Source organism: Lissotriton helveticus, chromosome 10, assembly GCF_964261635.1.
Source record: "Lissotriton helveticus chromosome 10, aLisHel1.1, whole genome shotgun sequence".
NCBI classification, from domain to species: domain Eukaryota; kingdom Metazoa; phylum Chordata; class Amphibia; order Caudata; family Salamandridae; genus Lissotriton; species Lissotriton helveticus.
Genome location: NC_136071.1, coordinates 269,376,629 through 269,448,717, shown reverse-complemented (window position 1 = coordinate 269,448,717; position 72,089 = coordinate 269,376,629).

Here is a 72,089-nt window from a genome sequence, read left to right as displayed (position 1 = left end):
ACAGAGTTCCCAAGATGTCTGGGGTGACAAAAGCCTGGTGTAAAAATCTTTGTGAGCGTGCTAAGTCAGCTCCTTCCACATTAAGTGGGGCAGGGAATAGCTCCACCCCTCCCATTCTGAGAGCATGGCCCTATTTCAGCTACACGCAGGACCTATTTTTCAGTGCCTGGGACCGATATGCATTTCTGGTGGGTTTACCAATTAACAGGCCATGGCAGCTGGAAACTCCTACTAGGCCTCAGAAACTTTAGGGCAGTTTAGAATTTCAAAGTTGTAATAAAAAAATCAGTCTTTACCATTAAATAGGACTTTAAATTACAATTCATTTGCGTCCAAATAAGACACTTTCACCCATCCCAAAAAAAAATTAGCACTTATGAAATGTAATAAGGTAGTCCAATGTTATCCTATGGGTGAGGTAGGCATCACAGTAGTAAAAAATACATGTAGGAGTTTTTCACTACCTGGATATGTAAAACATAAAGGTCCATGTCCAACTTTTTTAATGCAGTGCACCTTGCCCTATGGGTTGTTTAGAACCTACCCTAGGGTGACTTATATGTATTAATAAAAAGGGATGTTAAGACAAGACAAAAGGTTTATTTTGTCATGTTGAATTGGCAGTTTAAATTGCACTACAGGCTGCATTGACAGGCCTCAGACATATTTTAAAAGGTTGCTCTTAGTGGGTGACACAACAAGTGCTGCTGCCCACTAGTAGTAGTTAATTCACAGGTCCTGGGTACTGGTGGTACCATATAAGAGGAAATTACTAGTAAATTAAATGTACCAATCAGGATGGGAGGTGAACACATGTACTTTAGCACTGTTTCGCAGTTGCAAAGTACAAGGTGTACAACATCAGGAACAATGAATAAATAGGTAAGTAGTTGAATTCTTAAGGGGCACAGGATTGTAAGGGATGACACGCAAGGCACAGAAGTAGTATGAGGGAGGGAGTAAAGGTGTTCTTTGATGTAGGCGCAAAGCTGTACTGCACTTTCATGAGGTCTGGCACTGCCACATGGGCCAGCTTGAAAGGACCATTTTTCTGGTGGGCCATGGCGGGACCAAAACAAAAAAAGCCCATGCACTGGCCTTTTCAAGCTGGCCCATCTGGTTGTGCCAGTGTGCCAGACTGCCCGTCCAACATTATGTGTGCCATCAGGGTTTCTTTTAGGGGACAGTGACTAGGGATTGAGCTGGAACTTTACCCGTGAATTTGTTTAAGAGGTTACAGATAACAATTCACATTGCAGTAGCTCAGGCTGAACACAGCTTGAAATAATGATTCTCACTTTCAAGGTCACAAAACAGCTCCTTCGCATGGAAATGTTGAGAAGGACAGCAGCACTCCTTTGTGGAATTGCCTCCGAAGCCTATGCAACTAATGGACAATCTTGCAGTAGGAACACATATCAGTGTGAATGTAAATGCAAAATTATTTTGGACCAGCATCTTCTAAGCATCCTGCTCCACATTCCCTCCTGGAAACTCCATGCCTTTTGGGAAGACATAAGAGATACAAACTGTGCTACAGTACCTCAAATGTGATTCATGGAGAGTCATTTTACTAACTGCCAGAGCTACTGACTTTGGAACTGGAGAACCAGGCTCACAATGGCTAACAATTCTGTGATCCTGAACGAATCACCTAATCTTCCCGTGCCTGCACTGACCCAGCAAAGCCTAACATGACACTGCCTAAGGAATTTAAGCTTAAAATGGGATAAGGAATCCCATTGCGATTAAGGATAAAGGGTGAAAAAACTTAGTATCACTCTTTACTCTAGCTTTGCTATTTGTTTTCAGATCACGCTTAGCCTCTTTAGTGCTGCAGTTGGCCAACGGCCTACACCCATACTACCTCCACAGTGCAAACATCTGCCAGTGGCCTATGTGGGGTGGTTTTGAAAAGAACTTCCGGTGAAAGCACATGAGGCTTTCTTTTTCCACCAAAAGGTGGAAGCCAAAGCGGAATTGCTTCTGCTTAAGGCCACATCCAACTGAGGCCATTTTTTTACAGCAAATATTGCTATCTCAGCATTGCATTTAGAGGCATATCATGTTGCTGGTTCTAGTTAGAGTCACACAAAGATGGTAGAATATCTACGGGGAAAGGAGTAGGAATGTTGGGTGGTAGGAAATATCAATCAATCAAAGTATTTATAAAGCGCACTACATACCCGCTAGGGTTTCAAGGCGCTGGGGGGGGGGGCGTGATACTGGTCGAAGAGCCAGGTCTTGAGGAGTTTTCTGAAGCTGAGTAGGTCTTGGGTCTGTCGTAGGTTGGTGGGGAGAGTGTTCCAGGTCTTGGTGGCGAGGTAGGAGAAGGATCTGCCACCGGATGTCTTTCGTTGGAAAAGGGGGACGACGGCGAGGGCAAGGCTTGCGGACCGGAGCTGTCGGGTGGGGGTGTAGAAGCTGAGTCTGTTGTTCAGGTAGGCAGGTCCGGTGTTGTGGAGTGCTTTGTGTGCGTGGGTGAGGAGCTTGAATGTGATCCTCTTGTCAACGGGGAGCCAGTGAAGGTCTCTCAGGTGGGGGAGATGTGGCTGCAGCGGGATACGTTGAGGATCAGTCGAGCGGAGGCGTTTTGGATGTGTTGGAGGCGTTGTAGGTGTTTGGCCGGGATACCTGTGTAGAGTGCGTTGCCGTAGTCTAGCCTGCTGCTGGCGAGGAAATATGTGGATCTCCACGAATTCTGAAACTTTCCCTCACAGAAATGTGAGGATAACGCATGTTTTAAGTCAAAGTTTGAGTTTTACAAGGGCTTCTGAGTAATAAAAAAACACTGTGTGATCCACGCACACCAGACTACCCTGCTTTTTCCTGCATTTCTAGTTTTCAAAAATAATCTGGATTTGATAGGTTTTCCTGGACGGCGGTAGAAGGCCAGACAAAAAATCCACAGCTACCCACTTTGCAAAGAACAGCTGGTTTTGAATGGAAAATGTGATCCGTCCAAGTTGCATTGTGGGGGTCTTTCCTGTCACTGGTGCTGAGCCCACTTATATGAGTGGGTACTGTTTTTATTAGAACAAGTGTGGGAAAGCTGGGTGGTAGGAAAGTTGTGGATTCCTACACATACTGGAACTTTAACTCATAACTCACAGAAATGTGAGGAAAAGAAATATGTGTTTTTGACCAAAGATTTAGGTTTGCAAGGCCTTCAGGGCAAAAGAATGTTGTGAAATTCATACCAGCCATACCACCCTGTACTCCCCACAATGTCTAGTTTTCAAAAATGTCAGAGTTTGATAGGTTCCCCAGCATAGTGGCTGAGCCATGGCCTAAAATGAATAGCTACCCACATTGAAAAAAAAAGGGTTGCTTTAGTCTCAAAAAAATGTATCTACCTATGCTTCAATGTGTGGCCTTTTCTGCCATGGGCACTGGGTCCAACCACACAAGTGTGCATTGTTTTTGTACGAGCAAGTTTTGAAATAGTGGGCGGTAGGAATTTGTGAATTCTCGCTATTTCCAGAACTTTCCCTCAAAGAAATGTGAGGATAATGCAAGTGTTCAGGCAAAGTTTAAGGTTTGGAAGGTCTTTTGGGTAAAAAGCCATTGAGAGATCCATGCAAGTCAGAACACTCTGGACTTCTCTGGGTGTCTAGTTTTTAGAAATACATGGGTATGGCTGGTTTCCATAGTTAGTGGTGGTGCCCAGGCCCCTAATCCACAGCTTCCACATTGCAAAGAATGATTTCTTTTGAACTGAAAACTTGAACTTGTCCAAATTGCTTTTTACGGCCTTTCTTGTCGCAAGCGCTTGTCCCGCAGACAGACATGAGGTACCTTTTTTATTGGCACAAGTGTGGAAATGCTGGGCGGCAGGAAATTTGTGGATCCCCACAGATGCTGGAATTTTCTCTCACAGGAGTCTAGGAAAATGTGTGTTTTTTGCATAAGTTTAAGGTTTGCAAGGCCTCTGGGTTAAAAAAAACATTGCATCGTCCATGCAAACCACCCCACCCTGGACTCCCCAGGTGTCTGGTTGTCAGAAACGTCTGGGTTTGATAGGATTCTGTGGGTTCTGGTTGTGCTTAGGTGCAAAATCCACAGGTACCCACATTACAAAATGAGGGTTGTTTTGAGAAGAAAAATGTGATCTGTCCATGTTGCGTTTTGGGGCTTTTCCAGTCACGGGGCAGATCCAACCTTTACAAGTGAGATCCGGTTTTTATTGGGATGAATCTAGAAACTCTGGGCAATAGCAACGTTGTGGTTGCATGCAGATTCCTTAATATTTGTTCATAAAAATGAGAGAAAAAGGCATGGTTTTGCCAAACTTTGAGGTCTGCAAGGCCTGTTTAAAAAAATAATAAGCTCCACACTCTAGACTCCGCCGGGTGTCTAGATTTCGGAAATGTCTTAATTAGGTTGATTTCCCTGAGTGGCGGCTAAGCCTAATCCCAAAATCCTCAGCCATCCACTTTGCAACGGTCAGTTTTGAGTGGAAAATAATTATCTGTCCATGTTGCCTTTTTGGGGTTTTCCTGCAGTGGGTGCTGGGGTATCATTTGAAAGGGACAAGTGCGAAACTTGTGAGTGGTAGTAAAAATGTAGATTCCCACAGATTCCAGAACTTTTCTTCACAGAAATGTGAGGCTCATGCATGCTTTACATCAAAGTTTGAGGTATGAAAGGCCTTCGAGGGTAAAAAAATGTTCTGAGATTCATGGAAGCCTTAGACTCCCCTGAGTGTCTAATTTTCAGAAATGTATACTTTTCTTAGGTTTTCGTTGATATTGGCTGTGCCCAGCCACAAAATCCACAGCTTCCCACATTGCAAAACAAAGGGTTGATTTTGAGTGAAAATGTGATCTGTCCATGTTGCTTTTTTGGGCCATTCATGTTGCAGGCGCTCAGTCCTCCCATACAAGTGGGGTACCGTTCTTATCAGGATAAGTGTGGGAATGTGGGGCGGTCGAAAATTTGCAGTAACCCTCTAGATTTGAGAACTTTCCCTCACAGAGATGTGGAAGAAAATGCATGTTGTTAACAAAGGTATGAGGTTTGCAAGGCCTTTTGGGTAACAAAACATAATTCTATCTATGCAAGCCAGACCACACTCAACTCCTATGCTTGTTCATTGTTCAGAAATGTCTGTGTTTGGTAGGTTTTCTCAGATATGTGCTGAGCTGGGCCCCAAATTCTGCAGCTACCCACACTTAAAAAAAGTCTTGATTTTGGTGGGTAAAATGTGATGTCTCCAGCTTGTATTATGGGGGGATTTGTGACATGGCCACAACGCCTAGCCACACAAAGGGGTACTGTTTTAATCAAGGCACATTTGGGAACACCAAATACTAGAATATTTATTACTCTCAATTGGAGTTAACTGTATTTTGGCTTCCAAATTAAGCCAGTGTGCAAGAAAGAAGATATTTTGCAAAATGGGCTCTGAATTACATGATGTCTAGGTAACCAATATTTCTGTACTAATAACTACTGTTCCTTAACTCAGTATCTTTGCACATTTCATAAATTCATAGGTGTCCCAATGAAAAAGCATTATACACTGTAGTTCAGTTGCCCTGGATACTCCATGTTTCTGGACAACATGCAAATCCTATTTATCTCTACAGCAAGAAGGAACTATTGGGTATAATGGATGAAAACATTGTCACCGATAGCTCTTCTTTACTAATTTTTAAATGTTTTTAATGATCAGTTTCTTTGGGGAAACCTTTGACAGATCTGCACGAATGACCACTTGCTAAATTCAGAATTGTGTCTACTTTTCAAAAATGTGGAGCTTTCTGGGATGACGCATGTGTTTCACACCTGTTTCCACTACAAACTGCAACTGTTGAAGCAACAAAAATTAGGAAAAACGGACTACCAATTAGGAAATTGCAAACATCGTGGTACAAAAAATCTGTTTTGGTACAACTCTGCTTGTTCCTAAAAGCTGGGAAGATCGTGATCCTATCACAGCACACCTGTCATTGATGCCATTTTAGAAAAGAAATGTGCAAGCTTTTCCCCCAAAAAACAAAAAATCGGCTATATTCATCGATTTCCTCAGTTCCTTCCAGGGGAATCTACAAACCGTGGGCACCTTTAGAATCCTCAGATTGATAGTAGATATTATCTATCTATCTATCTATCTATCTATCTATCTATCTATCTATCTATCTATCTATCTATCTATCTATCTATCTATCTATCTATCTATCTATCTATCTATCTATCTGTCTATCTATCTATCTATCTCATATTGATGAGAAAAAAGGACAACATTTTGACCTACCTTATGTGGAAAAAAAGTTATCAAGGGGTAAGTGCAAAGTATGAATATGTAAAAAGTGCAAAAAACAAAGTTGATGGACAGAATGTAGAACAATGTCATACATTCACCCCAGTACAAGGATCTGGGCCTAAATCCATTGTTTTTTTGCACTCCACACCACCCTGGGTTAGACACTGGCTATATGCAAATCAGCTCTGACCCTGTGCCTCATGGGAACAGTCCAGTCCGAACTACCAAGCCATGTCTTTCCCAGAACGGAATCAAGCATCCAAGGACCGGTTTCTGGCTAACAGCCTTCATCAGCCTGGATAGCTTGACTCCAGTGGTGTGGAGAGCCTGGGACTCACGTCTGAGCATACCCAGCCCACTCGGGGTGAACATTGCAAAAAACACAGTTGATGGACAGAATGTAGAACAATGTCATACATTCACCCCAGTACAACGATCAGTAATACGCTCTGACCCTGTGCCTCATGGGCACAGTCCAGTCCGAACTACCAATCCATGTCTTTCTTGAAGGCTGATAGCCAGAAACCGGTCCTTGGATGCTTGATTCCAGTCTGGGAAAGACATGGCTTGGCAGTTCGGACTGGACTGTTCCCATGAGGCACATGGTCAGAGCTGATTTGCATATAGCTAGTGTCTAACCCAGGGTGGTGTGGAGTGCAAAAAAACGATGGATTTAGGCCCAGATCCTTGTACTGGGGTGAATGTATGACATTGTTCTACATTCTGTCCATCAACTGTGTTTTTTGCAATTTTCACCCCGAGTGGGCTGGGTATGCTCAGACGTGAGTCCCAGGCTCTCCACACCACTGGAGTCAAGCTATCCAGGCTGATGAAGGCTGATAGCCAGAAACCGGTCCTTGGATGCTTGGTTCCGGTCTGGGAAAGACATGGCTTGGTAGTTCGGACTGGACTGTTCCCATGAGGCACAGGGTCAGAGCTGATTTGCATATAGCTAGTGTCTAACCCAGGGTGGTGTGGAGTGCAAAAAAACGATGGATTTAGGCCCAGATCCTTGTACTGGGGTGAATGTATGACATTGTTCTACATTCTGTCCATCAACTGTGTTTTTTGCAATTTTCACCCTGAGTGGGCTGGGTATGCTCAGACGTGAGACCCAGGCTCTCCACACCACTGGAGTCAAGCTATCCAGGCTGATGAAGGCTGATAGCCAGAAACCGGTCCTTGGATGTTTGATTCCGGTCTGGGAAAGACATGGCTTGGTAGTTCAGACTGGACTGTTCCCATGAGGCACAGGGTCAGAGCTGATTTGCATATAGCTAGTGTCTAACCCAGGGTGGTGTGGAGTGCAAAAAAACGATGGATTTAGGCCCAGATCCTTGTACTGGGGTGAATGTATGACATTGTTCTACATTCTGTCCATCAACTGTGTTTTTTGCAATTCTCACCCCGAGTGGGCTGGGTATGCTCAGACGTGAGTCCCAGGCTCTCAACACCACTGGAGTCAAGCTATCCAGGCTGATGAAGGCTGATAGCCAGAAACCGGTCCTTGGATGCTTGATTCCGGTCTGGGAAAGACATGGCTTGGTAGTTCGGACTGGTCTGTTCCCATGAGGCACAGGGTCAGAGCTGATTTGCATATAGCTAGTGTCTAACCCAGGGTGGTGTGGAGTGCAAACAAACGATGGATTTAGGCCCAGATCCTTGTACTGGGGTGAATGTATGACATTGTTCTACATTCTGTCCATCAACTGTGTTTTTTGCAATTTTCACCCCGAGTGGGCTGGGTATGCTCAGACGTGAGTCCCAGGCTCTCCACACCACTGGAGTCAAGCTATCCAGGCTGATGAAGGCTGATAGCCAGAAACCGGTCCTTGGATGCTTGATTCCGGTCTGGGAAAGACATGGCTTGGTAGTTCGGACTGGACTGTTCCCATGAGGCACAGGGTCAGAGCTGATTTGCATATAGCTAGTGTCTAACCCAGGGTGGTGTGGAGTGCAAAAAAACGATGGATTTAGGCCCAGATCCTTGTACTGGGGTGAATGTATGACATTGTTCTACATTCTGTCCATCAACTGTGTTTTTTGCAATTTTCACCCCGAGTGGGCTGGGTATGCTCAGACGTGAGTCCCAGGCTCTCCACACCACTGGAGTCAAGCTATCCAGGCTGATGAAGGCTGATAGCCAGAAACCGGTCCTTGGATGCTTGATTCCGGTCTGGGAAAGACATGGCTTGGTAGTTCGGACTGGACTGTTCCCATGAGGCACAGGGTCAGAGCTGATTTGCATATAGCTAGTGTCTAACCCAGGGTGGTGTGGAGTGCAAAAAAACGATGGATTTAGGCCCAGATCCTTGTACTGGGGTGAATGTGTGACATTGTTCTACATTCTGTCCATCAACTGTGTTTTTTGCAATTTTCACCCCGAGTGGGCTGGGTATGCTCAGACGTGAGTCCCAGGCTCTCCACACCACTGGAGTCAAGCTATCCAGGCTGATGAAGGCTGATAGCCAGAAACCGGTCCTTGGATGCTTGATTCCGGTCTGGGAAAGACATGGCTTGGTAGTTCGGACTGGATTGTTCCCATGAGGCACAGGGTCAGAGCTGATTTGCATATAGCTAGTGTCTAACCCAGGGTGGTGTGGAGTGCAAAAAAACGATGGATTTAGGCCCAGATCCTTGTACTGGGGTGAATGTATGACATTGTTCTACATTCTGTCCATCAACTGTGTTTTTTGCAATTTTCACCCCAAGTGGGCTGGGTATGCTCAGACGTGAGTCCCAGGCTCTCCACACCACTGGAGTCAAGCTATCCAGGCTGATGAAGGCTGATAGCCAGAAACCGGTCCTTGGATGCTTGATTCCGGTCTGGGAAAGACATGGCTTGGTAGTTCGGACTGGACTGTTCCCATGAGGCACAGGGTCAGAGCTGATTTGCATATAGCTAGTGTCTAACCCAGGGTGGTGTGGAGTGCAAAGAAACGATGGATTTAGGCCCAGATCCTTGTACTGGGGTGAATGTATTACATTGTTCTACATTCTGTCCATCAACTGTGTTTTTTGAATATGTAAAAAGGCCTCAACACAGGGGGAAAAAAAGCCACAGCAGCTACTTGCGATAGTTCTTGGTTATCTTCTGTGATAATTTAATTCGCGCATTTGCCTTTTACTGCAGTATTTGCATGCCTTTAAATATGGCTTGAGAAAAAAACTGGTAGAATGGAGAATGGAAGAAAAAAGGCCGGAGGTGAGAGGGAGTTGTGATTAGGCATTGTGTGCTTGTCAGAACATAATGGTACCTGAAGCAGAATTACTCACGCAAATAAATGTGCACGTCTCATGTAATGAATGATGCCCTTTTGCGAGGTTGAGCTCTGAAACTGTGGTTTGTCTTACTTGCGGCAGTGACTGATAGAAAGATGGCAGAGAATACGACTTTGTCACGGCTTTTCCTATTATTTTTTGTAATTCTCCACGGTCAATATTTGAGTTGTCGTTCCCACGGTGCAGAGATAAGAGCAATTAAAATACTGGCACGGTATAGGAGCTGGCATCCGTCGTTATCGACAGAGCAGTGCCTATTTGCTAGAAATAATCTCTGTATTTGTGATGAATCTGAACGGGCTGTCACAGTCTAGCTGTGAGCACTATGGGGGAAAGTCTTAAATCCAGAAAACAAAACCGAATGTCAGCAGGATTTCTCGGAGAAAAAGCGTCAAGTACAGATTACACTTATTGGAAAGTTGAGCTCCTTCATTGTACCTAAGAAAACAACATTTATTTTTTTGCTCTCCATTTTGTACTGTTCATATCCCAGTCTGCCAGCTGTTTTTTTAACATAATGCAATTAATTCGTTCACGAGTAACAAACACGCACACCTTTTATGTAATTTTGTGTAGCTTTACCTCTTCAGATATGCCAACCCAAGCTCCTCCTCTTTCCAGACCGCCATTTTACTAAAGTTCTTCCTGCCCACTGACGTCATATTTTAATTCTGAGGATGCACTGCAGACTTATATTTCTACTTGAACTGATGGTATGTTTCTCCAATTACCTTTCTTCCAGTTTTGTAGTTAAATCGGGATTATGCATTTACAATCGTCATACGAAATATTTCCAAATGGTTATAATGATAAAATAAAATATACTCATCACCTGTTCTATGCTAATGGTTTAGGTGAAGTGTCGGCCTAAGGAATTATCCCACGTCCCATTTCCCAGTCATTACAAACATAGATGTCTCCCTCTCTTGCAGGAGAAATAAACAGGGGGTAAGTTACAGCTCCACCCACCCTCTGGGAATGTCAAGGGTCATGAGTACTCCCTGGTTCTTTCTCCTGCTCATGACTAGGACAGGAAAGAGAGTTTGGGACTGTGTGGGATTTAGATCTGCTATGGTCACGCCCTGATTTTTCGTGCCTGGCACAGAAGAGGAACTGAGGGCTTACCCTACAAGGAGGAAGTTGTTCTCAGTGAAAAGAGAGCGCTGTCCCTGTAGGATCACTCAAGTAGGCGAGCAGCATTTTCTTCGTGCTGTTGGAGGGAAGAATAACTAAAAGATAAGGACAGATCATGCAGAGTATTTTTGCTGTGCATGTGCACCCTAATAACTGTTCCTCATCTCACGCATGCGCTGTAGAGAGATCTCAGGTGCACATGCAGCAGTTTCGTTTTTCTATTTAAAAACAAGGAAGCAAGCACAGAGGCTGTTTTTGGTGCTTGATTGCTAGGACTACTTGGCATTCCTGCAGGTGATCTTCCTGATTTATTATTTGGAAGCACAGCAGAAACAGGCATAATTATCTCCATACTCTTCACCTTCTCCCCTAAGATAAGGCAGAGAGATCAGAAGTGGCAGAAGTCCAAAGATGTTCTGGAGGACAAAAATTAGAAGGATTGTTTATGGTGGCAGTGAAATCCTATTATCATATTACTCCTAAGACACCTCTTTCTTTTCCTGGCTCTGATGAAGAGGAAGAGTGCAGCTAAACACATTACCCAAAGATCTAAGTGGTAATATATAGATCAGGACCTTTTCCTGAGATTTTGGTTCGAATCAAGAATAACATGGGGTTCTCAGTTGAAGAATATTCCAGTACTTCTACACAGCATGTGTTAAGGCAGTTTCAATGTGTACCAGCCATGGCTCTACATATTCATCAACATGTTACCAAGGTCATAATAAAATAATTGAAGGACCTAGTTAAGATAAAGATACCTGGATGTATGTCAAGATCATGTTACACTGATGAAGGAGCTTAAAGTTTTCCAGAACCAGTTCTAGTAGACTCATTTGAGACAAGTTTGGTCAAAGAACATCCTTGTCAGCAGAAAGTAATTTAAAGTACCAAACTTACAAGAAGATTGATGCTTCACTCAGGCATCTTATGCAGTGACACATTTAATTATTAGGGCAGGTACTTATGGAGCCTATACCGATCACTCATTGACCTCAGACCCTAATTTCCTCCTATAGGCAGGGCTGAACGCTCCGCACTTGGAGAAGCCATAGAGAAACTAATCGAGTTTATTTCTGACATCTCATATGATATTGTAAGGCCAGCTGCACTTCTTAAGGAGCAACAATAATGGCAAGAAGAAATCACACTTAAGAGAATGGCATATGGATTAGACCCAGAAATCTGCAGCTCTGAGCATATTTATTGAGGGCTTAAAGCTCTCTGGCATTTAGTTAGAAGATAAACTCGATTGTCTTTTAAGGAGAAGAAACACTACTTTTCATTTCAACAGTCTTCTTCCACATTCAATATCAATCACCTAAGTTCTGGTTTTGCCAGTCTTCATGAAGAAGCAAACCAGTCTTAGTTCAGATTTTCTAAAAAGCAAAGAGGAAAATGCTTTAAGGCTCTGGGAGACCAGAAAACCAAAACGTCCTGCACCATTTAAATATCAGTGCTCCTCACTATGACAAAGATGGGCAAAATTGCCCAATAGGAGATCATTTTTTTCACTTTACAAAGGCCTGGGAAAACTTAACTTCAGATGCCTTTGTCTTGGCGATCGACAGAAGAGGATATCAGACAGAGTTCTCATCAATAACAGCAACTGGGGCCATTCATACGGTACCCAGTGAATCATACCAGTACCAGTAAAGAACAAAGACAAAAATTGCACCTGTTCTAAGAAAAGCAAAGAAAAAAAAAGAAAAGCATTCTATCATATTTCTGTTACCAAAACCTTCAGCAGACTATGAACTAGTTATAGATCTCAGAAAAATGAACAGATGGATACAGAAAATTCCATTTATGAGAGCGACACTTGGGGCAGAGCTATACTGCATATGGAGATGGTGGGTCTTTCGTAAAGCTCTTGAGCCTCCTGCGCTGTACGTCCTTCCTCTCTGGCACAGGGGAGACTTTTCAGGCTGCTCTTCTTGCCACACAGCCAGCGGTCATCCTCCTGCACTCCAGCTGCAGTGTAAGGTGCCTTGGGGACATCCCGCTTGCTGAACTCTGCCAACCAGGTCAGGGGCTTGGCCCACTCCTTGCCATCTCATGCCTGTGGGCCTTACCCCATCATCCAGACCTCCTCCCGCTCACGTTCATTGGTGGTGCTGATACTTCAGGGTGAAGGTTTACCTCCAGAACATGTTAATGAGGGAGACTGACATTGCACACTCCGAGGATGTTGCTAAAAGGACTGCGTTAGTGATGGAGCAAGGTTTCATATGGACAGAAACTTGCTCAGGCTCAGTCCTCTCAAAATAACATTTAACAAATTAACCAACATGTTTTGTAAATACTAATAATTTCACCACATGACATGTCTTTTATGTTGGGGAAGCTTTCATATGTGCTTTACTAACCAGTAATACGAGTGTCCTAAAATGGCTGCTGAAAACACAGGATATTTCTGTGCCAGCGTCTACTGCATCTACGTAGTATGACGTACTTTGCTTTTGGTGGGAAATCTTTGCAGCTGCGCAGTAGAGCCAGAAATGGCCGCCTTGAATCTCACATGCTAATGCATATGCTTCTGCTTGAACTAAAATATGTGTGTTTTGCTTAACTACTAATGCAGTAGATAAAATAAATAAATGGGAATAGGGTAGAAATAAGTGGTATACACTGCATTCATTTATTTTCGTATTTTTAAAGTGTCTCTCTTTGACTTTTTGATAGCTCGTATTTGGGCCTGATGAATAACTATATTCTCCATCTTGGATCTGCGGTGCATGCGCAGTGGAACTTTACACTCCTCTTAATCACTGACATTGAACCCTCACCAAGTCCCGTCTTAGTACAGATGCGCCTGGGAATCTATCCTTCTGACCCGGAACATTGAAGAAATAAATTACATTGTTTTACATTGTATATGAAATAAAATGAAATAATGCTGGGTGGAATAAAAAGCATGGTAAATAAAATTATGGGTGGGAACCTAAAACTATTAAGCCAATGAAAATTAGATCATACTGGTATGGTGTGATGACCTCTCTCCGTCTTTCTGACCAAACAAATAAAGGGAATACACAAATTTGCAACATTGGAGGGTGGTAAATACCCTGCAAATTGGTATAACTAAGGTAGGCTCAATTAGTTAGATTGTACGACTAGTCACAGACCTGTAACTGACCCAACGTATGCTGAAGAAGAGTCGAGAGCAGAGTGCTGGTCGAGCACTTTGACAGAAGAATTCGGAGTTTGCTGCAGGAGAAGAATCGATCTACCCAGTCGGGGTCCGAGAGTAGCTGTAGAGAGGGGTGTAACGCTGGTTTTGCACTAATCAGAGGTTACCTGTCCTGTCCTGTACCTGACCTTTCCTATTGGCTCCTGAATAGTCAGGAGCCCTTTGCTTTTCCAGCCCTTGGCCAGGGGTTGGTCCGCGAACCATTGTAGGTAAATATAAATCTGTGTAGTATGTCCTTGTACTGTTTCCCTTTTTCACCCTTCCCAGGTACCAATGTCTAAATTCCAAATTAAGTCTCCAAAGATTTTCGCTTTGATCTATATTCTTATTCTTGAGAAACTGTTGGATTGTATATACTGGTACTTAACTCACACAATATTGCATAGCTAAAGTGTTTAAAACTGTTATGGTGTTCAGGTATACTTAATAAACTCCTGATAGGCAGGGAGCGAAAAATAGAGATCACCAGTTTACAGTGTGTGTCTTTAATGGGCCCAGGTGAGTATGTTGTTTTAGAAATATCCTGAGCTGGTAATCTCACGCCATCAGTATTTTCTTCGGAGCAGAGCTATGGTTAGGTTTTAATTAAGATAGGTAGTTAGTAATAATTTGTATATATTATGGATTTTATGTAATTAACCAAACCTGTTTGTATTGTTATTTGTTGTCCAGAAATCCCCAGGGATATTGAATAGCGGGTGGTAAATGGAAGCCACACTTCAGTGAGGTTACTGGCTTGATGAAGTAGATGAGGAAAGTTAGGTAAAACTTGAAGCACTAATTAGGGATTATTTCTTTGTGTAAAAGTGTGAGTGATTAATAGCAAAGGAGTTTGTTGGTATAATGTTGGTCTTATATCAACTAGAAAGGGTAAGTCTAAAAGAGTAACAGGTTCTTTGATGCTTGAGTGAAGGGTAAGCGGAAGAGATTTTACTCGCAGTGTGTGAAGGGTAAACGGAAAGGTTTTACTCGCTGTGAAATAAATCTACTTTTCTTTGAATTTAGTTAATCAGGCACAGTAGCGAATGTTTTCATGTTGTTAATTAATGAAGTGTGTAAATAAAATTGCAAGAAAGTGAATTGTCGTATTACCTTGCAAAGGAGGGGTCAGTCAAGGGTGCTGCACTGACGTCACTGAGAGCCGCGCTGGGATTGGCTAAAGTGATTTTGTAAATTAAATGTTGATAGATCAATGAAATATAACACCCACTGTTATTAGATTGAACTTTGCAGAAAAGTAAACAATTGATTAAAATTGTACAAATATAATTTTCAGTATTAATAGATAGCGGTGATTATAAGTGGAACACTGATCCAACAATATAGGGACTTGTCCAGATAGAAGATACATAGGTTTTGCCCACGAACAATAGATTAGAGGAAGACCGAACATCATGTACGGAAAAAAGAGAAAAATTTCTTTCTTTTAAAAAGGATAAGCCTATTTTAAATAAGAGAAGGTATTATTATTCCACCTCCAAAAATGCCAGCATCATACATGATGATAGAAAGAGGCTACCACACTTGTGTTTGGTTAGAAAATTGGATAGAATACACAAAAGATGATGGAATATTAGCATTCCCAAAGTACAGAACATTTAATGGAGGAATTCTACACAATTTGAGAACTTATATGAACAAACTAGAACCCAGACCTAGATTGACTCAGTATGAAGCTTTAGAAGAGTGGGAAACTGAGGCTTTTGAACGAGACAGATCTCAAAGTAATAGGAACTTAAGTACATTTTACCCAAGATTTCCTAGAGAAACCAGAGATAAATAGATGAAACAATGGAGACAGTCTATGTTAGTGGATGGATTATATCCTGTATTTACCTCTGAAGAACCAACTGGAAGTAAAAGTACAGAAAAGACAAAGCATTTAGACACTGGTAATGGAGATTTTGAGGACGATTATCTTGAAGACTTTTTAATGAAAAATCCACCACCTTATCAGGAAGAAACAAATAGAATTACTCCTAGTGCCTCGTTTCTAAAAACTCCCTTGGTTCCGCTGATTGTACCTGAGAATACATTAGAAAGGATACTTCAAGAGAAAGAAAGAGAAGCAATAAATAAAAACAGATGTGAGTTGATTCAGAAAACAACTATAATAAATACAAGTCCTGAAGCACTAACGATCCCAGTGACTATAGGTCCTGTTGTTCCTTTGTATGGAGATAAGCAAATCAGTTCTAAAACTCCCGTCATATCAACTCCAAATATTCAACCTAGAAAAGAAAATATAATAGCTGATGACCAGGCAAGTGAATGTGAGTCAGTAATTTCTCTGATGGGTTTACCAATAAGAGAGCCAATGAATGATTCTTAAGAAAAGTTACCCCTGGGTGCTCAAGAGAGGTACAGGTTGAAACAACCACAGGAACGAGAAGTGCTACTGTAGTAACTCCAGAAGAAATAGAAAGATGGATGAGAGATATAGAAAAGCCAAAAGTACTAGACATTTTTAAATTAAGGGTAGAATTGGAAGAAATGATAGCTGGAAATGTAGGGCTAGAAAGATTGAATTTGTTTAGTGATAAATTATTATTCATAAGCAGAAGTATTACCCGAAATACAAAAATATTCCATGAGAAACTGATGAATCTGGCCTCAGAAATGGGAATTGACATAGGTAAATCAAAAGTATTGCAGAAACCATATGGAGCAGAGTTTTCTGATAAGGATTTAGAGAACATGAATGTGTCAGGAAGAAAACTACAGATAAAGGAATTATTGTTATAATTACAGAAGTGGGGAGACATAGATAGATGGAAAGCTAAATGGACAAAGAAAAAGGAAGAAGCTTAGGCAAATTGAAGAACATCTGAGTATGTAATGAAAGAAACAGAAAAAGTTAATAGGTTGTGTCCATTGAGAGAAGTGCCAGGAGGAGGTTATATACATGTCCCATGATCCCGGCAGGATATTTTATCATTTACAAATGATTTCCCAAAACCTAGAGAAAAACCAGTAGAATGGTACAGGCAAGTCGAAAGGTTTGTGAAGGTTTCAAAAGTGCTGCTAAAAGATTTAGATGGAATATTTGACACGGTTGTTCCTGCCGACTTATCGACTGAATGTAAAATTTCAGTTGATTGGCCTAGTGATGAATACCCAAGAGATGCAAAAGCAGGAGCCCTATCATATGATGTAATGAAAAAATATTAAAAAGTAATTACTTATTTGAAAGGAAATATTACCCCAAAAGAAACAGATTGGATAAAAATAGACCAAACTACCTAAGAAAAGGATAAATCTGTACATGCATATTATGAACGCCTTTTACAGGTAATTCAACAGTACAGTGGGTTAGAAAACATTGATAATAAGGACATGAAACATTTTGTATATAGATTTGTGTCCAGGTTAAGATCAGATATATCTCAAATGATTAAAGAGCATAAGTTATGCTGGCAAGCAAAATCTATAGGCGAAAACCTCACGTATGCAAAATACTGTGGGGATGAAATTGATAACAGGCGAAAGAAATTATAAGAAAAAGTAATGTGGGCTCAAGTGAAATTAGCAGAACAACAGGAACTTCAGTTAAGTCCACAGGCAAATGATCAAGGAAGAGGGGAAGGTCAAGGTGAGAATAGTGGGGGCAAACCCAGAGGGAGAATGAGCAAGAAAGAGGCTAAGAAAAAGTTTCCCTGTTACGGGTGCGGAAAATTCGGGCATTGGTAAAACGAGTGTAAACGTATACAGAATAATAATGTCCAAACTCAAAATTTAAATCCACAGACACAGAATGAGGTATCAATGAGACAGTGGCAACAGGTAATACAGATTCAATTGCCACGCCCCTATGCCAGATTTTGTGAGTCAAGCCAAGTACATTGTAGACACAGGATACCGGGAAGGAAGTGGTAAGAAAAACACGGTAACATCACAGTTTCTTTTACAGGACACATTTTTTGATGAGGTTAGTTTATGACGGTGCCTTAGAGGGGGAAAGAGGAATGCGTACTTGGCGCATCCTTGCCGGTAGATCAGTCAGGCCCTTAGAGTGACGGTAAGGTTGAAGGAAATGACATCACCTTCTTGCTAGATACTGGTGCTACCCGTTCTACTGTGAGAACAGCAGACATCCCAAACCTACCCCTCTCGGGAGAAGCGATCCAAGTAGTGGGCGTTACTAATAAACAGATTAGGACCCTTATTACCGAACCAATAGAGGTATGTATTGGCAACTTTAGAGAAATGCATAAATTTGTCGTCTGTGACTCGAGTCCTGTAAATTTGCTAGGAAGGGATTTATTGTGTAAAATGAACTGCACAATGTTTTGCACACCGGATGATGTTGCAATTCAGACTCCTGATGAAGATGGAATATACAAAATCATGTTAGCTACATAAGGAACTGCTGTAAATGACACAGTTAAAAAGATCACCCCAAAGGACTTACCAGAAGAGGTTCAAGATACCGTAAATCCTGATGTGTGGGATTTTACCGGAAAAGAGGTAGGATTAATGGCAAATGGGGACCCAGTGAAAGTAACTGTAAAAGAAGGTGCAGTTTACCCAAATACCCGACAATACAAAATGAGCCTAGAAATAAAAGCCGGTGTTGCAACAGAAATTGAACGTCTAGTTGAACAAGGCATATTAAAAGAAATAATGAGTAGTGCTTGTGACTCATCTATAATTGGCAGAAATAAACCAAACGGCAAACATAGGGTGGTCCAAGATTTGGGGAAAATAAATAAAATAGTTGTAATCTGTTGTCCAATACTACCGAATCCAGCAGTGATTTTATATAGATACCATGGAATGCAAGTTGGTTCACTGTAATTGATTTGGCCATGCCTTTTTCTCCATTCCATTGCATCCAGACAGTCAGTTTTTATTTTCATTTAAAGTTGATGAGCATGTTTACTTATAGAATCATGTTCCTCAAGGGTACAGTGAGAGTCCATCGATCTTTAATCCGATTTTGAAAAATGTCTTAGATCTATGGTGTTGCCCAGACAATCTGTGTTGGTGCAATATATTGATAGATTTACTAGTCGCCTCCGAGACCCGAGATGACTGTGTCATTTACTTAATTGCATTATCCAACCACTTGACCTAAGGCGGACATAAAGTGTCACCTGAAACTTCAATTCTGTACCACTTCAGTAAAGTATTTGGGACACCAAATAGAGAGAGGGGTCAGAAGAGTGACTTCAGAAAGAATAAAAAATAATCAGAAATATGATATTAGCTTAGACTCAGAAAGAAATCAGGATGTTCCTCGGAGTGGTAGGGTATTGCAGACAGTGGATTGTGGGATTTGCAGTACTAGTAAAACCACTGATACAATTAACAAGGAAAAGAGCTAAATATCTAGTCGAATCGGATGATGAAAGCATGACAGCTTTTGTGAAATTATGCACCTACCTGTGTGAAGCACCTGCATTAGGTATGCCAGATTATTCGAAAGAATTGGCATTATTCTGTGATGCAAGAGACAATTATGCTCTATCAGTCTAAACGCAGACACATGGCCTGATGCGACGTCCTTTGGCATATTTCTCTGCCACTTTGGACCCAGTGGCATCTGCATTACCAGGATGCCTAAAATCTGTAGCTGCACCGTGCATGAGTCTGGAACAAAGTGAATCCATTGTAATGGGACACCCTGTAACAGTGTATGTTCCACATGCAGTTGTGATTCTGTTGACGCTTACTCGCACACAGCACCTTACTCCTAGTCGGCTGACTAAGTATGAGCGAGTTATACTAGGTGCAGAAAACATGACGATAGTCAGGTGTACTGTTTTAAATCCTGCAACTGTGTCACATGATTCTCACTTTGAAGAAGTAAAAAATGAAGTCGAGCATGATTGTATCGACCTCACTGAATACAGTACTAAACCACGCCCAGACATACAAGAAGAACCTTTAAAGAACCAAGAACATGAGCTGTTTGCAGATGGCTCATCTGTGCGTCATGAGGAAGGAGGTTTGAGTGCTGCATATGCTGTTTGTACATTGGCTGGAACAGTAGAAGCATCTTATTTACCAGGAGTCAAGTCTGCACAAATAGGCATATTGGTAGCTTTAATCAAAGCTTGCAAAATTGGGAAAAATGGGGGAGTGACCATTTACACTGACAGTCAGTATGGTTACGGGGTTGTGCATGACTTTGGCCAACTTTGGATGCGGAGGGATTTCATGACTTCTTCAGGAACCGCTAATAAAAATGGACATTTTGTAAGAGAATTGATTGACGCAATTCAATTGCCAAAAGAAGTGTCCGTGGTCAAGTGTTCTGCTCACCAATCTGGAAGCAACAAAGTGAAAGCTGGTAACCGTTATGCTGACCAAGTTGCCGAACAGTGTGCTAAATACAAAATAGCAGTGAATATGAAAATAGATGGATGTGGAATCAGCAGCCAACAGATGCTGCTTGTGGTTGTGAGAACATGGGAGGAAATAAGAGATTTCCAAATGAAGCTGAGCCAAAAGAGAAAGAAGAATGGGAGAAAATAGGTTGTCAGAGAAGAAGTGAGGATGAAGTAATAATTTATTTAGATGGAAGACCAGTTTTACCTGACTGTATGCTTGCACCAATGTCTAGGATGTACCATGGAGACACACACATGGGCAGGGATGCAATGATTCGACTTTTCAGACAAGATTAGTTTAACACAAGGTTCAGGACTGTAGCAGAGAGCCTTTGCCAGAGATGCTTAATTTGTCAACAAATGAATCCAGGCAGGAAAACTGTAGTCTGTCCTGGAAAGATTGGGAAGGCAGAGGGTCCATTCATAAGACTCCAGATTGATTTCATAGAGTTGCCCACTTGTCGAGGATTAAAGTATGTCCTTGTCATTGTTTGTTTATTTTCAAAGTGGGGGGAAACGAACCCTACCAGGAGAAATGATAGTATAACTGTAGCAAAAGACCTGTTGAGAGAACTCATTCCTAGGTTCAGATTTCCAGTGACGATTGACTCAGACCGAGGGTCTCATTTTAATATTGAAATAATTCGATTAATTTGTGAAGTATTCAAAATTGAGCAAAAGCTGCACGGTGCATACCACCCAGAGGCTTCTGGAGTGGTAGAAAATTAAATGGCACACTAAAAGTAGGACTAGGAAAAGTTTGTGAATCCACCCCATTGGAGTGGCCTGATGCTTTACCTCTTGTCCTGATGGGACTCAGAAGCATACCAGACAAAAATACAGGCTTGAGTCCCCATGCGATAATCATGAGAAGGGTAATGAGGCAAGCATGTGTGCCAGGACACAAGCTGTTGAATATATCTCATGATTTGGTATTGGAATATTGCAAAGAGTTAGCTGATCAAGTGCGTTCTATCTCTCACATGGTTGGGGAAGACGCTGTGACCAGACAGTCGACTCAAGCACATGATTTAAATCCAGGTAATTGGGTAGTGATAAAAGATCACACCCGAGAAGAGTGCCTAGCACCAAGGTGGGAAAAACCACATCAAGTCATATTGGTTACCACCACAGCTGTAAAGTGTGCAGGTATACCTAATTGGATTCATGCCAGCCATACCAAAAGAGTGACTGAACCTGATGGAGCAGAGGCTGAAGGTTGTATAGCTGAAGGATCGCAAGAATTAGATCCTGAAGTAGCTGATGATGAACAACCGAGCACAAGTCAGGACCATTGGATTTCAATAGTGGACATACCTGAAATTATTGTGAAAACAAGAAGCCAAACTTATTCAGACAGACAGAGTGATAGTGAAGATGAGACAGGAATAGATGTACACACTCAGATTACAGAAATCAAAGCTAACATCAAATCTGAGGAGGACCAGATATGGAAAAAGCAATGCAATCAGACAAAAGTAAATAAAAACAGCACTGCCGAGTCTGAGGAGGGACAGATAGGTTCGGGATAAAATGCTCAGACAGAAGAGGATCAAGAAATTACAACACCTGAGCAGCACAAGTATAGGACAAAAAAAATAAGTTCAGAAAGACGAAGGAGAATCAAGTCAAAGTAAAATCAAACCAAATCCTGAACAGGGTCAGATTAGTAAAGAAGAACACATCCAGGCAGAAACAGCAGAAATAAGCCCTGGACCAAGTCAGATAGAGAGGGAATTTGAAGATGGAGAAAATCAAATTGGGCCACATATCAACAAGAATAAAAGAGCATCTGAAGAAAATAAAAGCACAGTTTCAGATAAAAGACTCAGAAAAGGTGATACATAGCCTCGTTTTACCGAAAGACTGAAAAATCCCCTTAAAACTGTAGACGAAGAACCAGACCAAGTAGATGAAATAACAAGCCAGTCTGGACAGTCAACAGAGAAACCAAAAAGGAGAAGTCTACATTTGAAAAGACTGAATGATGAATTCAAAGGTCCCGAATGGACATATGTGATTCTCGAAGATTTCGAGAACCTTGAAATAGGTGGAGACAGTGATGAAGGATTCATTGCTGATGAAATTGACGAAGAAGTGAGACCAACTTGAAATTTTAAAATTCATAATATATTTGTGAAAAGTTTCAAAGAGGGGATTCAATTTCCTTAGTCAGAAATGGCTGTAATAGAGCTGCTAGAAATTTGAAAGGAAACTGTATAAAAACATGTTGTAGGATACGCATATGTAGTAAATTGATAGTGCTCATAGCATGGTTAGGACTGACAATAGCCATACCTTATCTAATGACTGCAAGTAAACAGAATAGTACTAGTACACATGGAAGAGTAGCGAACCTTAAGCGAGAGAGAGTAGACTTAGAGGCACAAGATTAGACAGATATACACCACAGAATGAATAGAAATGAAACAGATTTAAATGTGTTTGCTCATTTGTTAGTGCACTATGTAGAAACAATGGAAGTTAGCGATTGTTATGTTTGTATGAAATTACCGACATCAGTAGCAGAAGGAGAGACATATCATCATTTACCACTGACATATGGTATTTCATGTAGCATTTTAGCTAGTTTATTTTATAGACTGGGAAATTACAATATTATTATTCTAACTTAGATGTGATATTTTCTGAATTACCCCTGCGTAGAAACATGAACCCTGTCCTTAGCAGTAGAGATTCACAATTCATGGGTGAATATTTTCTAACAACCACAACAATAGATATAGCTGAAACACATAAAGACATCTTAACATACATATTACATGAAGAAGAAAATATATTTTTGAATTTAGTAGAAAAAAGGAGTCAGGATTTCCAAAGAAGGGCAACCGAAACCTCAAATACCCAAATGGGCTGAGAGGGAGGATTTATTTGCAACTGGCAAGACTCATGCTGCTATGTCCCTGGACCTTGAAAAGAAAGGGAAAACCTGTCTCCATAGGTTAAAAACAGAGTATAACAATGTAATCATTGGTTCCAGTGAATGTGAACAAAACGTCCTAATAATTGGGGGGTGGGGACTAAAAGGGGGAACTGATCCAGAATTTCTTGAAGTTTATTATGTTTGTGGGAACAAAGCTTACTTTAAGCTGCCTGATCATTGGTATGGGAGTTGCCATTTCGGAATAGTATTCCCAAAGGTATATCATGTAAAAACAATCACTGGAAGCAATGAAGAATATATTGGACTAACATGACAGAAAAGAGCTAGTTTTTCTGAAATTGTAGGAGATATATTTAGTGCATTGATACCTTCAGTGGGAGTAATTCTGAATACACAAAGAATATGTAAATTGTCCACAGTAGTTGATCGCTTATCGACTGACACTGCTGGAGGATTTTTATTGATCAATACCGAATTACTTGCGGTAAGATCTATGATTTTGTAAAATTGACTTGCTCTTGACATATTATTAGCAATAGAGGGAGAAGTCTGTAAATTGAAGCAAGCAATATTGTTGCACTTACATTCCTGACAAAAGTATTGAAATTGGGAGATATGTCAGGAATATTACAAATTTGGAAGAAGAATTGAAACCACTGGAGGTTGATAGTGCATGGAAGAGACTAACAGATGGTCTCTCCAATGTAGGTAGTTGGTTTTCTAATGTTGAAAGAAGCATTGTAGGACAAATACTGATGCCAATAATGGGAATAGCCCTATTAGTATTGATGATAATGATTTGATATAAATGCTGCAGAAACAGAAAGTGGTATGCAGTGAATGAAATAGGGAAGAAAAGAAAATATGATGAGATTCAACCTGAAGAATTGAAGGGGGATATTTAGAAAAGGATGAAAGGTTTCCAAAAGAAAAGAGAAAGAGGAAACTCTAAGGAAATGGAAAAAAATTTAATTGGGAAACTGCTACAAGTTGGCATCTGGTTCTAGAAAATTAGTGATGACATTGAATGCCATCAAAGAGGGGATTGATGGAGCAAGGTTTCATATGTAGAGAAACTTGCTCGGACTCATTCCTCTCGAAATAACATGTAACGAATTAACCAACATGTTTTGTAAATACTAATAATTGCACCACACAATGTTTCTTTTATGTTGGGGAGGCTTTCATATGTGCTTTACTAACCAGTAATCCGAGTGTCCTAAAATGGCTGCCGAAAACACGAGATCTTTCCTGCACATGCGTCTACTGCATCTACGCAGTATGACATACTTTGCTTTTGGTGGGAAAACTTTGCAGCTGCGCAGTAGTGCCAGAAATGGTCGCCTTGAATCTCACATGCTAATGTATATGTGTGACGGTTGGGTCGGGGAAAGATGGACGCTACGGACTGAGGTTCTCAGACAACCCTTTTATTGACAGTTGTTTCAAGTGGTCAAGAGAGCAGAGATACATATAGTTCGGCCAAGAGTCCTGTAAGTGGGGTTTCCTTCCAGACTTGGGCTTCCTTCTCTTGGGTCCCCGTCTTGGCTCTCCCTCTGGCTCTTCTCGGGTCCGGTTTTGCTCAGGAACAAAAGGAAAACAAACAGCCGCGTTAATGGCTGAAATGGGGTCAAGGAGTGGGAGGGGGGCAGGGGAGTGAGGGATCACCAGGGTTCCACCACCTTCGTGGAGTTGGGTCGGTAATACAAAGTGACGCCGGGAACGTGATACAGCCTGTGACCACCCTCACACTACCCCGTCCCACCCTGTGAACTAAACAACCCTTGGAAACGCCCTCGTACCTTGTGGAGCCACACTTCTCCCCTGGAAGCGTGGCAGGGCAGCTCGTGGGTCCGTTGAGTCGAGTCTCAGCTCCGGCAAACTGTGAAGTGGCTCGTCGGTACTTCCGTCTTCTTCGGTGTTGGCGTTCTCCTCGCAGTTTGGCTTCTCTCCTGCAGGTTCCGCGCCCGCAGATAGACACGGGACTTCCTTAAACGCCCCAGGTTCCGACGATTGGCTCGGGTCCAATGACGACCTCCTTCCTGATTGGCGGAATGTCGGGAACGCCAGGGAACTCCTCCCTGACGTCATGGAAGGCAGGGCCAGAGGCGGTGTCAGCGAAGGCAGCGCAGAGAAACTCCAGGACACGTCCAAGGGATCCTGCGGACGGGGTGGAAACGAACAAGTGTTAGCAGGTACACCCCGTCCGTCCGTGACAGGGACCATGTCCTCGTGACAATATGCTTCTGCTTGAACTAAAACATGTGTGTTTTACTTAACTACTAATGCAATAGATAACATAAATATATCAGAATAGAGTAGAAATAAGTGGTATACAGTGCATTTATTTATATTCTTATTTTAACGTGTCTCTCTTTGACTTTATTGATAGCTCGTATTTGGGCCTGATGAATAACTAGATTCTCCATCTTGGATCTGCGGTGCATGCGCACTGGAACTTTACAAGCCTTGAAATCACTGACATTGAACCCTCGCCAACTCACGTCTTTGTAGAGATGCGCCTGGAAATCTAACCTTCTGACCCGGAACATTGAAGAAAATAATTAAATTGTTTTACATCGTATATGAAATAAAATGAAATAATGTTGGGTGGAATAAAAAGCATGGAAAATAAAATTATGGGTGGGAACTTAAAACTATTAAGTCAATGAAAATGATATCATACTGGTATGGTGTGATGACCTATACACGTCTTTCTGACCAATCAAATAAAGGGAATACACAAATTTGCAACATTGGAGGGTGGTACATACCCTGGAAATTGGTATAACTAAGGTAGGCTTAGTTAGTTAGATTGTCAGACTAGTCACAGACCTGTCACTGACCAAACGTATGCTGAAGAAGAGTCGAAAGCAGAGTGTTGGTCGAGCACTTTGACAGAAGAATTGGGAGTTTGCTGAGGGAGAAGAATCGATCTACCCAGTCGGGGTCCAAGAGTAGCTGTAGAGAGGGGTGTGACACTGGTGTTGCACTTAGCGGAGGTTACCTGTCCTGTTCTATACCTGACCTTTCCAATTGGCTCCTGAATAGTGGGGAGCCCTTTCCTTTTCCAGCCCTTGGTCAGGGGTTGGTCCTCGCATCATTCTAGGTAAATATAAATCTGTGTAGTATGTCCTTGTACTGTTTCCCTTTTTCACCCCTCCCAGGTACCAATTTCTAAAATCTTAATTAAGTCTCCAAAGATTTTCGCTTTGATCTTTATTCTTATTCAGGAGAATTTGTTGGATTGTCTATACTGGTACTTAACTCACAAAATATTGAATAGATAAAGTGTTTAAAACTGCCCAGAGTCTGTGGTCATTTAATGCCTAGATCTATGTTCCTCATTTATTTAGAAGATAAGTGACAAGGAATTGGTAAGTTATGGTGTTCAGGTATACTTATTAAACTTATTAAACTCCTGATAGGCAGATGGAGAGAAAAAAATAGATTACCGGTTTAGAGTGTGTGTGTTTAATGGGCCCAGGTGAGTATGTTGTTTTAGAAATATCCTGAGCTGGTAATCTCGTGCCATCATTAGAAAATGAAGGCTGCACTCTCCTGGTGGCGTGCCAATCTAGCAATAACCCATTGTCCCAGCAGACCTGCTGGGAAAAAAAATGGAACTCAACAGCCTTTACACTTTGGCAGCTGAGAGGGTGCTGTCCCACATACAAGAACATACGTACAAGTGTGGGGAGAAGGCGGGCGGCTCTTGGCAATGCAAACACAAAGGGAAGCTCACTGGGAAATTCTGGCGCTCCAGTCACATGCCCTGTCTCTTCTGACTGGACATTGTGAGGGAATTCTCCACCTTCTACATGGCACTTTATACAGTGGATTGCCCATCTGACACCACATAGGAGCAGGTTTTCATGTCAGCTCTCCACCTTTCCACCCTTCACAGGGACCATTAGATGCACCATCAGCAACAACAACCCCACACCCCTCATGAAACACCTCAACTTCCTACTACAAATAGATGTGATGACCATGATAAGGGGCACCGTCACCTACAGATCCCAATCAATATTCTGTAATACCATGCCCAACCTTATCAATCCCCAAGGAATCGGCTCACACCACTACATCCTGCTCAATTAACTTAACTTCCACATTGACGACCACAACTACGCCAACTCCATTGCCCTTCTTTAGAACCTGAATAACATTGGCTTCACCCAACTGGTCACTGAACCCATGCACAAAGCCGGACACACACCAACCCCATCTTCACCTACAGTGAGAGAATCAAATTCAGCCACGCCACAGTGCTCACCTGGACTGTCCACACCATTGTACATTTCATCATCACCAACACACAGCACTCAATCACCAGGCAGCAGATCCCCTCCCACTGCAGCTGGAGCAAGGTCACCAAAACTCAGTGGGCACAAACCTTCACCACCTCCCAACCTGAAGCCTCAACAGACCTCAACCAGGCCATCCAGAACTTTGCCACCGCAGACAGGGTCGCCCCGCTGAAACCTACTAAAACCAACAAGAGCCCCAAACATGCCAGCTGGTACACCCGAGTACTCAGGACCACCAAGCGCAACTGCCACCAACTGGAGAAAGGATAGCGTGCCGCCAAGAACCCCGCCAACAGAGCAGCTTACAAATTAGCCCTCAGCAACGATCACTGGCACATCAAAAAGTGAAAAAGCAGCCATCACCACCCGCATCAACTCCGTTGCCAACCACACAAAGGAACTCTTCAAAATGGTCAGAGAATTCTCCAACCTAACAGCCACAGAGAACACTATCTACCACTCCCAGGAACTCTGGGACACCCTCTCACGCTACTTCCACAGCAAGATCACCAACATTTACAAAACTTTTAATATCCAGTCCGCCACCATTAACCCCAACAAGCTCAACCAACCAGCGAACACCAGCCAAACCATAAACACCAGGTCACTGATCACCACCCTGACCACCTCAGCCATCATGTCTCATCACAATAAACATAAGCAGCAGGCAACTCACCGGCATTCTCAACACTTCTATCTCCATAGCAACATTCCTCCACCCAACATGGTTGCAGTAAAGTGCAGGAGTTAATGCTAACGCCCACTCCTGCATGTATGCATTTTTAACTGAATCTAGTACGAGGTTGTAAAAAACTGGTAAAATAACTTCTTCTCCCACTGGACAATCCAGTACGAAAGGTGGCCAATTCTTTTCGGACAAAAGAATGTCCTAACCATAGGTCAATTTTCTTCCAAAAGAGACCTTTTGCTTTCCTGAGTATGTTCCCCTGCATTTGGAATGTTATTTCGTAAAAACGATGTGAGACACTTACCCTTGTAACAGGTTTTCCACCATGATATGCTCACTCAGTACTACTACCCCTCCCCCCCCCAGTGGTAGCCAGAAACCATTCACTCCATAGTAAGTTAGGGGGGCTTACGGATGGCACTGTGAGCTAGCTCGTCTAAAGGCCAACATATCCTGTGGGGTGTCTGGAATCAGTCTTAACACCAAGCCCTTAGTTTATGCTGTCCGAACAATGCGCAGGTCTTCTGGATTGGTAGGAACAACATGGCAAAGGTGCTAATGGAAACATCATCTGCGGGAACTGGGAACAATATTGTATCATCTGACTCTAGGAACATGTAAACATTCAGGCAGCTTTGAGAAGACAATATTTTTAATCCGGCTATTTTTTAGAGGCATAATAGCTTTTTATCTACAATTTATTCATTATTAATGGTGCATTTTTAAATTGGATTTTACATAATGCAATCTGGCTTTTCTTCTGGTTTTGTTATTAAAAGGCATGCAAGACTTTTGGTTTTCATGTGCAGAGTCAACATTGGTTTTAGTATATTTTTGGGTTTAAATGGAAGTTTTTTTGTCACCTTACAGACAAGGAGTGGGTGTTGTGTGGTTACATAGGCCCAGGCACACATGCTTCTATTTTGTGTGCTCACGTTTAAAGTTGACATCTTTTTAAACAAAGACTTTTAATACACATTTGCTTGTGCAGCCTCATGAGACAAAGTACTCAGAAATGGTTTTGCTTAGTTAGACTTCATTGTATGAAAAAAATACAAGATATCTATTATACCTTTTCCTGCATCCCATCCACAAGAAGTCCTCTCGCTAATGATAGTCCTCCACCCCACATTGAGCATCTGATGGAGGAATTTCCCGTCCCCAATATGGACAAGCTAGCAGAAATCCTTTGCCAAGTAAATTCAAACTCCCCCCTTGGATCCGGCACCTCTAAGTTTTTTAGCTAAGGCTGCCAAAGTAGTATTACCTACTCTACCAGAACTGATTAATCTCTCTATTGCAACAGGTCAAGTACCTTTACTTTGGAAACGCGCCATGTTAAAAGCCCAGAGAGCCCAGAGATACTGGCCAATTACCATCTGATTTCCCTCCTTCCAGGGATTAGTAAGATTTTAGAAAAACATGTTAACCGGAAACTAGCAAACGTATTAGAAACTTACAATCTATTTAATTCAAGCCAAACGGTATTCTGACCTCTTCATGTCACGGAAACTGCTTTGCTTACCGTGGTTGAGAAATCCAAGAGACTTCTCGGTCAGGGAGGTTCAACAGCTAATATTTTGCTTGATTTAAGTACCGTATTTGATACAGTCAACCACAACATTCTTATAAACAGACTAAGGAATGCCGGAATTGCGGGAAGAACTATCATCTGGCTATAATCCTTCCTAGTGGATAGAAACTGCCAGGTCTCCGATAGCCTGCTGCTTAAATGTGGCGTGCCGCAGGGCTCATCACTGAGCCCTACTTTGTTTAATGTATACATGAGGCCACTTGCGGATATTGTTCTACCTTATGGGATCAATATAGTCTCCCAATCGGATGACACCCAACTGGTGCTCTCTTTGAATCACCCTCAGAGCACTCCACCCTCCCTTGATGTATGCTTAGAAAAAGTGTCAGAATGGATGGATTATTCCTGACGTAAGCTCAATGGAGCCAAAACGGAGCTACTGCTCCTGGGCAATACACATACTCAAGAGTTGGGACTGGTGTGGCCAATATGTCTTAGCTCTCCTCCTGCCCCTAAGGCAAGGATTAAAAGCCTTGGCATGTGTCTTGACGAATCCTACAAGTTTGACCACCAAGTGGTGAAATTAGCAGCCACATGCAACGGCATGCTTAGAATGTTACGAAAAATCCTACCTCTGCTTCCTTTCACCACCAGGAGACTGATGGTCCAGGCCCTGGTCCTTTCCCGCCTGTACTATGGCAACTCCCTTTATTTAGAGGCCCCTAAGACAACCACAAGAAAGCTGAAAATAAAACAAAATTGTGCAGCCCGACTGCTACATAACATTCCCAGAACCCAATCTGCCCTCCATGCATTGAATACTCTACACTGGCTGCCAATTATCAAAAGAATAAAGTTTAAATCCCTTTGTATAGCCCATAAGAGAATCTGGGGCAAAGGTCCCCAGATCAACCACTCCCTTACTCCCTTATCTCCTTTTATCACCCTAAGAAAAGGCTGCGATCAGCCAATCTATTTTTGGCTGTGGTTTCCCTTATAAAAAAAGAAAGCTATGGAGGCCGTTCCTTTTCACACAATGTTGCTAGGCTTTGGAATACCCTCCCTCTTCAACTTCATCTGTGACACAACATTTTTCCTTTCGAAAGCTACTTAAAACCTAGTTCTACCAGAATAAAGTGGTTCAACCATAACCCATCCTAACTGTTGTTCTTGTGCCACACTACTAGCGCAGGGATGCCTCAGGGTAGCCGTGCACTCTACAAGTGCTTTCATCATCATCATCATCATCATCATTGAGAACATTGCTGCTCGCTTTTTGGAAGCTGCTGCTCAAGTAGAAAATATACTCGAGCGGCAGAAAGAAGCAGCGGCCTCTGGAACTCTGTGTGATGCTGTGCACACTGTTTGTACAGCATGGGAGATACTCCTGGCGCTAAAAATCCGGACACTGATGCTCGCTGAAATCTGCGTAGTGGGGTGGATTTTTTTTGGCACTTCATCGAGCTCCACATAGCACGACTCCACAAACTCAACCTAGGCCTAGTTTGTTATATAAACTGTGGCAGCCTTTGTTTTGCAGAGTTCTATACATTATTGATGTCTACCCCATGCCTGAATTCTAGCTTAGCTGAATTCCAACACTATCCCGAGAAGGACAGCGACCTGTTGCAAGAATGTCTACCAGATTACACATGCCTGCAGGTAAATGGGGAGTTAGACCACTCTAAGTTATTTTTGCAGACCCGCACACCCTATGCCTATTAGGATGGAAAGTGAAGGGTAGGAGTAGGAATACAATTATTTGTATTCATATAATCAATGCAACAGCACAATGGTTGAACAGCTTTTTTTCTTTACCCTTCTAGTGATGTTGGTTACTCTGTTTTGTGTCCTTCCATTTATCATTGCTTCCCATGTATTTTATACAAGAGTCCAATTGATTCAATAAATGTTTGAAATGCCAATCTGTGTACTTCTTGTACTCACCTTTGGGCATGCCTGAGTCACTAACGAAAGGATAAGAGATTTTAGTTTTTTCACAATTTCCTTGGGGGAATTAGGGTTGTCATCATCATCATCAGAGACATTATTAAAGTTGTCATGTTCTGAGGTGCAGACACCACCTGGTACCTTGTAAGGATTAGAGGTCCAGATGGACCGCTGTGAGCTAGACTGGAGTTAAGTCACCCTATTGTGACTCAGTCTCACATAGTCTTGATGCATATATTGCCCAAATGCACAGTCTTACTGAGACAGTAGGAACGGTATGACAATATGCCTTCCCTTGCTTGGTAGGAAATTGTTGTCCACAACAGAATTGTGCTCCTGGGTCTCGAGGAAGAGAAATTAGTTCTAGGAGACAACCACAAGTAACTACACTACATACCCATTGACCAGACACTGATTGTATCCATGTAGAAGAGCAAAGATGAAAACATCCGCCCACTGGAGCCCCACTGGCATACAATGCCTCCAAGTGTGGATGGCTGTCTCCCAAACTGAAACGGACGTCCTGCTTTATGAGCAGGTGGAATGTGATGTTTGGAAAAGATCTGTATGTTTGAAGGAAGAAGAACCACATTTCCCATGCTGATCTTTGACCTTCACTGAATACTGCATGGGATAAGACTGGAACAGAAAGGCATATATTTCACATTTCCATACCCCATTTTTACAACTTTATTCAGGTCAAATCAACTTCTTACTCTCAAAGGGCATATGCATTAGTAGCCGTTTCAGATGAGCTTCTCTTCCAATCTCTCACCCAAATGTTACACTGAACATTGGACAGTCATAGATCAGCTTCCAGTAAATGTAGCTACACAAACAGAATCAAAGGTTACATGAGTCAAAGATTCATCTCTACTAGCTGTACCCGGCCACGCGTTGCTGTGGCTCAGTCTGGTTAAATGGAAGATAAAGAAAAGAGTAAGCACACGTTTCTAATATGTTTAATTTCACAATGCTTGTGGGTATACAATATGTTTTTGTGACTATTGTCTGTATGCGTACGTTGTAGTTGTTACGCAGCAAGCAAATCGATAGGGTCTGTTCGGCTTTTGATGAAAAACATGCGCGTATTGTACACGCTCGTATTCAAATCCAACATTGTGTGTATATATAAACAAGTGGTAATGTTGCAAAGTGCACCAACTCCTCCCCCCTCCCTCCACCCACTTCCCGGTCTGCCATCCTGACACCAACTGTCCATCCTGAATATATGTACACTATTGTCTCTATGCATCCTTTCTTAATGTTGCAAAGTGAACCAACTCCTCCCCCCTCCCTCCACCCCACTTCCCGGTCTGCCATCCTGACACCAACTGTCCATCCTAATATATGTAGACTATTGTCTCTATGCGTCCCTTGTAGTTGTTGCGCAGCAACCAAATCAATAGTGTCTGTTCGGCCTTTCGATTAAAAACGCGCGCGTATTGGACACGCGCGTATTCGAATCCAACGTTGTGTATATATAAACGCGTTGTGTCAAAATTTCAAAGCAATCAGTGAAGAACTTTCGGAGATTTAAGATTTTGAAAAAATGAACATTGACATTTGTATGTGTCTGTTCGGGCTTTCGATAAAAAACACACACGTATTCGACACAAACGGATTCAAATTCAACGTTGTGTATATAAAAACACGTGCGTATTCGAATCCAACGTTGTGTCAAAATTTCGAAGCAATCGGTCAAGAATTTTCAGAGATTTACAATCTTGAACAAACGAACATTTACATTTTTATTTATATTGAATAGCAGACAAAACGTTTAAGCAAATAACCTCATCCTTCACAGTTTCATGCAAAGTAGAGTGGATTTAGCTACATATGCTGAATATATGCAAACATAAATGACATGGATTCTGCAAAGCCCTTTTGAAGGACTAAGTTGTAGTCAAATCTTTGATCGATATAGGTTTATGCACTGCTAAACGGGGGCGCATACCATTCACTGGAATCACATCAGCCAGTCTCAATCGTCATCCACAACTAGGTACAGCCTTAGACATCATCTTTGAGAAACTAAGTTTATCTAGATAACACCATTCACCTAAAATCAATGATCGCATGATAGATTGAAGCAGTAGAAGCGCCTGGCAAGATGCACATATTTCTCAAAAAGATCAGAGTCTTCTGCAGAGTAATCCACCATTGAGGACATTCCTGCACTAGTTCTGACATTATTGAAAACAAACGTAACTCTTTTCTTTAGCATGAGGTAAGATGCAGAATAAGTGCCATTTTGATCATTTTCTCCTTCAGCCGATCTGGTAGAAGCATATTGCACGTAACCTTTCCTCCTTGCTGCTGAAACTATGATCACATGCATAGATCAATTGATGGTGAACGTCTCCATCTTGGAGAGGAGATCAAGACTCTCAGGTTGAAGTAATAGGAAAAGGATCTTCTCTGTCTATGCCTCCATTTTACTCTGTGTTTGGACATATCACAGAGCCAATAAAATATTGATAGGCTATATCAACAAGTACTACAGAGACAGAACTTACCTCTTGTGTTGTGTTTAAAGAAGGGCACATAGTCAAGGCTTTAAGTGGCCCGGGTCCCTTCAGGTCTCAGACCCAGTAGTAATAAAAACAGACAATGAAACAGGTCTCTATCAGGCCCTATATCATTGCCTTTAACCTTACTGGTAAAACGACTGATCAGTTACTGAACAATGAATGTAAACACATTAAGGTTATCCGATATTTGTGTGAGAGAAATGATGGGTGGGTGGATAGGTGAAAGGGCAGAAGGATGGATGAATGGATGGGTGAATGGATGGATTGATGGATGTGTGAAAGGATGGATGGATGATGAGAGAAAAGATGGATGAATGATGAGAGAAAAGATGGATGGATGAATGAGTGAAAGGGTATGTGGATGCTGGATGAGTAGATGGATGGATGGATGGATGGATGGATAGATGGAGAGAAAGACTGGATGAATAGATAGGTTAAAAGGGTGGATTGATGAATGGATGAGTGAAAGGATGGATGGATGAGTGAAAGGAAGGAAGGATAAATGGATGGCTCAATGAAAGAGCCGACGGATGGATGAGTGAAAGGGTGAGTGGATCAATCAATCAATTAATCAATCATGGCATTTATAAAGCATGATGCTTACCAGTGAGGGTCACAAGGCGCTAGGGGCCGGGGAATGCTGCCACTGCTCGAAAAGCCAGGTCTTGAGGAGTCTTCTGAAGATCAGTAGGTCTTGGGTCTACCGTAGGTGGGTGGGGAGGGTGTTCCAGGTCTTGGCGGCGAGGTGGGAGAACGATCTGCCACCGGAGGTCGCTCTTTGGATGCGGGGGACTGTGGCGAGGCCGAGGTCAGTGGAGCGGAGCTGGTGGGTGGGGGTGTAGAGCTGAGTCGTCTGTTGAGGTACGCTGGTCCTGTGTTGTGTAGTGCCTTGTATGCGTGGGTGTGGAGCTTGAAGGTTATTGTCTTGTTGACGGGGAGCCAGTGCAGGTCTCTCAGGTGGGGTGTGATGTGGCTATGGTGAGGGATGCTGAGGATTAGGCATGTGGAGGCGTTCTGGATGCGTTTAAGCGTTTCAGGAGTTTGATCGAGGCTCCTACGTAAAGGGTGTTTCCGTAGTTCAACATGCTGCTGACAAGGGCCTGGGAGACCGTTCTTCTCATTTCGGTGGGAATCCACTTGTAGATCTTGCGGAGCATGCGGAGGGTGTTGAAGCAGGAGGAAGAGATGGCACTGACCTGCTTAGTCATGGAGATGGTGGAGTCGAGGATGACCCCTAGGTTGCGTGGGTGGTCCAGTCCAGGGCCTTTTCTTGGATCCCAGCGTCACGGAGGTGTGTGCGTAGTGTGCGGTGGCAGAACGTGTCGAAGGCGGCTGACAGGCCCAGGAGGATGAGGGCCGTGCTTTCTCCATTGTCTAACAGGGTCCTGATGTCATCGGTGGCGGCTATGAGAGCAGTTTCAGTGCTGTGGTTGCCGCGGACCCAGACTGGGACGGGTCCAGGATGCAGTTTTTCTCGAGGTAGCGGGTTAGTTGTTTGTTGACGGTCTTCTCAACGACCTTCGCCGGGAATGGGAGCAGGGAGATAGGCCGGAAGTTCTTGAGATCTTTGGGGTCAGCCTTGGGTTTCTTGAGTAAGGCGTTGATCTCAGCAAGCTTCCAGTTCTCTGGGAAGGTGGCTGTCTCGAAGGAAATGTTGATGGCCTTCCGGAGATGGGGTGCGATGGCGGAGCTGGCTTTGTTGTAGATGTAGTGCGGGCACGGGTCTGACGGCGAGCCAGAGTGGATGGTGTTCATGATCTTGATTGTGTTGTCGTTGTTTATGTTGGTCCAGGAGAGCAGGCGGTTGGTGCGGATGGTGGTCGTGGGGCCGGGGTCTCAGTGGTTGTCGGACAGTTGTGGCATTGAAGCTGTCGTTGATGTCTGTGATCTTGCAATGGAAGAAGATGGCTAGTGAGTCGCAAAGGTCTTGCGAAGGTGAGATGTTGTTGGTGTTGGAGCTGGGGTTGGAGAGCTCCTTCACGATGTTGAAGAGCTCTTTGCTGTTGTGTGCGTTGTTGTCTAGGCGGTCTTTTTAAGGAGGCCCTTTTGGCGGATCTGATGAGGTGGTGGTGTCTGCGGGTGGCGTTGTTGTGGGATGCATAGCTCTCCGGTGTTCATTCACGGTGCCAGTTTGCTTGGAGGCCTGGAGGTATTCAGTGAACCAGCTGGCTTTCTTGCTGGTGTGGCTGTTGGAGGGATTCTTGATCGGGGTGAGGCTTTTGGCGCAGTCGTCGATCCACTGTCTGAGGTTGCGGGCAGCGGAGTCGGTGGGGTTGGGGGGTGGGCTCTGGGTAAGGGTGGTGGTTAGCTGGTCGTCAGTGACTTTGCTCCAGCAGCAGCGAGGCATTTGTTGGGTGCGGTAGTGCGTGGTGGGTTTCCGAAAGGTGAAGTGGATGCAGTGTTGGTCGGTCCAGTGGAGTTCGGTGGTGTTGTTGGAGGTGACGTGGGGGCTTGCGGAGAAGATGGGGTCAAGCGTGTGGCCGGCAGAGTGGGTTGGTTCTGTGACGAGTTGTCTGAGTCCGAGGTTGGCGAGGTTGTCAATCAGGGTGGTGGACTTGATGTCGTTGTTGTTCTTAAGGTGGAAGTTCAGGTCCCCGAGGAGGATGTAGTTCTTGGAGGCGAGGGTGTGTGTGCTGACAAAGTCGGCGATGAAGTCGCTGAACTGTGTTCGTGGTCCAGGGGGTCTGTAGATGAGGGTTCCTCTGAGGGTGGGGTTGGGGTCGGTGTGTATCTGGAAGTGCAGGTGTTCGGCGGTGCTGAGGGTGTCATCGGTGAAGGTCGAGACTCTGAGAATGGTCCTGTGGACGATGGCGATTCCTGCACCAACTCCGTTTGTGCGGTCCTTACAGGTGATCTTGTAGCCTTCCGGGATGGCTATCGCGATGTCGGGTGCCAAGGAGAGGTTCATCCAAGTCTCCGTCAGTAAGGCGACGTCTGGGGAGGTTGAGTCGAGTAGGTCCCACAGTTCAACAGTGTGTTTGCAGGCGGAGCGGGTGTTGAGAAGAATGCATCTGAGGTAGTTGGGTTCTTTCCTGGTCGGTGGGTTGGCGGGCCGGATGCTGGTGAAGCTGCAGTTACAGCAGGAGAAGGGTCCATGGGTGTGCTTCGGGGCGGCCAGGCAGCAGGTGCGTGATCGTCCGGCGTTGAGTGTGTGGAGGATGCTGGAGTCGTAGCGGAGAACAGGCATCGTGACGTTCGTGGGGGCCAGGGGTTCTGGCGCTGGGCGCGGTCCAGGCGCAGACGGGCTTGCCTTAGGCACACCTTCAGCGTGCAAGCGGCGCGCCCGCTGCGCGCAGCCGCTGTGCAGCCGCTATATGAGGGGAGTTGGGGGGGAGGAGCAGCTGGGAGGCGGGAGCGGGGCGGCGAATGGAAGAGCAGAGGGGCGGGCCGCAGGGATGCAGCGCCAGGAGAAGAACGAAGGGGGTAGCAGGCGGGGGGTGCGGGGGCAGGAAAGGCACAGAAATTAGTGAAAAAATGGTCACAGAAGAGAAAGTGGACACAATAACACAACAATAAACATTAGAGAACTGGGCGAAAATGCTATGAACAGAACAAACTAAGCTGGGGCACAAGCCTGAGCGAGCGGCAGCAGAGGGCTCAGGGCAGCATCACACAGGTGGTGATAAGCGGTGAGGGGAGCGACCTGCCTGGTGACTGGGTGAAGGGTGGATGGATGAATGAGTGAGTTAAAGGAGGGATGAAAGGGTGATTGGATGGATGAAAGGATGTGTGAGTGAAATAGTGGAGGATGGATGAGTGAAAAGGTAGATGAACAGATGCATGGTGAATGAGTGAAATGATTGATGAGTAAAAAGGAGCAAGGAAGGATGGATGAGTGAAAGGATGAATGAATGTATGAGTGAAAGTGTAAATAGATTGATGTATAATGAGAGGATAGATGAGTAAGTGAAAGGACGGATTGATGTCTGAAAGGGTAAATGTTAGATCGATGAGTGGATGGATGGATGACTGAGTGAAAGGGTGGATGAATGAATGAAAGGGAGCTCAGATCAATGACTTGATGAAAGGGTGGAATGATGGATGAATCAAAGGGTGAATGGATGGATGAATGAGTGAAACGATGGATGGATGCAGTAGTGAAAGGATAGTTGGATGAGTGAAATGGTAAATGAATGGATAAATGGATTGATGGATGAAGGATGGATGGGTGAGTGAAAGAATGGCTGGCTTGGTAAAAGGGTGGATGGATGAGGGAAAGGGAGGATAGATGGACATATGGAATGAAAGGATGGATGGATCAGTGAATAGTTGGATGGATGAATGACTGGAAGAATGTATGTAGGAATGAATGGATGAAAAGGAGGATGGATAAGTGAAAGGATGGATGACAGAGTTAAAAGATGGATTTGTTTGATGGATAGGTTTGGGTATGGCTGGGTGGACGGATGACCAGAAAGGTGACAGACTGAATGTTGGATTAAAGACTGAATGGATGGCAGAATGTAAAGGTTCAATAGTAGATATGAGTGGGTAGGTGGAAGGATGGAAAAAAGAATGCATAGATGCTTAGAGGGAGAGGTTGTGGCTAAGCGGCCAGAGCAGGCAACTCAGCAGCTGGGGTCTGAGTTCGAATGTCGGCGTCCTCTCAACATCCTGTGATTCTGGGCAAATCATTTAATCTCCCCATGAACAGCGCCTGGATACCCTCACGGGTGATAAACTGCGCTATATAAATCTGCAAACTAACTTGGATGAAAGAGACAAGCAAGCTCTCCTGCCGACGGTCGCAATGACTTGCTTTGCTTGCTTGGTGACATAGGATATTTGGTCAAAGTGCGGGGGTGGTATTTTAATATTCTGGCTACTCCCTTGCTTGCAGGTGACGTCATTCACTTCCTATTGCTGACAAATCACGGCGCTGCCCTCATTATGTAAGAGCCGGGCCTGCCAAGCAGAATACGAAAAGGATCCACTCGCCACGCAGCAAATCCCTCCACGAATCAGAGCACTCCACTTTGTCTCATGATCTGACAAGAAAGCAGGACGGCAGTAGAGTAAGGCTGCCTTCTTAAGGTCCTTCCCAAAAAGAAGGGGTGGGCTAATTAGATAAAAAAGGAGCCCATGGGTTTCATTTAGGTCTGATGTGAGGCATATGTTTAATTTAAATATAAGAACGGTACGTAGAAGGAAGAAGGTAATGCTGAGATATTCATCTCCCGCGACACTACTTGTGTGCTCTTACGATATACGAGTTTGAATATATTTATAACATTAATAATGTTAAAAATAACATGTAAAAGAATTCTAGCATTAATAATGTTAGAGATAGCATGTAAAAGAATTACATGTTTTTATCCGAAGCTAAAGAGCAAATTTTCAGCGTCTGAATATCGTGGTATCAGAGAGCTTGAAAGCCCAGAGCTATCCATGAACTTGCTGACAACACAGTAGATGGCAGTGAATCTAAGCACAGATATCACTATTTTGATGAATTGAAAACAGTAGAAATACACTGCTGGGAGACATGTTTTGATTGACTGTCTTTCACAAAATCAGCATTTGATGTTTTTTCAAACCCTTGAAAATGCTCCTTCATATGACTTTATTTCTACTGCGAAGACTTTTCTAACACATAGACCAGATTTGAAAAAAAGTTAATCCCCTAGTTTCTTAGTAGGTATTCTGAGTTTGTCACTGCACTAGTCATACACAAAAAAGAAGATACTCCCATTTTGTGTCTTTTTCCCGATGTTTATGTATTTTATAAATAAAGGGTTGCGAGCGATTGCTGTCCACACACAGATATATGCGCCAGTGTGTACATAAACACACTGACACAAAAACTCACACACAATGCCGGTCCTGTGTTTGCTGAACAATAACACACCTCATATGCTATCCAATTACCAGCAAATAAACAAAACGTCCACTGCCTACGGAAATATAAAATACGTGACAAAGCCAAAGTCACATATCCATTCAAGCTGGTTTGCTGCATTATAAAACCCGGTCCGCGTGGAGGGAATAGATGCGGAAAATTCAGTGCCACGCCGCTGGTGATGGAATAAAACGGAGAGACGGCAAGAGAGGCACGACAAAATAGCCCCCGGAAAAGCTGCTTTTATTGATACATGACTCACAAAGCGCGAGCGCCATTAATGAATCTTAACCCGCTCAGAAATCCAATATAAACGGTCCTCTCCTCTCTGTGACCAGCCAGGCCCCCGCCATTACTTTTCACATCGCGCATCCATTTTATAAGAGCACGGTACAAATGAACGGGCAGCGTCTGCCCTAAAGAAAGGAGTGAATCACACTTGATGGAAGACGCTTCCTTGAAATACTCTTGCTTTTCAATGAAGGATTGTTCCTTCTGCAGAAGTCCTTTTTTTTCTGGTGAAAATTATGGCAAAGCAAGCGAGGTGACGTTTTCCTACTGGGAACAAGCAGTGGTATCCGTTTATGCATGGGCAGTTTGTGTAAATATTTATTCTGCCATCGGGTTAGTTAAGGGAAATTTCAATTGAGCTATTACAACAACCTGAACTGCAAGTAAGTGCAGCGGTGTTGGCTTCCATTTAATACCATCTCCTTTCCGAATATATTTATGTCTGACACCAGAAAACCAATAGTTTTTTTTTATGGGGGCAGAGATTTATTCATAAAAAAATTCTGTAAAGAGGGAGAAATACGTAGAAAAAATGATTAATTGAATCCGCATTTAGTAGTTTTAGACTGTGGCTTGCAGATAATTTATAAGTGACGAGGTAATCCCATTTTGGATGAAAAGGACCAAAACAGGATTGTTGTAGTGATTGCGGTTCTGCTATTCTCTGTATTGGGAATTCAAAGTTAATTGCTTCATGTGGAACGCAAAAAAAAACGTGCATTATATGTACCTGGTAATATGTCCAGAAATATGGGTTTGCATGAAAAAATCAATGGGATAAAATCCATTTCAGGATGTGATTCCCCATTTCATATGGGCAGGGCCACTGGAATTGGGCAATTGTGCAGGTTCGCATTTTCAGCATAATTAAAGATTTGCTGCATTTGCCACATAATCCACCATCTGCTGCATAATCTGGAAATTCCGCACCCCCCACCCCCCCCCCCCCCCCCCCGACAAAACTGTTTCTAGCTCAAATGGGTTGAAAGTTACCAAAAATGCAGCTGCACGTGCTGACGAGCTTTGAAAGGCCCTTTGCAAAGATTAACTGTTCAACTTCTATTGTTATATTTGGTTATTAAATGAGGTGCGCCCAATGCCCAGACAGTGCTACCAAGTGTAAGAATGCCACAATAATGAAGTAATAAAATGACAAAATGTGCCGCATTCTACAGCATAATTAGCTTTTTCTTAGCGCCAGCAGTGGCCCGTGCAGCTAAGAGCAGTGGATCGGTGGGGCCGGGTCTGGGGGATTTTGACAGACAATGACGATGGAAACTTAATTATTTATTTAATTTTCCCTCGTGGTCGTCTGTCGAATACCCCCAAACCAGCCTCACTGCTTTTAACTGCATGGGCCGCGGCTGCTTACCGCATATTTTACTCAAACCAGCAGCATACTATTGGCCCTCTCCTGCCGCATAAATGAGTGACCCTGCATGTGGCCCTAAATTGTGCCAACATGCAACCATTTGTTAATCTCAGAACCTATCATTATAAATAACCACAGCATCTGTAACACTGGATGTGGCATTAGCGCTTCTTAATTCAGGACCACTCCTAATGAGGGTCACTGTGTTCAATAACATAGGCAATAATAAGCACAATGAGAAAATAAAGGGTGGTTTAACTACAGAAGTATGACTGGAGAGTACCAGGGTCTGATTGGTAATGCAGGCACTCTGGAAATGGCTGAAGGGTTGGTAGCCGAATTCCAGCAATAGGCTGCTTTTTTGGGCAGCCTTGGGACTGTCTGTGCTATTAGGATACCGCCAGCGGCTCAGTGGGTGCCGGAGTGGCCTTTCTAGAGGAAGATAGACGGGGTAGTCACTCCCTGTTTCTCGCTGGGCCAACCCATTAATGTATACTGATTGAGCGGGGCAGGGGGCCTAAGCAGAAGTGGTCTCACTTGCATTCATGTGTGGCTCAGCACTGTGAACTAATTTGTGCATTTTTTCTTATCTAAGTGAAGTTAATAAAACTTACCAAGAAACCAATATTCCCTTCATTTATGCATTGCTGCAAAATAAAAAGAATCTCACCGATATAGAACAATTAACAACAATAAAATAATTAACTGATAATTATTATCCCCAAAGGATCATATAGATTTTGGACTAGCTATGATACAAGCTATTCGAAAAATATAGCCACATACTGCAATACAAGGGTGTTACTACCACTTTAATCAAAGTATGTGGAGACACCTCCAAAAATCTACCTTAAGTATTCACTACTCTACTAACAGCAACTTTGCATACCAAATAAAAAAATGAATTGCACTAGCATACATACCTACATCAGAAGTGACAAATTAATATAATTTATTAATTGACAGTCCTTCCCAGCGCATTGATGAAAAAAAATTAACTCCCTTGTTGGATTACTTTGAGGACACCTGGGTGGGAAGGTTGCATCGTTCAGGTCACCATAGACAACCAAAATTTCAAATTCCCTGGTGGAGTGTCTACGCTAGCACTATTGCACAAAAAGCAAAAACTAATAACGCGGTAGAAGGATGGCATAATACCTTCTAGGCCACAATAGGTAGAGGACAACCAACACTACACAAACCTATACAATTAATAAAAAAAGATCACAGTTACCAATAACTCAGAATAGAACAATCTATAACGAAAATAGGACCAAAACTGAGTAAACAAACAATATGTATGAATACCTCCAAGAAAAAACAAGAATCTATCCAAGTATCCAAGGTCTAGAATACATAGACCTATGGCAAAATCTATTCTTTAATCCAAATACCAAACAGTAACAACATATAAAAACAAAAACAAATTATTAAAATTTTTAAATTAAATAAATGATGTCATGAAATTTCCTACATAACTCAATACCATATGACATAATATAACTAACAAAAAAAAATTAAATTCACAAATAAACATTGCCCACCCTAAAAAAAATTGTTTAAAAAACTCACGGTTTTGTAGCTGTAAAATTTCCTCGAAATAGATGAATTAAAAAAACAATCCAAGGGAAAACCAATCCATATAATAACGAAAAACCCCAAAAAACGGAAAAATACAACTGTAGCAAAAAGAAAACAACGTAGCAATCCTCTCGATAATGAAGCCATAAAAACCCGAAAATATTTAACTTTAAAAAATGCTCCAAAATCTCGATTAAAAAAAAGGAAATTTATAGCAACTTGCTTTAAAGCAAGCAACAACAATTTCCTTTATTTTAAAAAAACGCATGGATAGTTCCATCTGTTCACCAAAGCCCGCACCTGTAAATAAAATCAAACAACAACCACCCATAACAAATAATAAACCCACAAATCGAATTAACACCATATAATAATTATAAACACACATAGTAAAATAGTAAATAAAAATTACAATAACATTAGAAAGTAAATAAATTACGAAATCACTAACCTACATAAATAACACTTAAGTTTCGCAAAAACAGTTAAATAACACTTTTACTAACACATTAACACCACCACTAACTAAACACTGCCTTAAAATAATTTTAAAATAATTAAAAGTAAACTTACAGGAACGTAGACGAAGCAGCTCCCAACCGCGAGGTTCCGTCTTCACAAATGACCGAAACAATGAAGTAGATAGACAAAAAATTGAAAAAAGGAAAACAAAATGGCGGCATAATTAAAACAAAAATAGGACTAACTCCACATAGAAATGAATGGAAAAAAGTAAAAAATTATTTCAAATGTATAAGAAAAGTTATAAATTAAAAAAATGTTTAACATAAACTTAATAATATTGTAAAATATATTAATTATTTTTGTTAAAATATGTATACCATAATAGTTAATGTATATTAAAAATATGTTTATTACAATAACTCTTTATTTTTCTAATATTATACAAATGTTAAAAAAGTATATATATACTTTTCCAAATATCCACAAAAAAATGTATTTAACATACTTAATTTTATTTAAATAAAATACAATTTAATATGCTATATATTAAAACAATGTGAACAAATGTACAATGTATATATATTACAACTACTGCACGTTTATACATCATGATATAAAAACATCATGATATAAAAATATAATAAAAGTTCATGAAAAATGTAGAAATGTTTTCATTAAGAAATATTAAACAATTCAAAAAATACTGTATATTCATGTAAAAATTATACTTATTACTTTATTATTATACATGTATAACAATTAAATAGTAAAATGTTAAAAAAACTATCTAATGCATTTGTACATCAATGTTATAAAATATAATTTCTTGAACATGTCTAAATATATCTTAAAATATCCTAAAAAATATTAAAAAAACATAACAAGCTGTATTTTCTTTTCAATATTGTAATAAACTGAAAAATCTTTCAAATGTCATTATTCACTATTCTAACTCCAAATACAACTAAAGTCAAAGAAAATACTGGATAATAAACCATAATAAATTCCTATTGGAACTCCAAATCCAATATAACTCAGGGAAAGTGCTGGATAATAAACCATAATAAATTACTATTCTAACTCCAAGTCCAATATAACTCAGGGAAAGTGCTGGATAGTAAACCATAATAATTTACTATTCTAACTTCCAGTCCAATAAAACTGAGGGAAATTGCTGGAGAGTAAACCATAATAATTTACCATTCTAATTCCAAGTCCAATAAAACTCAGGGAAAGTGCTGGATAGTAAACCATAATAATTTACTATTCTAACTCCAAGTCCAATAAAACTGAGGGAAAGTGCTGGATAGTAAACCATAATATTTTACCATTCTAATTCCAAGTCCAATAAAACTCAGTGAAAGTGCTGGATAGTAAACCATAATAGTTTCCTATTCTAACTCCAAGTCCAATAAAACTCAGGGAAAGTGCTGAATATTAAACCATAATAATTTACTATTCTAACTCCAAAACCACTAAAACTCGGGGAAAGTGCTGGATTTTTTTTTTTATTTCTTTTTATTGAAACTTTTAACAACATAAACAAAAAGAAATAATCAAGGCAGTGCAATCAATCGAATAGCGAAGCGTCCTGCGGGGAGGAAAGCATAAGATCATAATACAATCATTGACATTGCAGGATGGGAGGATTGAGGGATACAGCGAGTCCGGAGACAATCAGAGCAACATGATAGCAGGAATGTCGGGTCAAAGGGAGGGAGGATCCGCCAAGTGGATTTTAAACCATAATAATTTACTATTTTAACTCCAAAACCAGTAAAACTCAGGGAAAGTGCTGGATTTTAAACCATAATAATTTACTATTCTTACTCCAAATCCATCTAAACTATAACCTAAAAATATTTATACACACCGTTTCATTTACAGTATTTAAAAATATATATAATTCAAAATACATATAATAAATTAATACAAATTGTATTTATACATTTAAATAGCAAACAAATAAAATAAAACAACAAAAATAAAAATATCGAACATTTTTCTAATCCAATTTGACAAATATTTGAATTATTTACATTAAACTATGTTATTAATCATTAAATAAATTATTAAAAAACTTATATTTTCAAATTTTATCAAAATATAATATAAATAATATAAAAGTAAAATATGTATATACATGTACACAATCTTTTTTAATATAAATATGTAGAAACTTTAGATTCATATATTTTCTTTTATAGGAACATTTAATTTTTATATATTTCATAATTAAACTTGTACATTTCAAATAATTTAGTAATCAATTACCAAAATATTGTTAAATATTTTATTTAATATTTACATTTAAAATATTTTAAATTATTAAACAAATTTAACACATTTAATATTCTTTAAATTTAACATTTTCATTTAAAATTAAAATACATAACTTCATAAAATTAGAAATGTCAAATTTTGAATTTCTCCATTCAAATGTTTATTTTTCTAATTTGAATTTATTCTGATAACTTTTACACAACATTTTTAAATTACTACCCACCCTTATCCCCTATAAGCCCAACATCCTGCTACTAACAAATGTACACATTTAAACAATTTAATACATTTTAAGCAACATTTTTAAATTACTACCCTCCCTTATCCCAATAACCCCTACAACTTGCTCCTAAAATATTTACTAATTTTAAAATTTAACAAAAAAATAAATTAACATTTTTAAATTACCACCCACCCTTATCCCCTATAAAATAGGCATCCACTCCTAAAAATGAATTTATTATAAACATTTAGAAACTATAACATAAAATAACTATTAAACAACAAAATAAAAGTCCCATAATAAACATAATTTTGATATAATTGACATTGATATTTTTTGCAACTATATTTATTACATCGATATTTCACACTCTCGATATTTTGACACAACTAACAAATCGATATTTCTAACATCGATATTAATCACATCGATATTTAAAACAGACAACATTCTTACCTCAATATATATGCTTGTCGACATTTCACCATCGATATTCTTGCTCTGCACCCTATATTATACCTACCTCTCTAGAGTTTTAATTGTAATTACATCTAACCCATATGTTTTGTGAAGTTTTTTGAAGCACAAATGATGTAGTATGGTCCTCAGGTGTTTCCGGGATGTTTCAGAGTTTGGGACGTTGTACCTGTGATAAGTACCATTGAAAAATCAAAACATCGCTACGGTGGAGTGCCACGCCTCCACGTAGCACCTGTGCCCCTTGCTCCTTGCTCCTCCCCCCCACGAGGTTGATGGCGGCAGCAGGCAGCGGCGTTCTCGGCGTTCTCGGCGCTCCCTCTGACAGATTTCGAGCTACCTAATGCGGCTTTCTGAAAACGGCAGTCCTTCATCTTGAGCGCTGTTTCGAGCGTAACGAAAAGCAGCGAAGGCAGCAGCGATGACACGGGCAGGCAGAGATATGGACTGCGACTAGCAGGGCTGTTCCCTGCTTCTGAACAGACTTTTGTCTTCCCTTAATGGATTTAGAGCTGGGAGAGTGAGCTGGGTGAGTCATATTCAGTCTGCGCCAGGCTTAAGCTTAAGCATCACTGGCATCGCTGAAGTTACTCTTTCTTTTTCTGCTGGTGACTGAAGGCTTTCTGCCCTGGGCTTCAGTAACCAGAATCCTCGGTTTTCTCTGCTGCCTCCTCTACGCATTTAACCCCAGCTACTTGTGGGAAAGTTAAAAAGATGGGTAAACATTTGACCGCCCGAATTAAGGCGAAAGCACGCCGACAGCAGGCTAAAGAGGCCGCCGCTAAATTAACCGATAAAGAGGATGGTAAGGGGGAGTCTTCCTCTGAGAGTTCGGATGAGCCGGAGGGGTCTCTCACAGATAATCCCACTCAAACCAGCCCAGGCGGCAGTTTGGCACCAGTCGAGTCAGCGGATACAGGGGAAAGGTACACCGGCTTGGAAGTGGTCCAGACTGGGCAACTTATACAAGAGGATATGAAGGATATGAAGGATGCTAAAAAAGTTAAGGCATCGGGGACCTTCAAGATTCCGAAGCAATTTCCTCTGTTCGAGAGAAAACCTACTTTGACCCCGGTTGGCAGCTCGGCTCAGCCGGTAGTTCCGCCTATGGTTCAGTCTATTGGTTTCCCGGGACTTTTGGGATTAAGCCATTCTCCGGAAACATCAGCTGCTATAATTCTGGACCCACTTGCAAATATGGCAGTTAATACGATATCTGGTTCTAATTCTGGCTCTATTTCTCCACATGATGTAAAAAGCCTGCCTTTGGTAGGTCAAAGAGGAGATGAATTGGCAAATACCGTAGTCTCTTCCGGCGATCTTAGATCAGCAGGCTCTGCAGTTTCTTTCAGCCCCATTCTTGATATAGATACCGAGACTGTGGGGGAGCTGCAGATGTCAGTCAAAGACATGCTTAACCTGATCTTACACGAGATCCGTGAAATAAAAAGGTTCCAAAAAGTGGAGTTGGCCGCAATACATCAGCGGTTGGATAAGATTGAAGATTTAGTATCCTCTTTCCCTGTTCGTCCAGGAGGCTGAGGGTAGAATTTCTAATTTGGAAGACCATATGACAGAGGTCAAGAAAGATATTCAAATTATGTTTAAAACCTCAAAGACACTGGAAACGAAACTGGATGATTTAGAAAATTACAATTGAAGATCCAATCTCAGAATAGTGGGGGTTCCAGAAGGAATGGAGGGATCCAATATGGTCCAATGGGTCACTACTTTTTTACAGCAGAAAGTGGTCCCAGAGTTTAAGGGTGACTTAATGATTACTCGTGCCCACAGGGTCCCAGCTCAGCCGTTTCTAAATTCCACACTCCCCTGTACAATCCTTCTGAACTTTTCTGATATTCGAATCAAAGAGACAATTCTGTCCAAGGCCATCCAACAGAGACAGTTTGCACTTAACGAAACTATCACATGTCGAATCTTTTCCGACATGTCTGCAGCTGCAGCCCACAGAAGGAAAGAGTTTGTGAAAATTTTACATCTGTTTAAAGCCAAGGGGGCCCAAGCCACTATCGCTCAGCAGTCGAAACTAAAAGTTTTGGTTAAGGGCAAATTCTGACGGGCGAGGGGTTCAGGGGGTTAAGGGGTGTAATATCACGACACCTCATGGTAGGGGTTAAGGCTCTGTGGCCAGCGTGGGGTAAGGGATCAGGAGTAGGAGGAGGGCCACAGGATGGGGGGGTGCTAGGGGTTTGGAGCATGGGTGGGGGGGAGTGAAAAAAAAATGAAGCCCTTTGTGCTACTGTTTACCAACTTTTTAATTTATGCTATGTGTTTTTTAAGATGAATGTAATCGATAAAAGAAAAAAGGGGTAGTCAGACAGAGAATGTGCAATGTTTTGAGATGTTTTTCTCTCAGGTTTTTGTTTTTGATACTTTATTAGAATGGGTCTGAAAATTATTTCTTTTAATGTTAATGGCTTAAATAATAAGAAAAAAATGCGCGCCATAGAACTCTGGGTCAAGACTGAAAATCCCGCCGTAATCTTGTTACAAAAGACTCATATTCCAGCCATAAAAATTGAGGAGTTTTCTATGTTCAAATCATGGTCTTTATATCGAGGCTTCTCCTCATTTTCTGAGTCTCAGCGGGGGTTGCGCTCTTTCTAAATAAGAATTTACATTCTGAGATTATACAGACAGAACAGGGTGGTTCAGGCCGTTGGTGCTGGGCCACATGCAAAATTAACAATAGACAAAGACCCATCACTTTTGTTAGTTTTTATGCCCCAGTTGATGATAAATCGGAGATTTATGAAGATCTATTTCAATCTTTATTGATGGTGGGAGGGGATATTGTTATTGGAGGCGATTTTAATATCGCGATGAATTTAAAGTTGGATTCAACTCCTCATATGAAAAAACAGCTTAAACCTAAATCACTCAGATCCATTTTCATTAATATGACAACACTTGATCTTTGCGACCCTTGGCGAACACAAAACCCATTAAAAAAAGAATATACTTGTTGGTCCGGCAGATTCAAGTCCTCCTCCCGTATCGATTTTTGTCTTGTTTCACGACAGCTTAATTTTTGCTATCAGAAGATTTTGCATAACGGGTTCTCCGATCATGCAATGTTAGTTATTGAATTGGCATTGGTGGATAATATAAGAGCCCCCAAGCGATGGGTGTTCAATAAAAAGTATTTGCATGATGAAGCATGGGTGGCATCACTCAAACTAGAAATTTCTGATTTTATTGCTCGTAACATTGAAACAGCTCCCCTTAATTTTGTCTGGGATTCCTTGAAGGCTTTCATTCGGGGCATAGTTATCGGTAAAGATGCTGCAGAATTGTCTGCTGCCAGGAATATAAAGAATTCACTTCAACAAAAGATACAGGTTTTAACTGAACTCAGGCAGCAGAATCCCGTCAGCAGTGTGCAGGAACAATTAAACGAAGCCAAGAGGGAACTTAGCCAAAACTTTTTCACTCAAAGCGAAGAGATTTTTCCCAGGCAATCGCAAAAAAATTATGAGGAAAGCAATTTCACCGGTACATTTTTGGCCTGGCAGGCTAGAGAACAAGCTGCCGCAAATCTGATTCATTCCCTAAAATGCCCTGCCACTCATACAGAGACATTTGAGTCGGCTGAGATAGGGAGGATAATGCTTTCTCACTACAATAAGATCTATAGCAGACAACTTAATATAGATCAACAAAAGCTATTCGAATTTTTAGGTAAATATGCACTGCCTACTCTTTCCTCAATAGATCAACTCACAATGGCCAAACCATTTACTAGGGAGGAAGTAGAGCTGGTGGTGAAAGATCTTCGAAAAGGCAAGGCTTGTGGGCCTGATGGGTTCCCCACCGAGTTTTTCAAGGAATTTTTTAGCTCCTTTTCCAATCTTTTTTTGCAACTATTAAATTCTATGTTGGATGGCGGTTCAATTCCAGACTTGTTCCGGGAAGGAACTGTGGTGAGCTTTCTGAAGAAGGGCAAAGAAGCTAAAGACCCGAATTCATACAGACCCATCACATTATTAAATTCGGACTATAAAATTACCACAAAATTATTATCCACACGTTTTAATTCCATCCCTGCAGACTTGATTCATCCAGATCAAAATGGCTTAATAGCCGGTCGACAATTGTTAACAAACACACATTTGTTGATTGAGGCCCTAGATTATTTTGAAACACGAGGGGTACCTGCGTTAATTTTGTTAATAGATGCTGAAAAGGCTTTTGATTTGGTGGTTTGGGAGACACTTTTCATTATTTTACAACATTTTGGGATCCCAGAGAAAATCACAAATCTGATCCAGAATCTTTACACAGGTGCCCAAGCCAACGTTATTATTAATGCAGCTTCGGTAGGATCAGTGTTAGTTAAGCGGGGCACCAGGCAGGGCTGTCCATTGTCACCCGTTCTTTTTGCATTTTTCATTGAACCTTTAGCACCCGCAATTAGGAACTGCGTAAATATCTCTCCCCCCGTCACCTCCATGGCCAAGATTAAATTATATGCTGACGATATAATGTTGTTAATCAAACCTGATATGCAATCTCAAACACATGTTTTGAAGATTTTTGAAGAATTTGAGACTCTTGGGGGACCGGATTAATAAAAAGAAAACGGAAATTCTGGTTTGTGGGGGTATAGACCCAGAACTTCATTCTGATATAGGCAGCTGCATTATTAATAGACCCAAAAGATATCTAGGTTTTTTTTTCTCCCCATTAGTTAAAGATCTGTATATATTAAATTTTGATCCTCTTCTTCAGAAGGTTCGTTCAATGCTCGCACAATGGAATCCATTGCCATTATCTATTCTTGGCCGGGTTGCGCTAATAAAAATGTCTGTTCTTCCCTTATTTAATTTCTTGTTTTCCACTATTTCTTGTTTTTTAACCGGGTCATTTTTTTCTAAAGCAGAATCTTTGTTTTCAGCATTTGTCTGGGCCAAAAAGACACCTCGGATCGCAATAGGAACTCTTTATGAGGATAAGGAACAAGGTGGCCTTGCCCTACCAAATCTTAAGGATTATTATAATGCATATTTTGCACAATACTTAGCAAGATTTAAAAATCAAATTCATGGTCAGAAGTTATTTATACATTTCTTCTTTGATTTAATTTGTCTTGAGATTCAGATACCCTACCCGCTTCAGGTACTTAAATCACCCAAATGTGTTCATTATAAGACACTGAATTGGTTTTTTAAGAGACACTCTGTGATGCTTAAAAGATACTACCTTCCCATCATTAATTCAACAACCCCCCTGAAGAGTGTATTTTCACGCATAGGGATTGAAATACGACCCGAGATACTGGAAAACTGGCGACGGGCAGGGTTTACTATGTTAAGGGATTATGTCAGGAATGAATCATGGATAACCCTGACAGAGATGGCATCCCTAATCCATGGGAATTTTTTTATTGATAGGCTCATATAATTTGATTTATAGAATTCTGGGACAAATGGACCCTACACGGATTAGTTCACCTACTCAATTGACTAATGATCTTTTTGTGAACCCACGGGTGAGGAAACCTGGGGAGCAAAAACGCTGTCTAATTTTGAGTAGGGAGGGGGACTTAAGCCTAAAAACAATTAATAAATGGCAGAGACAAGAAAATCATGTGTTATCCCCAACTACTTGGAAGACCATTAATAAATTCAATGTTACTGTATTAAGGGGAGCCAATTGGCGCAGAATGCTATTTTTCAGCAAATGGCTTCTATATCGCACACTGGCGGTTATAGCCAAAATGTATATTAATAATTCATCCAATTGTTTCAGGTGCTTTCATTATGCTCCGGCTAATTGGTCCCATATAAAGGCTTTCTGTTAAAAAATTACGACATTCTGGGATGGAATTTTTGTGTTTTTTCAAAATCATTATAATATTGTGATTCTCTCGAATGTTAAGTTAATATTGTATGGCTTTGATCCAGACCTCATGCTTTCTGAACAGTTGGTAAAACTGGTCTATATAGCAATGGCGGTGGCTAGATCGCTGCTATTGCAGAATTGGCGTTCACAGCATTGCCCCTTGGTACAGGAATGGTTCCATAAAATGGAAAGAGTCGGAAAAAGCGAACAAATTTATGCTCAGAGAATTGGAGGGGTGAGAAAATTTGAAAAAATATAGGGATCTTACTTTGATTAATTGTTTTTTAAGATTTGGTAGAGAAAAATTAATGTTTATGTATTTTTTGTATTTATGGCCTGACTATGCTTTAGGATATGTTTATTCTGTTTTTGTGTTATGATGTATGGTGTCACAAAAGGACTTCAATAAAAAAAAGAAAAAAAAGAAAAATCAAAACATGGTAGCATCTATAATTTAGGTATAATTAAAATGAAGATAGTGTTCAAGCCTAACTAGGGGGCATATTATCAAGCAACCGCGTTAAAATTATGGCTGCTTTATCGGCAGGAAACCGAGAATTCCAATAGAAACCCATGCTCACACCAAAACATAGGCTTCTATTGGAATTCTCAAGGGCATATTATCAAGCCCATTATCTCCGCTTTAGCGGCAGTTTCCTGTCGCTAAAGCGGCGATAATTTTAACTCTGTTTGTTGATAATATGCCCCTTGGTTCATTGTGGCAAGTGAGGAGCTGGTCCAGTGCTATCAACCGGCGGCAACGGCGGAGGAGCGTTGCCCCTCTGGCTCAGAGCCAGCAGCTAAATAAATAAAACAATATCTTACTCTTGTTTCATTTTTTAGCTGTTGGCTCTGAGCCAGCGTATGCAAGGAAGGGTGGGGCCTGGGCATGGAAGGGGGGAGGAAGACTGGTTTGTGCACCTCCAAGTGCGCATGTGTGTTTGGCCGGTCACCTAGGCCGGCCAATCACACAAGCGCGCTTAGATTTCTACATCCCGGCTGTATTGGAGGAGTGTGGCTCAATGGTTAGAGCGGCAGACCCTGATGCAGAGTTCTGGCCCGGGACAAGGGTTCAATTCCCGCCCCGGCGGGTCTTGGGCTCAATTTCCTCGGACCTGACAATTTTCGCCTCGGTGCCTACTCTAATCATGGGCCCCATGCTGCAACTCTGGCCAATCGCTTGCTTAATCTCCACACCGACCCCAACAGCGCTAGGATGCCTGGCTTCATCCTGGGGGTGCCCAGGAGTGGACACTTCTCAGGGAAAGCCAGGAAGGGTTCCACAGTGGTATGAGTAATAGCGCCAGGAAACAGCTTGGTGGCAGTGCGCTCTGCAAATACCTTGACATTTAAATTTTACATTTACATTTACATTGAACAGACTTGTTGGAGAAACAGCTCCGACTCCATGTCCTAAGCTGAGCGTCAAACTAGCCCACTCAGGCCAATCTCTGTGTTGCTCTCAGGCTTGAGAGCAGTGTGTGGATTGGATAGGAGTAGTGATGTCATCCCAGGGACTGCTGGGATAGGAACTGCACCAGAGGAGTACAAGGCAGCCTTTAGCACCAGGTAAGTGGTTTATTTAATTTTCACCATTAACCCCCACCGCATGTTCCCCCATATGCCGCCTGCTGGCAAGCATTCCCTGGTCCCTCGCTCACTCCACCTGCCCTACCAGTATTTTTCTGCGATGGCCGCCACTGGTGCTATTTAGCAACTGGATGTGGCAGATGCATGGATATATGAGTAGTGGTTTACAAAAGCTTGCCTAAAGTGGGTACTGTCTAGCTAGAGGTTTATGACGGACTTGCCCAAATTATACAATATATATCCACCCTTTTCCCTCCTCCCCTGGTGCTCTGCTCTCTCTGCTGTCTTTTTTTTAGATTGTTTGTTTTTCCCCTTTTTTAGATTTTTGCTTCTCTACATTGGTTTCTTGGGGGTTTTCTTTCTTTTTTCTCTTCTCTTACTTTAGTGGCATGGTATATTTCTCCTGGCGATGCTGCCTAGGCCAGTCGTCCCTTCTGGGAGATCTTCCTGTTTTACCTTTAGATGTTGACATTGATGTGTTGCTCCACAAAATTCTTGAATTCCTGCATCCCTAGTCCACAGTTCATTCTAATATACATGAGGATTTCATGCCGCAAGGCTATTGCTGTTGCTCCGAACGCCACCCTGGTTATTTACTCCATGTTGGAAGTGTACTGTACATGCCTTTGTTATGTTCTAAAACTCAATACAATTGGTTTGAATAAAAAAAAATATATATATATATATATATATATGTATGCCTTTTGGGCCGATTTCCTTACCTATTGCTTTGTTGATGTGTCATTGACAGTCTGTTTCAGTCCACATTTATCATATTTAGAGTGAGGACTGAGACATCCCCTTCAACCATAATGTTCACCGCCTTTTTCATGTACATCTTTAATCAGCCTGCAAGGCAGTCATAGAGTGTTTAAAGTGCATTTAATGCAAGTGACAGCAGGTACCTGTTTACGTGTGAATGCTCACTGGAAATGGGGAGCACACCAGAAGCAAAGTAGTCCCTCATTTCATTGCCCAACTACATGAACAGATATGTTTCAGAGAAGCGTATACTGCACTTGTTTTTTTAAACTCTGCAAACACAAGGAGATGATGGACAGAGCGCTGAAACTTTTCAGACACTCAACCCCAGTCACAGATCCGGGTAGAATCCATCAACATTCTTTAGCTCACTTTGCCACCTTAGTTCAAGCCCAGCTGTATGCAAATCAGTCTTGAACCTGTGCCTCATGGGAACAGTCCCGCCTGAAATGCCAAGCCAGGTCTTCCTGAACCGGGAACAAGCACACCAGAAGCAAAGTAGTCCCTCATTTCATCGCCCAACTACATGAACAGATATGTTTCAGAGAAGCGTATCCTGCATGTGTATTTTTAAACTCTGCAAACACAAGGAGATGATGGACAGAGCGCTGAAACTTTTCAGACACTCAAACCCAGTCACAGATCCTAGTTGAATCCATCATCATTCTTTAGCTCACTGAGACCGGTTTCTGGGTAACACCCTTCATCAGCCAGGCTAGCTTTAATCCAGAGGCAAAGTGAGCAAGGGACCCATGTCTGGGCATACCCCGCCAACTCTGGGGTAGCAATTCTGCTGGTGGTTTGCTTTAAATTACCTTCAGAATTATATCTGGATATCATGTGATCCTCTTTTATTTCTGCATTCTATTAGGGATACACACATGCATATAATTGAGCCTTTTGATTAATGTCTGAGATTTCATTGAACAGGGTTGTTCCAGTTCATAGTAGTCTGCATGTGTTTCTCAGACAAAGTATATGTTGATCTGCATCACTCGCGGTACCCATTAAAGGAATTTGAGCTATGCTAGTACATTTGTCTTTAGCTAAAGTGTGTGATCTGTTGCTTGCAGCATGTCATTTGATCAACATTTAATGGCATAACAATGTTTCCCTGCTTAATAACAGTGTGGTTGTGTAGTGGATCCCATTGTCAGCAGATTGAATGCTGCTATATTAAATGATTTAATCTGAAACAGTACTGACTTTCGTTAATGGAACATGTGTTGTCTTCAGTTTCAGTTCAAAACTTTATTTGGCAAGTTTGAAACCAGGCATAAGAATCAGAATATATTTGATTGTTTAGTTTATTAAAACCATAACAATATACCAGTAATCTCAATACATAACACCATTAAAATGTCTCTTAAAATATGCATTTTAAAAGATTCTTGTTGCAGCTGTACCATCAACTGTCAGAGAGTGTGAAATCTTGATGAATGAACAATGCATAAGTAACAGAAAAAAGGACGTGTGAGGTAGTCTCTAAATGTGCAGTCGTGCTTCTCTCATAACCAGTTTATGATATTTCCTGAATACACAGGGTTAGATTTACAAGCCCCTTGCGCCACTTTTGCGTCATTTTTAACATGGGAAAAATGAAGCAAAAGTGGCGCAAGGGGCTTGTAAATCTGCCCCGCTAGGTATACAGAATAGATCATTTATACAGTACATTTAATGATAAAAAGGAGACAGGCTTTAGTCTCTAAAGTGCAGTTGTGCGTGGCCGCCAGCCATGTTTTAATACTTTCTCGCAATTAATTAAGGAATGTATTAAATGACAACTAAGCTGTGGGTCATTTGGATCGAGACATTTTAGTATTGCAGTTCTACAAGAACTAATGCCTCTTACGTTGAGTAATTTCTTCAGAAATTTACGACTGCATAATACATATATAGCATAAAATGCAAATCAGAAAAGTACAGATAAAAAAGACCAGCCCAGGTTAACTTTCTACCGTTGAAAACAATTATCAAAAAAACATGCATTTTCACCCTTAGCAATGTCTAATACACAATACTTTTCTACTGGTATAGTGCCTTCATTATAAAAAGAGCAACATTTAAACACACAGAGTGATCACCAAGCGCAAGCAGATATTTCAATGCATTTTGATATTTTTAATATTCTGTGCAGCAAAAATTGGTTTGAGATAATAACATCTGAAATTCTTATGAAAATCGCAGAACAGCATAAAGTGCTGAGTGCTTTGCTTACTTAAATCGTCACGTGGGCATGGCGTCAAGTCTGAAGGGCAAACCTTCATATTAGGGAAGGCGACCAAATGATGGACAATACCAAATCTGAAACTGGTCAAATATAGCTATGTTGGATGATATTAACACAAGACAAATAGTATGAACAACAGTCCCTAGGAATCAGAGACATAAAAAGCAACCATTGGTTTCTTCAGTTCTTCACACTTTCTGCATTCAAGCCTGTATTTAAAAAAACATAGGGGGTCATTAGTATGGCGGGCAGCATAGCCCCGGGAAACGGGACTGCCTGCAATGCGTGCGGCGATCCCGCACCTACAAGTCAAAGCACCGCCCGCCGCAATGTCACAATTGCAAGTTGTGCGTTTCAATGCACAACGTGACAGGCACAGCGCTGTGAATGCCACGTTGTACATTGGTACCCCCCATGTGCACCACCCAACCCCTGAATCCCTGGAGGGCTACTACGGGCCCCCAATGGCAAGAACTGCCTGCCTACCCCGCATGCATCATAATATGGATGGTGGTGTCTCCCACCATATTAACAGCTTTTTCACCCGGTAGGCAATCGGGCGGATTGCCTACCAGTGGAAAACCAGTGGAAAAACGGCGGACGGTCTGTCCATCCACCGGGGTCCCGCCAACCATAGTAATATGGCGGGGGGAATTGGCATGCGGCAGGCACAAATGGCGGGCGGATCGCCAGCGCCATGCGGGCGGTGGCGATCTGCCTGACATGCTAATGGGCCCCATAGCCTCTTGGAGAGAGATAAAACCTGAAGTGGATTACGCCACACTGACAAGTTAAATAAAGTGCCAAATATTTATTCATATAAGAAAGCCAGGGGATAAGGGAAACATTATCCACAGTCAGTCTAATATAATTGATTTGGCAAACCTTGTTTACTCTTTCGACCATATGGAGAACCAGAGTAATAAAGGATCCATTAATATTGAGTCCTCCATATACTGTAAATCGACCTCCCTAAGGTCAAAGATGAAGCATAGGCAAGTAAATAAGGCAGACATTTTAGAAACTTGTTTTCCTCAACTTGGAGAGGGTTACTGAGGTAAGTGGCTGTGGACACCACTCTGGCCTTATGTATCTCAACAATTTCTTTAACAGGTTGACTGCCCAATTTATTTGAAATCCTAAAGATCCCAAACAGGATCCTGCTCATTTTAGATTCAGCATTTCATACACAGTTACTCATGAATAAAACTCCCAGATAACACCAGGAGTTTACTCTGGTAGTCAAGTCAAAATCACTTTATTCGATTAATTAAAATCATAAAAGTACACAATAAAAATATGATGATAAAAACATTAAAAATACTAAAAATTAGCCCAGCAAGTTTACATATTAAAAAATATTTACAGAATTCAAATCTTTTAAATTTACTTTACAAAAGGGGAGAAAATTCATAAACCATTTATATCGTGCTCTCTAAGTTTCTTCGATCTTACAGCTGCGACAAGGTAACTTGCGATGTTAAATATAGTCCAGGTCTTATTCAACAGTTGAAGATGCATTAGACCTGATGAAACCCCAACCCTCTTAAGAGTGGGATGATGAATTTTTCCTCAATGTTGAGTTATGCTTACAAAAGAACATGAAATGCGTGGTGTTTTGCATTGAACAGTTATCGCAGTCCCAAAAGGGAGCCTTGTCTGGGGTGCTCCATGTCTGATAGTCTCCTAATAAAAGATGTACCTGGTTAAACCAAAATCAGATTAAGAGCCAACGATGGAAAGGTTTAGAAACGACTCTTAGGTACTGTTCCAGGGAAGGGGAAGTGACTAGCAAAAAGTGCTCTCTCACAGCTGGTTTTGCTAGTTCCTCAGCCTCTCTTTCCAGTAATTTCATGGACAAGAAGTGCCTTTTGACCCAAAGTATATCACCTTTAACAATACCTTCCGGGTGATCAAAAATTTCTGGTCGCCCCAATTTAGAAAATGTAACTTTGATGTAGGATAACCATGGAATTTTGATCCCCCTTTCCAAACCGATACAATTTCTTATTATTAGACGATTCAATGTTAGCTCAGGATTGAGCCAAGTTTTGAGCCAACACGTGAGGGGTGCCAAGCTAATCAAGTCACCAACAAATCCCATGCCTAGCTCTTGGTGAACGGCAAATGTTGGGGTAGACTGTGGGACCGTTAAGAAGGAACGAGACAATTTATTTTCAGCCCTTTGTACCTCTATCATGTTTGTATACCCCCAAATTGCTGAACCATAAAGGGTTAGGGCAAGACATTTGGCCTTATATAATTTGAGGATTGCCTCATAAGGTCGTCCCCCCAAATGCTGTATTAACTTTAATAGTGCAGAGCCCGCTCGTACCAAAGTGTTCTTTTTAGCCAGCTTCTGGGCCGTCCATGAGCAACCGTTATCAAACAGGACCCCCAGATATGTAAATGCTCTCACACCTTGAACCTCAACCCCTCTGCAAAAAAAGGACTGTGCTCTGTTCTTACCCGGCCCCACAGCCATGACATGAGACTTGGAGGTGTTAATCACTAGGTCTAGGGATGACATAAACTCCCCAAAACGGTGCAGTAGCCGTTGTAGGGCTAACGGGGTACGAGCTAAAAGAACAGCATTGTCCGCGTATAGGAGCACAGGAATGGAACGGCTTCCTATACGCGGGACATCCAGGGTGGCCGTTTCGAGGGATTTGTCTAGGGCATTGACATGTAGGGTGAACAGCAAAGGGCCAAGATGCACCCTTGCCTCACCCCTCTCCCAGATCTAAAGTGCCTAGTGCAGGAGCCTTCTTGTGTCATTCTGATGGTCGCTTGTAAATCTCTGTGGAGATCCGCCATAAAAAAGACCAGGCTGGGGTCAATCCCCATATCCAATAGAGTTGTCCACAGCTTTGATCTATTAACTAGACACTGTTGAGTCACTGGTCCACAGTGCCTCTACCGGGTCTGAACCCATATTGGGACTCGGCAAGAATGTTATTATCCGAGACCCAATCGGATATCTTTGCCAGCAGGACCTTACCTAAAATGTTTACAGAGGAGTCTATGAGAGATATTGACCTGTAACACCTTGGGTCTCCTCTCTGGCCTTTTTTAAAAATAGGGATAATAATTGATTGAGCCCATGAGGGAGGAAAGCCAGAGGAGGTTGAAGAATTAAATACATCCTGTAAGATTGGGGCCTAGAGTGTAACGTCTGCCTTATACAGATCAGTAGGGACGCCGTCAGGACCAGGAGCCTTGTTACTAGCTGAATCAATTATAGCTTTTGCCACCTCTGCTTCTGTAAACTCTAAAGAAGCAAGAACTGGACAAGTAATAGGGGGCACAAATGGGGCATGTACTTCGTTGCTCGCGTAGATACTCTGGTACATTTGGGGGCATATTATCAAGCACATGCGATAATGATCGCAAATCGCACATAGCGCGATTTTCATTAGCGCCGTCTATCGCTGGATTTAAGAGCCGGGTTAGCGACTTATTATTAACGCTTTTCACCTAGGCGATGTGAAATCCAGCAATACAGGGTGATAACATGCATTAGCGTGAGAAAAGCAGCGAAAAATTACCTGCAATAATGTAAACCTTGATAATAGGCTGGTGTGGACTTAGCCATGAGATCCACCTGCCATGTTACAGATAGCTAAGTCAGATTAATAGCAGGAGTTAAAATCCTGCGATAAAGGGGCCTTGTAAATATCGCGATGCAGTATTAGCGTTGTTACCCATGTTGTTCTGTGAGGAACACTCACTTTGCATGTCATTAGCGATAATAATCGCTGACATGCAAAGTGGAGAAAAGACGGCTGATAACTCAAGGAAACACGCTTTAGCGTGTCCTTGATAATAGAGCGGTATTTAAATTGCCGCTTTTTGGCCGAAAACGGCTGCTAAAGCGGCGAAATTGGGCTTGATAATATGCCCATTGGTGTCTTATGCTTCCCACTAATCTAGCTTGGGGGAGGTCTGCTTTATCAGCATCAAAGTGTGCCGGTCTATTATGCAATTCCCCTAACAGTATTCTTCTATTAGGACATGTCCATAAATGATTTGCTCTATTCTACCTTCCACTACTCTTCCTACTACTTAACTCTATTCCTATTCATTCGTACACATTACTAATGTTACTCATACTTACTCCTCCTCTCATTCCTACATTTACTTCTACTTATTCCTACTTACAACTACACTTACTCATTGTTGTGCTTTTTATTTGTCCTGCAATTACTCTTATTCCTTCTCTTACTCAGACCCTGCACTTAATACCACTCTCACTCCATTGAATGCTTAATCATATTCTGGCATATACCTACTCTTACCGCTTACTTCTTGTAGCCCCATGCACCCCCACTCTAATTCATTAAATTACTTCTACATTTAATCCTAATCTCACTTATATTCCCTTCATTACAGGGTTGATGGAGGCATCGGCTGTGGTGCGTCACAGTTCAACTGAGAGGGTGGAGGTAAGTGTTGCTGTCCTTTTTATGATCCCATGGTTTCCTGCTACTAGGCAGTAATAATTTACTGGCACTTTTCCTGCCTCATCTTGACTCCGCATGTTATTTTATTGGAGCCCCTGCAACACACACCATCCCAGTGATGAATGTCAGCTGCGTCGTGATGTCTCTATGGTTGGGCACTCGATTTATAGGGGGAAGACCCTCTAGGAGTAATTAGCTGTAGTTGTGGCATTGGGGTGCTGGTCTTATGGGAAAGGGAAAAGTCATGGAAAAGTCATGGTGTAGTACATAGACCATTCACTCTAGTGTTTCTAGAATGTCTTATTAGAATGTACTTTACTTTCATGTTCCATGTTTTCCTATGATCCTTGTGTTTCCTTGGACCGTGTTCCTTCAAATGATGACATCTTAGAATGCCGGTAGAAGTTAGCGAAGGCTCTGTGATGTGTGCTTCCGAATAATTCTTTCCTGCTCTCCGTGATGCTTCGTCTCCTTCCAATCACCTTCATTGGCTCGGCGTCAGTGTACGTCGCAGGGCGACGTCATCTCGCAAGTCATAGAGGACATTTTGTCTTCCTGAATGAAGTTACCATAACAACCTCAGCTTCCAGTGCACTCGCGTACATAGATACCAACGCAACACGTATTTATCCGTGTTTACCTGCTTGAATTTCTTCGGAACCTTTGTCGGCGATACACACGCCTGTTGTGTATCCATTACCTGGATAATTTTAAAAGAAAGTACTTCTCTTCGGTGATACACACGCCATTGCCTCACAGTTGGAGGTACTTTGTGATACTTTCTTCAGTGATACATACGCCATTTTCTCACAGTTTCAGATACTTTGTGAATCTGAGCATGCTCTTTGTATTCAATATTTGTGACAATTTCAAACGTACCAGAGTGGATTTCCTTCTACATTTTTAGTGAGCATACTGATTCTACTTTTACTGGATTCTGGTGATTTTTCACATTTAGGGCCAGATGTAGGAAGGCAAATACCGGTCGGTAACGGCCGATTTCGGCTGTTACCGACCGGTATTTGGAGTTTGGGATGTAGGGGCATGTTAAAATACAGATTCGGTAATTTACCGAATCGGTAAAATACCGAATCGGTATAATTACCGAATCTGTATTTTGACATGTAGGTAGCACTGTAATCAGTGCTACAGGGGTTTAAGAATTCTTAATTTACCACCAAATAGAAGTTGGTGGTAAATTATGAAAACCCTTTAAAAAGCATTTCTTTTGCTTTTTAAGCAGTGCCATGTTGCAGACATACATGCCCTAAGGGCATGTATGTCTGCAACATCTGCACCCATGCACAATTGAGAGGTGCAACAGGGTGTCAAAGTGACACCCTGCCACCCTTTAATGTTTCCCCCAATTACCGAATCGGTATTTACCGATTCGGTAATTGCCATTCATTCCTATGGGCCTCCAGGCCCATAGGAATGAATGGCAATTACCGAATTGGTAAATACCGATTCAGTAATTACCGAATCATACCGATTCGGTAATTAAATCAGTGAAAATACCTACATCCCGATTGCCAGTTCTTAAATACCGAATCGGTATGATTCGGTATTTAAGAATCGGTAATCTGGGAATACCTACATCTGGCCCTTAGTTTTTTTTACTGTTACTAGGTATAATTTCTCTATACTTGTTTAAGTCTTTACTTACACTATGGCTACACAAAATGGCACACAGAATTGTTTGGTGGTTCTTCCCCCAAGTTTTCTCTCACATCCTGGTCAACCTAGCATATCTTGGGAGGATTGGTTCCCAAAGTTCGAGAATTACTTGGATGCTCTTGATGCTCAAGAATTCTCAGCCAAATGGAAGAAAGCGCTTTTGTTGGGTTCTTTGGTGAAAGAGGGTCAAAGCGTTTTTAGGTTTCTTCCTTAAGCCCTACAAGCTAATGGTCAAGCGCTTCCAGATGAATACAAAGAAGCTGTTTCCCGATTGGAGGTTAGATATTCTAAGGAGGAAAACTTAGTTATGAATTGGTACAAATTCAATACTAAGGGGCCCATTATGATGACGGGCGGACTTAGTCCGCCCGCCATCATATCGGGACCCGGGACCGCCCGCCATAAGGGCGGGGGTCCCGATCAGGGCATTAGGATGCGCCTGCCACACAGGCGGGCGCATCCTGTATGGTTGCAATTGCGGTGGGCGGAGCAGAAATCTCCGCCCGCCGCTATGTGAAAAGTGCACGTTTTGCTTTTCAAAGTGCAACATGACAGGCACCGCGCGGTGCCTGCCATGTTGCACTTTGAAATGCGGGGGGGTACCATAGGTACCCCCCATGTGCAACCCCCCAAGCCAGGGACTCCCAGGGGGCCCCCATCGGGCCCCCGCAGGGAGTCTCTGCATGCCTTTCCGTGGTGGCATTGCCGCCACGGAAATGCATTGGTGAAAGCCCATTGTAATTTGGCGGGCGGTGTCTAACAGACACCGCCACCATGTTACTTGTTTTCCGCCCCGGCCGCAAGGTGACCGGGGCGGAAAACATGCGGGCGGTGTTTCTCACCGCCACGGTCCACCCCGCCATACTAATATGGCGGGGGGGAATTGGGCTGTGGATGTCGGGCGGATTTCCTCCGCCAGGCTGGCGGTGGCTACCGCCAGCCTGGTGGAGGAAATCCGCCCGACATCCTAATGGACCCCTTTGAGTCAAAAAATGGGTGAGTCAATTGATGACTTTGTCTCAAGACTTAGAGAAATGTCGGTCAAATGTAAGTTTGGTAACATGACTGATGAACTTATCAGGGACCAACCTATTGTCCAGTGCAACAATAAAAAAATTCAACAACGGTTGTGGGCAGCTAAAAATCCAAGCTTACAAAATGCTATTGAGTTAGCTAAAATAATAGAACAGTCAGAAGGCTGCATGGAGGAGTTGGAGAAAAGGTCATCCTCAAGAGATGTTAACGAAGTTTCTTTTCAAGAGTCAGTGGATCAGTCTTATTAAGATGATGAACAAAGTGAGATTGCAGCAGTCAAGAACAAAAAGACAATTAAGGAAGTTTTTCCCTCAAAAGGTACTAATCCTCCGAAATTTCACAATACCAAAATGTGTAATAGGTGTGGGAGTACTGTTCATTCGTCGGACTCAAAGTTTTGTTTTGCAGCCAAGCAGGAGTGTTTAAAATGTGGGCGCATGGGTCATTATGCTAGAGTTTGCAAGGGTAAGGCTCGCTCTAGTATCGCTTTTGTAGAAAATTCTACATATTTGACTGATGATAGAAACAAAATTTTAGCAGTAGAGTCAAATGTATCTTGTGAGAAAGAGGAAGATAAGCACAAGAATAGCCCTAAAGCATTATTCACTGTTAATGATCGAGATATCTACTTAATGGTTGACACAGGTTCACGGTATACAATAATCCCTAATGCCTTGTTCATGAAGGAGTGGGGCACAGGACCTCTCCTTCCCAAAGACATTTCCCCTGGGAGCTACCAAGGGGAGTCTATAGATATTCTTGGTTACTTTGAGGCAAACATCATGTTCTCTCACAGACACATTCAAGGGAAAGTTTATGTGTCCGTGTCTGGACCTGCTATTCTGGGCTGGGTACACCAATACGACCAAGGCATCATTGTTAATCCTCGTGCCAACCGACAAGTTATGATCATTGAAGATGGAGATCTAGACTCTATTCTCTCTGAAGCTAAGGGCGTGTTTAGAGAGAGGTTGGGCCAACTCAAAGGGTATTCTCATCAAATCATTTTGAAGAAAAACTCAGTCCCCACACAGCAAAAAGTTAGGAGAGTTCCTATTGTTGTCAGAGATGAAGTTAAGCAACTCATTTATGATATGTTAGCAACTGGGGTCATTGAGCCTGTGGAGGCATCTCCATGGATTTCTCCCATCGTTGTCATAAAGAAGTCAGATGGTAAACTCCGCTTCTGTGTGGACTTGAGATCTTTAAATCAGTGTGTAGTTGCGGACACCTTTCCCTTGCCCAATATTTCTGAATTAGTTACTACTTTGAAAGGGGCCAAGGTATTCTCCAAGCTAGATCTTAGGAGCGCGTACCACCAGATCGACTTACACAAAGATTCAAAACATTTGACAGCTTTTATCACTCCCTGGGGTACATTTCAGTTCACACGCCTCCCTTTTGGCTTCAACTCTGCGGCTAGTGTTTTTCAGAGGTTGGTTTCCAATGTTTTTCAAGGTGTAGGAAACGTAGTCTATTTTCAAGACGATATTTTAGTTTATGGGCAATCTATTGATCAACATAACACTACTCTCTGCCTCACTCTTCGCAGAGATAAATGTACGTTTTTAGTGGATAATATTGACTATTTGGGTTACACTATCACTTCTTCAGGGGTAAAACCCAAAAGGAACTTGTGTCAAGCTATTCGCTCTGCACCTCAACCAAAAGACAAAGACCAGTTACGTTCTTTCATGGGGCTCATTGAGTACTACTGAAAATTCGTGAATTTTTTTTCGGACAAAACTTCATGCATGAGGTCTTTACTTAAACGTGGTGTGAGTTTTTCATGGAATGATCAGCATCAAAAATGTTTTGATAATATCAAAAAAGAAATTTGTAATGCTAAAGTTTTATCACCATTTGATGTACAGAATAAGTCTATTGTTACAGTGGATGGGAGTGCGACGGGTCTTGGGGCTATGCTTTCTCAAGTCAAAGGTGGGTCTGAGCTTACAGTTGCCTTTGCTTCAAGAACCTTGACCGAACCTGAAAAGAACTACTCTGTCATCGAAAGAGAAGCATTGGCCGCTTCCTGGGCAGTGGAGTACTTTAGAACGTATCTTTGGGGCATGAAATTTGTCTTAAGAACAGGTCACAAACCTCTTCTTAAAGTTCTTTCTCCGAGAGCTACTGGTAAAGGGTCGGCTAGACTTGTCAAACTTGCTGCTAGACTTCAAGAATTTCAATATTCTGTTGAATATATCCAGGGATGGAAAAATGTACAGGCTGACTGCTTCACCAGAATGTCTCTGGACTGGCATACCATCTCTGATCCATTTGTTTCTGACGGTGCTGATGGCATTGCTGTGGCTTCCATAGAGGATGCTGTGTTTGTGGGGGAGGGTGCTTTCGAAGCTAGTGACTGGGAACGAGAAATGAATGCTGAACACTCTCTTCAAGAAGTTGTTAAACTTCTTAGACGTGGTTCCAGGAGAGAAAATTCTGTCTCTATTTCAGTCAGACCTTTTGTCAAAGTGCTTGATGATCTTTCTATCATCAATAACAACATTTTGGTTATAGATGAAAAATGTATACCTCCATTTGGGCTCAGAAACAAACTGTTAGCCTTAGCTCATGAAGGCCATATGAGCCAAACTCTCACACAAAGCCGTCTTAAGAGTCAGTTTTGGTGGCCAGGCATCGATTCTCAGGTTGTAGAGTGGGTGGAGAATTGTACGATTTGCAGGGATGGAGAGAAGAGACTGAAAGTGGGGCCCAAATCTGTTGAGGCACATATACAAAACCCAGGTTCACCTTGGCACATGATTTGCCATGATTTTTTAGGTCCCATGGGTGAATTGAATGAAAAGGACAGGTTTGTGATTGTTGTGGTTGACATTCATTCTAAGTGGTTAGTTGTTGAGTTTACTAACGATGTTACCATCAAGAGTACTATTAAGTTCCTAGGTAACCTTTTTAAGGACAAAGGAATTCCCTCCGGCACACAACTTACCTCAAAAGAGATGCAGACATTCTTAAAGAGTTGTGGTGTCTCTCACCATCACACTTCCTTGTACAATTCCCAGGGCAATGGAATTTGTGAGAGAGCCAACAAGGTGGTCAAAGGTATAATTCAGATGGCCTCTACTAATGGTTCTATTGTCAGGAAAATGCAGGGAAGGTGGCATTAAGTGTGGGAAAGATGCTATGAGTAGACTGTTTACATCTAGATTGAGCGAGGGTTGTATCCCCCTTACTATAAACAAATGAAATTTCTTGCGAATGCACTTTGCACTTTCGCATAATTTTAAACTATTTTGTAATATTGTGGTGAATCTATGGTATGTATGAACCCATCTATGCTTTGGTTTGGTATTTCTTTTATCATGTATTGATATGAATGTATTTTAAAAATTGTACTGTGCTTTTATGGTTGCTTTGTTTCAACCGAATAAAGCTTGTTGATGATGATGATGAGGGTAATGAAATGTTATGGGCCTATCGCACAACTCCTTTAATTCATGGTCAATGTTCACAATTTCAAATTATGAGAGGGCGAGCTCCTGGTTTGAAGTTGGTACCAGCTTGGATGAAACAAGTTGTTACTTTACAATTCAAAGCTCCAGCTATTTCCTCTTCCACAAATGTATCATCTCCTTTTATTGTTGGTGATCTGGTTAAAATTAAAAGTGGTAGCATGCAAAGAGGCTTATCTAAATTTAAAGAGCCTTTTACGATCAAGAAAGTTCTTGATCATTGTGTCATCCTCAACAATGGTGATTGTTGGAACTTTAGAAGAGTGGCACTTTACAAAAGAAATGTTGATGTTTCTGTTAAGAATGATACTTTTTCATCTTCTCTCGATTCTAGTGTTATCTTTTGGCAGCTCATACACCTGTGGAGTCTACTTCTTTAGTTCAAACAGGTGAAGCTCGCAATGTGGGAGGTGGAGATGCTCTACTCTCTCAAACATCTAATTTACTTACTGGTGGTTTTATTAATTATCGTGTTCCGAGACTCCACAGACCACCAACTTCTTTACAAGATTTTGTTTGTTAAGTTCTTTCTGGTTTTTTGTTTTGGGATAGGTATTCTCCATTACTTAAGATTGTTGTTTCTGATTTATCTTTGTCTCGTTTAAACAATAGAAAGAAAGAAGATGTGTAGTACATAGACCATTCGCTCTAGTGTTTCTAGAATGTCTTATTAGAATGTTTTACATGCAGAATGTACTTTACTTCCATGTTCCATGTTTTCCTATGATCCTTGTGTTTTGTTCTACGGCAGTTACTGGTTGCTGCTGTAGAAGAGAGTCCGCTCTTGTTATCTCTCCGGTTCTTAATAAAAGGATTTGACTACATCTACCTGGATTCTCCTACTTCTATTTACTACACAAGGCCTCTCTGTTAATGTCAGTACTGGCAAGGGGAAGAAGGTGAGATTTCAAAGTAACAAAGAAAAGGAGAAAAACGAGAACTCAGACTTCATTTAGCATCGGCTTTCCTCCTTTATCCCTTTTAAACGGAGAAAGCCTGTTCTTGGATCAAATATCACCAACTCATTTAATTTCTTCACTAAGCATTTTGTAGATAGATGCATTAAACTGAAAGGGGGTCAGCACCCCAGTCGCCATGACCCCTGGGGCAGGGTTGTCTTAACAGCATTATAGGCCCCAGAGCAAAGCAGTGCACTGGGCCCTGCTTACACAACCACTCACAGGAATAAAAATGTTTAACGGAAATATTTTGTTAAATTCTTGTCTGCATGGGGGCCCTATGCTTGTTGGGGCCCCGAACAACTGTCCAGCATGCCCATGCGTTAAGACAGCACTGCTCTGGAGGAGTACAGATTCAGGAGGGTTATGGCGCATAGGGAGCACTGTTAATAACCAGAGATGAAGTCCCTGTGGGAATCCACACCGGCCTTATCATGGAAATACGTGTACCGCGTCTTTCATCCTCCCCTAAGCTGTCACAATATGGCGTATTAAACGCAATGTGCTAGATTTATAAAGACTCACACTGTGCTGTGATGCACAATGTTGCATGAGAATGTGTTGCACTGCGTTACAGCACTTTTTATTGTATTAACCATTCGGGGCACCATGACGCAGGGCCAAGAGATGCGTCACACAGCATGATGTAAAGTTGTAGTTGCGGCGCAATGTGCCATAACACAACTACAACCTGCATGACACAAAGCTGAATTACATTCTGCAAGACACTTCTACATGCTGCAAGTCAGCATCGAAATGTTCTTATTTTAAGATTTGCTGTCTCCCCATATTATGCCATAACCCTTTTGTTGCACCCGTCGGCCAACGGCCATCGTGAGCACTACCTCTGTTGTGCTGTGCATGTCCGTTGTCCGACACGGCCCACCCACTATATGGAACGCCCCGCACCGCGGCGGAATTGCTGCACCGGTTAAGGTGTTAAAAGGGAAAGGCTCACTATATCATTCAAAAAAAAACTATGCACACAAGGCCGCATTCTAAGATTTCGGGACAAAGCCTTACTGTGTGTTCCCCGCATTCATCTAACTCGCAGTGGTAGAAAGGCTTTTTCCTACCTTGCCCCTTTGTACTGGAATACGCTCCCCTTTCATGTCCGCTCATGTCCAAACAACTGTAAATTCAGGAAACTACTCAAATCATATCTTTTCTAAACATCTACCTCTTCTCCCGATCCTGTTTCCGCAACAGCGCCGAAATACCCTCGGGTGATTTGTGTGCTATATTAAATCGAATTAACATAACATAACCTAATAACCAACACCTCACCATCTTCCATCATGGAAGGATTAACGGGAATCTAGGCGGCCACCAACCCTGAAGATGTTCCTGAAACCCAGGGCAAAAGGAATAGGAAGCTAAACTTTATAGAGGAGGAAAGACAAATAGATGAGGTGACCAAAAAATAATATCTTTTATTTCTCACCTCTAAATTGCCACTAGCTAAGAATGATGCTTTATGGCAAGCAATAGTAAACAATGTCAACTGCGTGGCACCAACAAAAAGGACTGTAGAGGAGTGCATAAATGCAATGGGGACTAGAGGAGGACCAGATGCCCAAGAGCAGGTGAACCAATTCAAGGAGCAGGTGGCATCACTTATTACATCTTAGTTAGGTGCCGGAGTAGATGGTATGGTCTTTGCTGACATAGAGGGCCAACAAGATCAACAGGGCGAGTGATAGAGGTATGTAGGATATATGTGAACCTTTGCTACATAAACACCTAAAAATATAGGGCCAGATTTATCATCTTTCATGCAATGCAACATTACAAGACAACATGCTGTGCTGCCAGGAAGGGCGCGAGAAGGAATACGTCATATTTACCATATATGGTGCATTCCTGGTCTCTGCCAGCACTGCTGCCTAATGCCAACGTAGGCATCCTTGCGTCATGGTTCAAAGGTGCCTGCATTACAGGCTGGATTATTCTTTTTCAGGAAGAGGCACCTTCTTGCACAAAAACAATCCGTTGAGGCTTTTTCCTCTTTCTAAGTGTACTACAGATTGCAGCACACTTAGAAAGAGGAAACAGCAAGGAGAAATAAATATAATTCTCCTCTTTGTGCATCCCCTGGGGAAGGTGTAACATTTTGATGCATTCCCAGGTTGATCATTCTTGGTAAATCTGGGAATGTACTAAAATCCATTGGGTGGATGAGTGGAAATACCTAAGCTCCACCCATGGAACTCCTACCCAGAGCAGAGAAACATAAAACAGTGACTTGTGTAGCCTAGCATTACTCCAGATGTACCTAGCAATGCATGGCCATGCTAGATGCCCTTGCGTTGCTTGGTAAATCAGACTTTAGTATTACGCTGCACCAAACTGTCATGCAAAGCAGGACAGCAAGCAAAGTCATTGTACTGTGTTGGTTGTGTGAAAGATCAAAGAAATGCTTCATATTTACAAAGGTATGGGACATTTCTAATCTCTTGTAGTGTTGCACTTTGTTCAGCCGAGTGCTTATGTAGGGAGCCTTGCACCATAGTGAAATGGTGTCTACCATTACAAGAAGAAAAGTTGTTGTACAGGAAATGATACCTTCCTGTACAGATATAATCCTTAGAGGCATATTACCTTTTCTTGGTGTGCTGCAGAATGCACCACGTGTGGAAAGAAGAAATTAAGAGGTGAATAAATATATATCTCCTTGTGACACCTCACTTGGGACAGCGTACCATGTTGAGGCTTTCCCAAGTTTACAGGTACCAGTAAATATGCCAATTCCCCTAAAATCATGGGTGGATGTGTGTGAACAGCCATGCACCACTCATTGGAGGCCTTCCGATGTGCAAGGTGGCTCTGTGGTATACCAAATCTCACATAAGGGACAGCGTAGGGCTTGTTTTACCTGAAGTAATGAAAGGGCAATGCAAGCCTTTGATAAATGTGGGCTGGAATGTATAGTACCACATAACAATTGATTGTACAGGTAGACAATCCATATACCAGTTACCTCTGGTGAACTGTGTGCTGAGAAGGTACACATCTTATATACTTCTAGATAAATAGAAAGGTGTCTGCACTGCAGGCTTCTATGTGTGTGCAGGATAGTGTAATACCTTCCTGAAGGACATTTGTAGAAAGCAGACAGAGAACCCATGATACTGACATCCATGAGCTGGCTTTCCTCAACCTCACACATTACACTTCAGGATCTACATATGTTTAAATCCACAAGTATACATGTGTTCTTAAGAACAAAGATACTGGTTGAGATGTTTATTGTTAGAAATTGGGTTTCTGGTTGGCTAGGGTATGCATCTAAGCCAGGCAGAACCTGACACTCCAGGGAGTTTCACACCCAAGATAACCCAAGATAACCCCTGCTCACCACA